The sequence below is a fragment of the Pristis pectinata genome, chromosome 16 (genome assembly GCF_009764475.1).
Source record: "Pristis pectinata isolate sPriPec2 chromosome 16, sPriPec2.1.pri, whole genome shotgun sequence".
Lineage (NCBI taxonomy): Eukaryota > Metazoa > Chordata > Chondrichthyes > Rhinopristiformes > Pristidae > Pristis > Pristis pectinata.
The window spans coordinates 39,643,116-39,715,204 of NC_067420.1; the positions used below are offsets into that span (position 1 = coordinate 39,643,116).

The 72,089-nt window shown below is 45.2% G+C and overlaps 1 protein-coding gene across 1 annotated transcript; it reads left to right on the forward strand.

Moving 5' to 3' along the window:
* The first annotated feature begins 10,569 nt into the window (after positions 1-10,569).
* On the forward strand, positions 10,570-42,914 carry LOC127579051 (transcriptional repressor scratch 2-like). The gene is made up of 2 exons (XM_052031683.1): positions 10,570-10,824; positions 42,199-42,914. Exons 1-2 carry the CDS (start codon positions 10,668-10,670, stop codon positions 42,912-42,914), a joined length of 873 nt encoding a protein of 290 aa, XP_051887643.1. The 5' UTR covers positions 10,570-10,667.
* Positions 42,915-72,089: the final 29,175 nt, after the last annotated feature.

Consider the following 72,089-nt stretch of genomic DNA (forward strand, 5'->3'; position numbering starts at 1 on the left):
TGAGTTAATCTAGGATTAGTGTAAACGAGTGGTTGAAGGTTGGCATGGGAACAGTAGGCCAAAGAGCCTGTTTCTGTGCTGTATGAACCTGTGAGAGAATGCCCTTTTTTGATTTCAGGATACCCAAAAGCACATTAAAAAGTAGATTTGAAGTGTGGTCACTGCTGTAACGGAAAAAATAATCAGCAGCTTATTTGTGCACAGCAAGCTCCCACAAACAATATGATAATGATTAGATAATCTGTTTTGCTTTAAGCGATGTTGGTTGAAGAGTAAATATCTGCCAAGGTAGAGGAGGGACCTCTCCAGCTCTTCAAAATAGTGGCATCCATCTGTGAGAAGTCTTTGCCTTTTCATCCAGAAGGTGGACCTCTGGCAGTACAGCACTCCTTCAGTACCTCTCGACAAATAATGAAGGAAAAGACCATCACATTCTATCTTGTTATATAATTTTGCCAACCATCCTCCTACTTTCTTGCAATACTTTCTATGTATTTATTTTCAGATAGTGGGCATTGATAGTAAGACTAGCGTTCATTACCCATCCCTAATTGCCCTTGAGAAGGTAGTTTTGCACCAACTTCTTGAACTGCTGCAATCCTTCTGGTGAAGGTGCTGCCAATGTATCGTGATCTGAACTGGAGGAGCAATGGACAAAGTCTGGGGTTTTGCAGGTCAGAGGCAAGTAACTCACCCCCTAGTTCCCCAAAGCCTGTCCACCATCTACAGGGCTCAAGTCGGGAGTGTGATGGAACACTCTCCACTTGCCTGGATGAGTGCAGCTTCAACAACACTCAAGAAGCTCAAGAACATACGGGACATAGCAGCTCGCTTGATAGGCACCCCATCCACAACCAATCACTCACTCCCCCACCGACACACAGTAGCAGCAGTTTGTACCATCTACAGGATGCACTGCAGTAGCTCTTCAGACAGCACCTCCCAACCCACGACCTCTAAAAGGACAGCAAAAGTACGGGGAACACCACCCGCTAGAAGTTGTCCTCCAAGCTATGGACCATCTTGACTTGGAAATATATCACTGCTCCTTCACCGTCACTGGGTCAAAATCCTGGAACTCCCTCCCTAACAGCGCTGTGGGTCCACCCACACCTCAAGGACTGCAGCAGTTCAAGAAGGCAGCTCACCACCAACTTCTCAAGGGGAACTAGGGAAGGACAATTAAATGCTGGCTCAGCCAACATCCCTTGAATGAATAGAAAAAAAATGCATTGTCAGAAAGAGATTTCCAGGATTTGGACTCAGCGATGATGAAGGAACAGCGATAGGCTTTCAAGTCAGGATGGTGTCAGGAGGGGAACCTGCAGGCAGTGGTGTGGTTGCTCCCCTTGTCCTTCTTGTAGAACACAGAACATAGAACAGTACAGCACAGGAACAGGCCCTTCGGCCCACCATGTCTGTGCCAAACATGATGCCAAATTAAACTAAATCTCTTCTGCCTGAACATGATCCACATCCCTCCATTCTCTGCATATTCATTTGTTTATCTAAACGCCTCTTAAACACCACTATCATATCTGCTTCCACCACCACCCCTGGCAGCCTGTTCCAGGCACCCACCACTCTCTGTGTAAAAAAACTGTCCCGCACATCTCCCTTAAACTTTCCCCATCTCATTTTAAATGCATGTCCTTTAGTACCTTACACTTCTACCTTAGGGAAAAGGTTCTGACTGTCTACTCTATCTATGCCTCTCATAATCTTATAAACTTCTATCAGGTCTCCCCTCAGCCTCCAACACCCCAGAGGAAGCAACCCAAGTTTTTCCAACCTCTCCTTATAGCTCATACCCTCTAATAGAACACAGAACAGTACAGCACAATACAGGCCCTTCAGCCCACAATGTTGTGCCGACCTTTAAGCCTCACCTAAGACTATCTAACTCCTTCCTCCCACATATCCCCCTATCCTCCATATGCTTATCTAGCAACCTCTTGAATTTGACCAATGTACCTGCCTCCACCACCGCCCCAGGCAGCGCATTCCATGCCCCAACCACTCTCTGGATAGAAAACCTTCCTCTGATATCTCCCTTGAGCTTCCCACCCATTACTTTAAAGCCATGCCTTCTTGTATTGAGCATTGGTGCCCTGGGAAAGAGGCGCTGGCTGTCTACTCTATCTATTCCTCTTAATCCCAGGCAGTATCCTGATAAATCCCTCCTGCACCCTTTCCAAAGCCTCCACATCCTTCCTGTAATGGGGCGACCAGAACTGCACACAATACTCCAAGTGCGGCCTAACCAAAGTTTTATAAGACTGCAACATGACTTCTTTACTCTTAAACTCAATGACCCGAACAGTGAAGGCAAGCATGCCATATGCCTTCTTTACCTTCTTGCTTGGCCACTTCAAGGGAGCTAGGGACTTGGATCCCTCTGTACAACTAGTTGCAAATAGAGGTAGTGGCTTTGCATGCGCCGTTGGAGAAACCTAAGCAAATAACTGCAGTCCATTTTGTAGATGGCACACATTGAAGCCACTGTGCATCAGTGGTGGAGGGACTGAACACTTAGGGTGGTGGATGGGGTGCCAATCTAGTGGGCTGCTTTGTCTTGGATAAAAACAATTCTGGGAAAGGAAAACAACAAAAAAATATGCCAGCAAATTGAAAGCAAGTGCGGGAGATTACTCTTTGACTTCCTAAAGCTATCAAAGGGGCCCTTGATACATCACAATCTAAAACAGCCATCCTCCGTCACTGATCATATTCTCCTCTCTCAGGAGCTTGTCAAGTTCCTTTCTAAAGGACGTTAACATCCCTATGCTCATGTCACTTCTTGGCAGCTTGTTGCAGAGAGTGATGATGCTGTGAAAAAATATACTTCCTGGGATTTAATCCAGAGCTATCGGCAGCAACTTTATCTGACCTCCAACCCCACGATACTTATTCATCTTAAATTACTTATCAAACCACATTGTGTCTAATCCCCTCGCCATGTTAGACTCATCAATTACATCACCTTTCAGACTAAGCTTCTCCAGAATAAATAACGCCAATTTTCAGAACCCATCCTCAAAACTAAGAGCTCTAAGCTTTGTTAGTACTTGGTTGCCTTTAATATTATCTCCTCCACAACCTTGACGTCACAGGTTGCATCATAGCCTGCTATGGAGGCTCCGATGCACAGGATCGCAAGAGGGTTGTAGGCTCAGCCAGCTCCAACAAATCCGTGCCAGCCAGGGTGCCCACCCAACTAATCCCAATGTCCTGCGTTCGTCCCATATGACGGGCACAACCCTCCCCACTATCGAGGACGCCTTTGAGAGGCGGTGCCTCAAGAAGGTGGCATCCGTCACTGAGGACCCTCGCCATCCGGGACATGCCCCCTTCTCGTTACTACCACCGGGGAGGAGGTACAGGAGCCTGAAGACACACACTCAATGTTTCAGAAGCAGCTTCTTCCTCTCCGCCATCAGATTTCTGAACGGTCCATGAACCCATGAACACTACCTTGTTATTCTGATTTTTGTACTATTTATTTATTTAGGTAAGTTACAGTAATTTTATGTCTTTGCACTGTACTGCTGCTGCAAAACAACAAATTTCACGTCATCTAAGTCAGTGATAATAAATCTGACTCTGACTTTGAATCTCCAGCTGCACCAGTCAGGACTGGACCCAATTTTCCAGATACCGATATACCAAAGTCCTTCATTGCACTATGACGGAGCAATCTCTGGAACATCAGGAAACCTTCACGGAACAAAGTCAAGAACTTGGTACCCAACTTCAACACAAAGGAGGGCGATTGGACCAAAAACCAGGTTCCATTGAGGAAACATTAACCTGTGTTGGAAAGGTAGAATGCAAACTGAATCACATATGGCCAAACTGTCTTCAAATGGAAAGTGAAACGATCACACTTGCACGTCTGTGATCCTTCAACACAAACAGTGGGGCAACGTTACACCCAAATCCCCTCTTTATCCCTTTACCAAGGGTCTAAAGGACATCCACCAGCTAACTGCTGACACAAAGTGCTGTAAAGAAGTCTTCCATATCCTATCTGTAGCACCCTGCCATTCAAACTTGACAATCCTAGCCAAAAGTCTAAAATATTATTTGTTTTCCATAAGCCTCTTTTTACTTTTAACAAAGAGCACAGCTACTAATCCTAAGGCTTGTTCCTCTCTAACAGACACCCCTCCATGCCATAGACCCCTCCTGGTCCCATATGCACATTGGCTGGGTTAATTACATCTGCCGCACATGGTCCCATTTACCCAACGCTTCTGAATCAGCCTGCGACCTATTGATTTTGTCTCTATTACAATTTCTTGCAAACATCAGCAAATTATCCACTCCATTGACTAATATAAAGCAACCACTGGGAAAGTGAGCACACCGTTGTCACAACTGGAATGAGCTGAAAATCTATTGCTTTTAAGAAAAAATTGAACAAATGATTGAAGTGAAGGTGTAATGAGCATCTTTTAACGACTGAACCTGCAGACAGTGACGCTCCTGCAGCACTCTGAAGCCAAGGAGACACAAGAGACTGCAGATGCTGGAATCTGGAGTGACAAACAGTCTGCTGGAGGAACTCAACGGGTCGAGCAGCATCTGTGGGAGGAAAGGAACTGTTGATGTTTCACATCGAAACCCTGCATCAGGAATGAGAGTGGAGAGGCAAGTATCAAGAGGAGAAGGGGAGTGGCGAGAAAGGAGTCCATGGTGATGGGTGGGCTGAGGAGGGGTTTAAGATGACAGGCAGGTAGTGGCAGGTAGGGAAGTGGAGCGGGGGTGGAGTTGGGAGACAGTGGCAGGTGGATGATAGATGGAGGCAGACAGAAGGAGAGAGAGAGAGAGAAATACTGAGAGGCAGATGGAGCAATGTGGGGGGAGTGTGAAGAGACAGCTGCTGGAGGGAGATAAGCAGGAACACAAAGTGCTGATAAGAAGGTGAGAATGGGAACCATTAGGGGAGAGGTGTATGGCAGTTCCTCCAGCAGATTGTTTGTTACTCTGAAGCCTTGCTAGTTATAAGAACAGGTCCACTAAACACATTGAGACAGAAATGTCAACATTTTCATTTGGTTCTTTTGTCAATGAGTTAAGTTTGAGCAACATGAGGATTTGGGTGCTGTGGTATGGAATCATGTCCTGTCATGCCAGCTGAACCCTACAACTCTCAGAGCTTTCTACGTTTCCACAGTTCTGGCTTCTTGCTCATCTTGGATTTCCTTCCAGTATCGACTGTGCCTTGAGCTGCCAAGGTTGCCAAGTTCCTACAGCAGGCATCTCCAAGCACTGGAGAGGCAGCACCAACACTGCCTCCACAAAATCCTCCAGATACATTGACAGGATAACGAGGCCAATGTCAGCATCCTCTCCCAGCACAGAGGCTCTAATCACGCTCAGCCATTTCCGCACTCTCTGTGTGCTTGAAGCCAGACCACTGAAACAGGCTTCTCCACTCTGAGTTCCATCATGCCATGAGATTTCCTGAAAGACAAAGAAAATGCTTCAAAGTCATCCTCAGAGTATTCCTGAAAAAAAAGGATCAAAATAGTGGAGTGTCCAGGACGTCACTGAGTACTGTTGCTGGGATCATCCCAAGGCTAAGCAAAAATTGGTAATTGGTTTATTATTGTCACATGTACAAAGTACAGAGAAAAACTTTGTTTTGCATGGACTCGATACAGATCAGTTCATCACATCAGTACATTGAGGTAGTACAAGGGAAAAACAATAACACAACACAGAATATAGTGCTACAGTTACAGAGAAAGTGCAGTGCAGGCAAACAGTAAGGTGAGAGATTAGATGAGATATCTTTATTAGTCACGTGTACATTGAAACACACAATGAAATGCATCTTTTGCATAGAGTGTTCTAGGGGCAGCCCGCAAGTGTTGCCACGCTTCCGGTGCCAACATAGCATGCCCACAACTTCCTAACCTGTATGCCTTTGGAATGTGGGAGGGAACCGGAGCACCCAGAGGAAACCCACGCAGACACGGGGAGAACGTACAAACTCCTTATAGACAGTGGCCGGAATTGAACCCGGGTCACTGGCGCTATAATAGCGTTATGCTAACCGCTACACTACTGTGCCTGCCATGACGAGGTAGATTGTGATGTCAAGAGTCCATGTTATTATAGAAGAGGTCCATTTAATAGTCTTATAACAGCGGGATAGAAACTGTCCTTGAGCCTGGTGGTACTTGTTTCCAAACTTTTGTATCTTCTGCCCAGTGGGAGGGGGGAGAAGAGAGAATTTCTGGCGTGAATAGGGTTTTGATTATGTTGGCTGCTTTAACAAGGCAGTGAGAAGTCCACAGAGGGGAGGCTGGTTTTCGTGATGTGCTGAGTCCACAACTCTGCAGTTTAAGATTTCTTTATTAGTCACATGTACATTGAAACACACAGTGAAATGCATCTTTTGCATGGAATGTTCTGGGGGCAGCCTGCAAGTGTCACCACATTTCCTGTGCCAACATAGCATGCCCACATCTTCCTAAACTGTACGTCTTTGGAATGTGGGAGGAAACCAGAGCACCCGGAGGAAACCCAAGCAGACACGGAGAGAACGTACAAACTCCTTACAGACAGCGGCCAGAATTGAACCCAGGTCGCTGGCGCTGTAATAGTGTTACGCTAACCGCTACACTACCGTGCCTACCCCAGCGTGGCAGTGTTTCTTGTGGTCTCAGGCAGAACAGTTGCCATTACAAAGCAGTGATGCGTCCGGATAGGATGAATGGGGTAACAAATGTAGAATCTCCCAATAAAGCCCCATCAATCATCTCTTACCCCAACCATAGCAACGCCTGCAGGTGCCACGTTGGCTTCATCAGCTACCTCTGAGCCAACGTACTGGAGTGGAACCAAGTGAACTTCAATCCTGTCTGAGAAGAGGTTCTGGAGTGCACACCCTAAATCTCTGCACCCAGCTCACTCTCTCTCATTTAAGAGGCAGTGGGACACACTGCCTGAGAAGGTGGTGGAGGCAGGGACCCCCATCTGGTTAAGCACTTGTATGACCAAGGTATGGAAGGCTACAGACCAAGTGCTGGTAGATGGGAATACTATGGATAGGTACTTGATCTTTGGCATGGACGTAATGGGCCGAAGGGCCTGTTTGAATCCTATACAGCACTATGACTTTATGCACCATGAAGCTTATCTCTTTTGATCCAATATTCCCTTGTGTGGCTGCATCTCAAACATTGTCTGATGATAGTCCTGTGTAGAACACTGGGGCGTTTATCTGAATTTGATTTTATAAGAGGACTTTCCTCCAGACAATGTGTGGCAGCTATTTTTGTGGGAGATCCTGAAAAAAAAACTTGGAAATGATCCATTTGCTGAACATTTTCTCCCAAAGTGCTCAAAAAATTGATCAATTGATTGATAATTAAGGGAGCGGGACCTGAGGCTTAGAAATGAGCATAAGGGATAGAAGGCTTTACAAAGAAGATTTACGATGATCTTGCCAGGACTGGAGGGTCCGAGTTATAGAGAGAGGTTGGCCAGGCTAGGTCTTTATTCCTTGGAATGTAGGAGAATGAGGGGCGACCTTACAGAAGTGTTTCAAATTATGAGAGGCATAGATAAGGTGGATGGTAACAGTCTTTTCCCCAGGGTAGGGGAGTCCAAAACTAGGGGGCATAGATTTAGGGTGAGAGGGGAAAGATTTAAAAGGGACCTGAGGGGAAACTTTTTCATGCAGAAGGTGGTGAGTATATGGAACGAGCTGCCAGAGGAAGTGTTTGAGGCAGGTACAACGGTATCATTTAAGAAGCACTTGGATAGGTACATGGAGGGGCGGGGCTTGAAGGGATATGGACTGAACGCAGGAAATTGGGACTAGTTGGGTGGGCACTGTGGTCGGCATGGACTGGTTGGGCCGAAGGGGCTGTATCCGTGCTGTATTGCTCTATGACTCCATGAGGTGGAAAGAAATTGGGGGATGGTGTCCTGGAAATAATATAATAGTTGAATGTTTTTTACGGTCCATGATTGCTACCTTATTGGTCATACAATGACGGGTATAGGAGCAATCAGTGGAATGTAATGGTGTTCCTGAGGAGACCAATTCTACTTTACTGCCTGTGGTTGGCAGCTGTTAAAGAATTCTCAGCTGCTCGTTGGTCCCTGGTTTCTGAAATGGTTCCTTTAACAGGTGTTTTGTTGTTAATTTACCAATTTATTGGCCATATTAAGTGTCTGGCTCACATGCCTAAACAAAGGGTCTCCTGACTTTAACTGTGTGCTGCTGCTTGGACAGATTGGGAACTGTTTGTCCTTACACTAAATTGGGTTACTGTGGCATGGTGGTTAAGTTACTGGGTGAGTAATCAGCGGCCTGGACTATTGATCCGGAGACACGAGTGCAATCCCCACCACAACAGCTGGAGAATTTAAATTCAAGTAATTACATAAATCTGGAATAAAGAGCCTGGATCAGTAATGATGGCCTTGATACCAGCAGATTTTGCTTTAACCCATCTGGTTCACTAATTTCCTTCAGGATAGGAAATCTGACATCCTTACTTAGTCTGGTTTATAAGTGACTCCAGGACTCCAGACTGACTAAAGTACCATCTAAAATGCCCCTGCAAGTTCTGAGGGCAATGAGGGATGGTACATAAATGCTGGTCTTACCGGTGACATCCACATCTCATATATTAATGCATGAAAAGATTGACTCATATTTCATACCTAAATAATAAATGCAACACGTTTGGTAATTGGTTTATTATTGTCACATGTACGGAGAAACAGTGAAAAACTTTTGTTAGTGTGCTATCCATGCAGATCATGCCATATGCAAGTACATTGATGTAGTAAAAATAAAACAGAATGCAGAATATAGTGTAGTAGTTACAGAGAAAGTGCAGTGCAGGCAGACAAATAAAATGCAAGGGCCACAATGAGGCGGATTGAGAGATCAAGAGTTCATCTTTATCCAAAAAGAAGTCTGTTCAAGAGTCTTATAACACCGGGATAGAAGCTGTCCTTGAGCCCGTTGGCACATGTTCTCAAGCTTTTGTATCTTCTGCCCGATGGGAGAGGGACTGGTGTGGGAGGGGTTCTAGATTATGTGGGCTGCTTTTCCGAGGCAACGGGAAGTGTGGACAAATGAATCTTCCTGCAACCTTTATTACTCTTCTTGTACAGTGTAGTTTTGAGTCTTGGAGAACAGTTTCATGAACACAAAGTCCCTACAACTGAGTTTCAAACCTTGGGTGGGTGAGCATGATCCCCCGAGACTGACCGGGGTGGCCCTTGTAAACAGGTGGTCTATTGATACAGATTTGAGACTAATTGTTTGGTGTGTCATTAAATTGACAGCAAGACAAGTGATCTTTTAAACCAGTGAATCCCGTATGACCTAATAGGATCTGGAAGATAGGGATAGATTTCAGTTTCTTTTCGTTTTATATTCTCTTGTGAAACTTTGGATTCTCTCATTGGAGTGCGAGACCGGCGGAAAAGTGGCACCCTCCGATATCTAACCCAAGAGGCTCATTTTTCATTGATGTTTGAGGTTACACAAAGGACGCTAGCAGGCTGTGTGACTGCAGAGGACGCCATTGCTGACCCCAAACCTCTCCTCATCAAACACCCATTGACCCAGACTTCCAACAGGGGTCAATATATAGAACGGGAAAACTCAAGCTAATTTTCAATTCTTTGAAATGAGGGCGACAAGGCCAGTTGTAGGGAGTCCCAGCTGTCTGAGTTGAAATCTGCTAATTTAGCATAAACTAGGGGCCAAATCTGGAATCCTTTTCCCAAAGATGCCGGCAAATTTGTTCTAACCTCGCAGCCATCTGAGCAGGAAGCTTTACATTTTGTCGGATTTTAGTAAATGCTATGCATCCTCGTATAACGAATTTTATTTCCCGCACTTTCTATGTTTCTGTGCCTAATATAATCCTACAGGATAGTTTAAAATCCTCGGGGAAATGTTGTTACCATATCAGACAACACATTAATAATTAATTGTGATTATTAATTATGTTTACAGCTCTCAAAATTCATGTAAGGTTACTTAATATTCAACTCTTCAAAATGTTTTCTTTTTAGCGCTGGGAAGCTAAAGCGCAAATTTATTCGCTGAAGACTTTTAGCAAAAGTGCAAAAAGCTATGTGGGTTCAAGACGTGTTAGGAATGAGGCACATTCAATGTAGCACATGACGTACAAGCAAGGCATGGAGAGATCTATAATTCACAACACTGCCGGAAATATTTTTAAGTACACATTTTGCAATTTTGGATTCATCCATGTGTTACACAAGGACTATTTTTCTCAGGCGCACTTGTATGGTGTGTGTGAGTGTGTGTGTGAGTGTGTGTGTAAAATGCACAGACTGTTCAGTTGTAATTTGATGTGTGTCTCTGGAGACATTTGACGGATTAAAGTTAAGCAGCTCCATTTCCGTGTACCACCTGATTTCGAAGGCTGCGCTCCATATAAATGCTGTTTGCTTGCTGATCTCAGCTTCTGTCGACAATCCCTCCTCTTCCTCCTCCCTCCCTCCCTCCTCCCCCTCATACAGACTGAGCAACATCACACAGGAGCTGTCCTGGTGCTGAATCCAGAACAAGGAATAACACTCGAGGGGGTTTCGAACAGCATTTTGGATTTTTTTTTTGTTTTTTTTTAATTTTCTATTTTTTTAAAAGAAAAATGCCTCGATCTTTCCTCGTTAAGAAGGTGAAATTGGATGATTTCCACTCTTCCTCTGCAGTCTCAGCTTCAGAACATCACCTTGATAACGCGTATGCAATAACCAAGTCTATTACAGACTCTGTAGGGAGCTTAGGGCTCCGGGTCACGGAGAACGGTGAGTTCATAGATCAATTTGATATATTTATACATTAAAATAACCTACACTAAATGCATGGAAAGACTGTTTTTCCTTAATTCTCTGTTTTAACCTTGTGTGTATGTAAAATTAAAAAAAAATCTCTTTATCCTCTCCCGCTGTATTCTGCATCTTACATAACGCAAATGTGCACGCTTTCAGGGCACCGCTCTCACAGAGAATAAATTCTTCCTTGTCCAAAATAAACTCCTGTCTGGGCACCGAAACTTGTGTAGCCAAGAGTTGCAATGGTGGAGAGAGGGGCGAGGATTTGGGGGCGAGGGGTCAGCGGGCTGTTTTTGTGTGCGTTTTGTTAGGCACGGGACAAGGGTTGGGTGGCGGTCGGGGCACAGTCAATGACCATTTGCACAGATCAATCAAAAAAACTTGTGGATCCGTCAGTGTGAGATTGTCAACAATGACCCGCACGAAACGCCACGAGTGAGTTCTCCCGTTCCGGCGGTAGACAAAGGGGTAGCGGTTCCCTTTAAATTTAGGTGAGGCATCATCCTTTTTGCTGACTCTCAATATTTTTATGCATGCTCTTAGAATTGAACATATCCTTGATGGGGGGCAACACTGTGCGAAATGACATCCCAGAAAAAACAACCGGCTTTTCAACCTTAAAAAAAATGTTTTTAAAAATCCTTAGAATGCAACAATGATGGATCATTTCTCTACAATGTGAATAATGATTTATATAAATATTACATTTGAACCGGTCGCTTCCCCCTCTCCCATCTATATTGGTGTAAACTCCCAATGCATTTGTGGCCTCCAGGAGTCAAAATACTTTCAAAGGAATTTTAGCTGTGTGGTTGTGTTGCGGGTTAGATTGGAGCGTGTGTTGGCTCTCTGCTTTTGAGAACAAGTTCTTGGTTTAAGCAGCTTAAATAATCTTCAGTATTTACTTATTTTTTTCTTCCAGTCCCTTAATTCCTTCTATGGTTACTCTGTCGGTTGTTTAACCAAAGCTACTACTATTCCTGCCATTGTCATTGAACTGGTGTTAAGTTTGGGGTGGGTGACTTATCTTTGTGCTTTGTTCCTCACCTTCCCATCCTCCCAAATCTTCCCTGTTTTGATTCCCACTTCCCCAAGGAAGCAACACCATTATTTCTCTGACTATTATTTCCCCGGATATTTCGGTTATAGTTCCTTATTGCAGAGCAGTCAGTCCATTCAGTCTATGCCAATTCTCAGAGTACACCCAACAACCCCATTCTCCCACTAATCTCACCACAACTTGTACACTTTCCAATGACTTGCAGTTTGGCAGGTTAATTGGCCACTGTTAAATTGCTCCTGGTGTGTAGGTGAGTGATGGAATCCTGGGGGAAATTGATGGGAATGTGGGAAAACAAAGGAAAATGCAATTAGGATAGGATTAGTGAAAATGAATACTTGATTGTCAGTGCAAATTTGATGGGCTGAAGGGCCTCTTTCTGTGCTGTATCATTCTATAACTCTATCCATAGCAATTCCCACCCACCATCCACATGCACTGGGGGGCAATTTACAGTGGCTAAATAACTTACCAGCGTGTCTTTGTAACGTGGGAGGGAATCAGAGCACCCAGTGGAAACCCATATGATCACAGGGAGAATGTGCAAACTCCACACAAGCAGCAGCTAAAGTCGGGATTAAATCTGGGCTGCTGGAGTTGCTTGTCTGCAGCACCGCCTGCTCATGCTGCACCACTGTGCCACCCTCACCATTCCCTGCCAAAACAACGTGCATCCTATTCGTCCAGGAAATGGAGCAGTCCAGGTGCCTTGGAATGGTCGCTTGAGAATGTACTGCCCAGATCTATGCAGGTTCCTCTGCCTCCTCCTTCAAGGCGATTCTTAATATTCACCCTCTTGACAGAGCTTTTGGTCCTTTGTCCTCGTATTCCCTGGTGTGAATCAGTGTTAAAATCCCTGTGGTGAAGCATTTGGGCCATTTTTCTACATTGAAGCTGCGAGATAAATGCAGGATTCCATTGTTGGCATTGTCACTGAGCCAGAAGGTCTCAGGTTTAAATCCCAGTCAGTGTGGAAGCAGCTGCAACAGTTGGCTTCCACTTATCTAATGGAGTTGGATAAAACCAATCCAGGATTCCTGCTGTTGACTCATTGCCTCCGTGTGTGTGTGTGTGTGTGTGTGTGTGTGTGTGTGTGTGTGTGTGTATGTGGTGTGTGTGTGTGTGTGTGTGTGTGCGTGTGTAGAAGTTGGGGGTGAAGGAGAAGATGGTGAGCTCGACGGTGACCTCCCCAGTGGCTGCTGACACAAAGGGAGTGAAACTGGCCCTTTGGGCATCACACAAAATGGGCTCATCACTAACCAGGAGACTCATTTGATCCCCATCCCTTGTTCCTTTCCAACGTTTTGTCCATTACATGGCTGAGCTTAGTGCACACATAACTTACATGAGCAGCTCAGTATTAATCCCTTTCTCCTCAGTGTGCACCTATTATCGCCCCTTCCCTTACCCACATCTGTTAAACAACATGGACATGGTGGATGTTGTAAATTTTTTATGATTTGCAAACTGCAAATATGGGGATTAATGATTCCAAATGATCCTGTTTTAACCCTTGGTGAATTTTACTCTTCACACCACCCCAGCAGTCTCTGTGCTCACACATAAGCAGGACAAATTAGAATCCTAGCTGTACCTATGTAATCTGTATACCTAGGGGGAGGGGCGGAGGGGTGGGGGGTGGTGGAGGGAAGAGAACAAAAGAGAGGAGAACTGGAATAAAATAATAGGGCTTTCAACTTCGATTTGTTCCTATTGATTTGGCAAAAAAAACAGAATGGTTCTATACAGACCGCTTGAGGTAACCTGTAACCCAGTGGAAGCTGAGAATTGTGACAAAGCAGGATGCTATACATAGTTTCTTTAGATGATGATGTATAATTACACTGTAAGAGGGAGTGAGGATGCTGTTTTCCTCTGGAATGTAAAGTTTACAAAGCAGCAGGATGGGCGAGGTGTTTTCCAGTTATAGCTGCTGTTTGTCATACCTTTTGTGCTTTTTATTCAGCTCTCAGCCTTCAGCAATTATTTGTTCCATTATTGTTCATGGTTGTATATCCATTCAGCACGGTCCCCATTTGAACTGTAAGGATGTAAAATAAAACTCTTCCTCCCCCATCCCTTATTCAATTTGAATGTTCAATCCATTACAGAGCCGAGCTCAATGCACACAAAACCTACATAAGGAGGACAGTATTAATCCCCTACTTCCCAGCACACACCCATAATAGCCTCTTCCATTACTCACATCTTTTAAACAGCACAAACATGATGGTTATTGTAAATTTTCCATGATAATTTAGTAGCTCATCATTCAATACATAACATTCAAAGTGGAGCTAGCCAACATACTGTGCAACAGAACTCTGCTATTAATATAATGATGTGCACAACATTTTCAGAATTTGGCCCACATTGGTGAGAAAGTATTATCATACAGGTGGGTTCAGGGCCAGGGAGAAGCAGGGAGAACAGGCTTTCTAATAATCAACAATATGGATGAGGGGTTTGGGGCCAGCAGATTTAAATTCCTACACACACCCCTTACTGGATTCCATTAAAGGAATTTACTCCTCTGGGTTCTGTAAGAATGATACATCCTTGGTTCTCCAATTAAAAAGGATGCTGATATGTCTGCCCTCTCAGGTGGATATAAAAGATGCCATGTCACTATTGTTAAAAGGGAGGGAGCTATGCATTACTGTATGCAGCGTAACGTTATATAGGTTAACACAAAGGAGAAATGCTTTTTATGTGTGTGCCAGCAGCTAGGAAAGCAAGCCAAAGTCAGCACAAATTGGGAGTGTGATGCCAGTGATTTTATGGCACTGTGGCAGTCACCAACACACACAGAAAACGAGTCCATGGTGTAGAGTCAATCCTGCAATATGCTTTAAAACTCTTGTTAGATCCTGAATAATTCTTGTGGTCTACAGTTTAGTCACCAGTGCATACAATCGGGTTCATTAACAATGGATTGATGTGGTGTCCAATGTAGTGTACAGTAGATTAAAGAAGACTAATTTACTAATTATGAGTTGAGGACTTTCTAAAATGGTTTGCAGGCAATGAGGTTTTTTTGAAGTGTAGCCCCGTTGAAACGTAAGAAATGCAGCAGCCAATTTGTGCACAGCAAGTCTCTGTGATAATAACCAGATAAGCTGTTTTTTAGTAATGTTGATTGTGGGCAGCGACGTGCACAGAGGTCTAAACAGATAAAGGTCCCTCTAATCAAAGTCAGAAGTCGAGTTTATTGTCATATGCACAAGTACATGTATGCCCAGGGGCAATGAAAAACTTACTTGCAGCAGCATCACAGGCACATAGCATCAGATAAGCAGCATTTTCACAAGAAAAACTTAAACATAAATTATCCACAATTTTTACAAGAAAGAACACAATTAAAACAAAAAAGTCCATTTTGTCCAAACGAAAGTGCAAAGTGATCAAAGTGGTCACAGTGTTGCTACATTGTAGTGATTAGGGTTGTGCCGGTTGGTTCAAGAACCGAATGGTTGAAGGGAGGTAGCTGCCTTTGAACCTCTAATAATCGTTAAATACGCTAATGACACATGCAGATGTGTGTACGTGTATAATTAGGCGGGGTTTAACTCCAAAGAGATCAGATTTGAATTACTATGCCTTTTCCTCAGCAGTGTAAATATTGCTCACTGCCCTGTGGGAAACTCTTCTGCAATGGTGACAGAGGATATTTTTATATCCACGTGAGATAATAGAGGGACCTCCATTTGATTTCTCAAATAAAAGACACACCTTCAACACTGCAGCACTCCATCAGCATGCACTGGGGTGATGGATTTAAATGTGAGTCTCTGTGGTGGGACTTCTCAAGAAGTTGAGACTCCAGCCCACTGAGTACTCAGCATCCCAAAACTTGCAACTGTAATTTCCGTGAGGGTTCCCTCAATCTCCTGTGGCAAGTTCAGTGGTACCTGCCACAAGAGACTGAGGGAACAGAAGGTCCACCATTCAGCAAGGTCAGTAGCCAGTCTTCTACCTGCAGTCCACTTTCCCATCCCAGTCCCCGTATCTCTTGGTTTCCCTCAATGCTCAATAGTGTATCTCTCTGAATCTTGAATATGCTTGAATATGCTGTTATTGTTTTCCCTTGTACAACCTCAATGCACTGTTGTAATGAAATGATCTGTATGGATGGCATGCAAAACAAAATTTTTCACTGTACCTCAGTACTTGTGACAATAATAAACCAATTTACCAATTTATGCTCAATGGCTGAACAGCTACAGCCCTCTGCAGCAAAGAATTTTAATGCTCTGTGTGGATAAAGTTGAACATATCTCAATCCTAAATCGCATAAGTGGTTGAACAAGGCTACTGGCACTCAATTCTCCTGACATTCTACTGATCTTCCACCACAGGTGGGGATACTTCAGGATGACCCATGTGGATATCTCTCCCAAAAAGAAAACAACATTGCATTGCCCATCACAAGAACGCAAGAAAATAGGAGCCATTCAAGCCTGCCCCATATTTCAATGTAATCATGGCTGATCTACCCCAGGCCTCAACTACTTCTCTGTGCCAGATCCCCAAAGCCCTCAACCCCTTCATCTTTCAAAAAATTATCTACCTCCACGCTAAATACTTCCAATGCTCCAGTTTCTACAACTCTCTGGGGCAGAGAACTCCAGAGATTCACAACCCTTTCTGGGAAGAAGTTCCACGTACCTCAGTTTTAAATGATCACTCCCTGATCTTGCAACCATATCTATTCACTCGAGATTCTCCCAATAGTGAAGACATTTCGACATCTATACCCTCCTATACACCAAAGAATACAGACCAACCTGTTTAGCCTCCCTTGATAGGACAATCTTCTCATTCCAGGAACAAGTGTGGTGAATCTTTTTTTTGTCTGCCTCCAGTACTATTATATCCTTTCTTAGGTAAAGGGATCGGAAATGTGTGCAGTCCTCCAAGTGCAGCCTCCCTCACATCCTGTACAATTTCTAAACCCGAACTCCTTTGCAATAATCACCACTCCATTCTTACCCCTGGGGTGGTAATTTGGACTCTGCAATGATATAAACAGTTTTCAAGGTGCTGACAGGCCACTAAACATCTATCCCTTGAAATGAAGAGAAATAAAAATGGGGGAGTGATGTTTGCGACTTGCCATCATAAATTGTACATCAGTGCCCGAAGACTTAATTGTATCACCTGCCCCAATGTGGAATTCAACCGGAGATTAGCATGTATAATCCCAAAGGTATAGACACAGAAAACTGCTGGAAATACTGAGCGGGTCAGGCAGCATCCTTGGAAAGAGAAACGGAGTTAATGATTCTGACGAATGGTCTTTGACCTGAAATGCTAACTCTGTTTCTCTCTCCACAGATGCTGCTTGACCAGCCGAGTCTTTCCAGTGTTTTCTGCTTTTATTTCAGGTTTCCGGCCTCTGCAGTTTTCTTAATTGTTCAAATCCTAAAGGTCTTCTGCAGAGCACTCAGTTTCCATAACCTTCTCTCCTCTCCCTGCGACCTACTGCCCATGGACACCTGAGGGACTGCAGCTGCTGCAATATGGAGCCAAAAACAAGCTGCTGAAGGAACTCAGTGGGTCGAGCAGCATCTGTGGAAGCAGAGGGATAGTGGGCGTTTTGGGTCAAGACCCTACATCAGGAATCACACACGGGTCTTGATGCAAAGTCTTGACTAGAAATGGCAACCATTGCTTTGTCTCCAGAGATGGTGCCTACTGCTCATAACCACCAGCCCATCACTCCCTGTCACTCTTCATTGGTAACTCTGCTACTGTTATAAAACAACGTATAGCCTGATTTACCACGAGTAATGCCAACTGGTGTTATATAACTTTCTCCTGACTGTGTTGATAAAGTAACAGGCTCTTCGAACATGCATCTTGAAATGTGAATTCAGTCAACTCCTCTACACTTTTTCACGCTATGGCCTGTTGCCTCTCTGAAGGATTCCCAGGGAGTGTGCACTGTCTTAGAAGCACTACACAGGTGCAAGTTGGTATTGTTCTGGCTTTGTACCCACTCTTCATGGTGAAACATTAAACCAAACCCCATTTTGACCTTTAAGTCAGAGCAGGGAAGTTCCTTCCATTGTCCTGGCCAATATTAACCACCCAACCAGCATATGATTATCACTTTTCTCTGTGTTTGTGTGTGTGTGTGTGTGTGTGTGTGTGTGTGTGTGTGTGTCTGTTTGTCTGCATGCACGTGTGTGTGTATGCAAATGTGTGTGTGCCTATGTGTGCGTACGTGTGTGTGTGTGCATGCATGTGTGTGTGTGTATACATATGAATGCATGCGTGTGTGTGTGTGTGTGTGTGTGTGTGTGTGTTTGTCTGCATGCACGTGTGTGTGTATGCAAATGTGTGTGTGCCTATGTGTGCGTACGTGTGTGTGTGTGCATGCATGTGTGTGTGTGTGTATACATATGAATGCATGCGTGTGTGTGTGTGTGTGTGTGTGTGTGTCTGTTTGTCTGCATGCACGTGTGTGTGTATGCAAATGTGTGTGTGCCTATGTGTGCGTACGTGTGTGTGTGTGCATGCATGTGTGTGTGTGTATACATATGAATGCATGAGTGTGTGTGTGTGTGTGTGTGTGTGTGTGTGTGTGTGTGTGTGTGTGTGTGTGCGCGCGCTTAAACTGGATGTTGTGTTGCCAACATTTCACCATTGACTGCACTTCAAAAGTGGATGTGAGACACCTTTGTTTGCCATGAGACCACTCTGTGGAACTGCACAGCGGCACAGCTGGTACAGCCGCTGCCTCACGGCACCAGCAACCCGGCTTCAATCCCGACTTGTGGTGCTGTCCATGTGGTGTTTCTACGTTCCCCCAGTGACCATGTGGGATTCCCCTGGGTGCTCCGGTTTCCCCCCACATCCCAATGATGTACTGAATGGTAGGTTAATTGGTTAATGTAATTTACCCCCAGCGCGTAGTTAAGTGGTAGAATCTGGAGGAAGTTGACGGGAATAGAGGGAGAATAGGCTACAGGGAAAAATTAGTGGAGGAATGGGATTGGTCTGTGAGCAAGATCACAAGATCACAAGACAAAGGAGCAGAAGTAGGCCATTTGGCCCATTGACTCTGCTCCACTACCTCACCATGAGTTAAACTATTCTCCCATTGCGCCCCAATTCCTGGGTTTTTCCCCATATCCCTTGATATCTTGACTAATTAGATACCTATCAATCTCCTCCTTAAACACTCCCAATGATCGGGCCTCCACAGCTGTATGTGGCAACGAATTCCATAAATCCCCAACCCTCTGGCTAAAGAAATTTCTCCTCATTTCTGTTCTAAGCATAGACTCAATAGGCTGAATGGCCTTCTTCTGTTGTAAGGAAATATTGAAACAATGTGATTTATAAATGGAAATTATTTCATTTATTTAGTCTTGCCATCGATGAGCTTCATGATTCTTTAACAGATTTTCTGGAAGCTGCTCTGGTTGGGGACTGTTACCCATGAGGAAAGTTCAAACAAGCTGGGAATATTTTCTTAGGTGTAGATGGGCACTTAGTTGAATTGTGTAATACTTTGAGGGGCCCAGCAAGAAAATAGGAAGGATCCATAATCTTTAGCAGGGAGACACAAGGGACTGCAGATGCTGGAACCTGGAGCAACAAACAATCTGCTGGAGGAACTCAGCGGGTCAAGCAGCATCTGAGGGAGGAAGGGGATGTCAACGTTTGGGTCCTGAGCAGGGTTTTCAACCCGAAACGTCGATGATTCCTTTCCCACGATAAATGCTGCTCAACCCAATGAATTCCTCCTGCAGATTGCTTGTTGCTTTAGCAGAGAGGTCAGTATCCCAGGGGGCATTGATTTAAGGCAATTGGTGGGAGGTAAAAAAGCGAGATGAGGGTTTTTACTAACCTGAGAGATAGTGGGGGCCTGCAACTCACTGCCTGAAAAGGTGATAGAGGCACTTAAAAAATGGTTGGGTCTTGACATGTTGGAACCTGCAAGATTATGGATCACAAGGTAGATGAGGACTAAGCTAGATAACACTTACTAATAGCCAGGGAAACAATAGACTGAATGCCATTTGTCCATGCTAAATATCTATGATTTTATTACATCCAACAGCTACTACCACACCCGCTGCTTCATGATGCGGAGACCATAAGACCATAAGCTATAGGAGCAGAATTAGACCATTTGGCCCATCAAGTCTGCTCCACCATTCAACCATGGCTGATCTTTCTTTTCAACCCCATTCTCCCACCTGTGGAGGTGGAGGGGTGGGTTAGTAAGTTTGCGGATGACACAAAGGTTGGGGGTGTTGTGGATAGTTTGGAGGGCTGTCGGAGGTTACAGAGGGACATAGATAGAATGCAAAGTTGGGCAGAGAAGTGGCAGATGCAGTTCAACCCAGATAAGTGTGAAGTGGTTCATTTTGGTAGGTCAAATATGATGGCAGAATATAGTACTAATGGTAGGACTCTTGGCAGTGTGGAGCATCAGAGGGATCTTGGGGTCCAAGTCCATAGGATGCTCAAAGTGGCTGTGCAGGTTGACTCTGTAGTTAAGAAGGCATATGGTGTATTGTCCTTCATCAATCAGGGAATTGAGTTTAGGAGCTGAGAGGTATTGTTGCGGCTATATAGGTCCCTGGTCAGACCCCACTTGGAGTACTGTGCTCAGTTCTGGTCGCCTCACTACAGGAAGGATGTGGAAGCTGTAGAAAGGGTGCAGAGGAGATTTACAAGGATGTTGCCTGGATTGCAGAGCATGCCTTATGAAAGCAGGTTGAGGGAACTCGGCCTTTTCTCCTTGGAGTGACGGAGGATGAGGGGGGACCTGACAGAGGTATATAAGATGATGAGAGGTATTGATTGGGTAGATAGTCAGAGGCTTTTCCCCAGGGCTGAAATGGTGGCCACAAGAGGACATAGGTTTAAGGTGCTGGGGAGTAGGTATAGAGGAGATGTCAGGTGTAAGTTTTTTACTCAGAGAGTGGTGAGTGCGTGGAATGGGCTGCCGGCAACGGTGGTGGAGGCTGATACGATAGGGGCTTTTAAGAGACTGTTGGATAGGTACATGGAGCTGAGAAAAATAGAGGGCTATGGGTAAGCCTAGTAATTTCTAGGGTAGGGACATGTTCGATACAGCTTTGTGGGCTAAAGGGCCTGAATTGTGCTGTAATTTTTCTATGTTTCCATGTTTCTCCCTGTAACCCTTAACCCCCTTACCAGTCAAGAACCCGTCAATCTCTGCCTTAAATGCACCCAATGACTTGGCCTCCGCAGCCCTCTGTGGCAACGAATTCCACAGATTCACTGCCCTCTGGCTGAAGAAATTCCTCCTCATCTCAGTTCTAAAGGGGCGTCCCTTTATCCTGAGGATGTGCCCTCAGATCCTAGACTCTCCCACTGATGGAAACATCCTCTTCAAGCCCATTCTAGCCAGGCCTTACAGTATCCGGTAGGTTTCAATGAGATCCCCCCCTCATCTTTCTGAACTCCATCAAGTACGGGCCCAGAGACATCAAACACTCCTCATATGTTAAGCCTTTCATTCCTGGGATCATTCTTGTGAATCTCCTCAGGACCCTCTCCAGGGCCAGCACATCCTTCCTTAGATACAGGGCCCAAAATTGCTCACAATATTCCAAATGTGGTCTGACCAATGCCTTATAAAACCTCAGCAGTACATTCTTGCTTTTATTCTCTAGTCCTCTCAAGAGGATGTGAGCAGCATTACTTCATAATAAACTGGAGGATACATAACATGAAGATGACAACCACCTGGCAGGAAGTGGCGTACTTCAGTGTTAAGGGTCCACAGTTATCACTAACTGCCTGAACTTCATTCTTGTAAATTTGCTCAATTTTAATTGCTTCCCCAACCCTCTCCCCCCCCACTTGCTGCTGACTTACAGCTGAACCGTGTCGCCATAAAATCTGAGCCGCATCCTTGTGAGATTGTAATATAGGCAGCAGGTCTTACACAGCAGATATTATGGTACTTCTCATGGTTTATTCCCCCTGAATTCAGCAGCAGTACAAGATGTGGAATTAGCACAGTTACATCCATGTTGACACTGCAATTGTGAACATAAACTGGATTCAGTTACGTTCTCTGTATACCTTTGGCAAAGTTCCCATCTATACTTGGAAAGGCAAGTGGCATTTCAGTGGTTTATTGATCTCCCAACTACGAATTACCATTACCTAATAATCAATGTTTAGTTCTTTTTCTCACTGCAGTTGCCTGACACTGGAAGATTGTTTTCTTTTGGCCCTGTGACATTAAGCTGAAGGAAAGCTCTACTCTTTCTGTATTTAAAGCTGCAGTCTTTCCTTCCCTCTTCCCGGTAAACCTACCTCCCCACAAAACAAAATTGTGATGATGCTTTCCAATCTGTGTGAATGCATAAAATCTTAAAAACTGAAAATGCTGGAGATACTCAGCAGGTCAGACTGCATTTGTGGAGTGGGAAGCAGAGTTAATGTTTCAGATCGATGAACTTTCATCGGAAATGAAGACAGTTCAATGGATCTCACTTACAATTTGTAGGGAGTTGCTTCACTGAAAACCACTGAAAGCCATTCACCCCGTTGTGTTTGTATTGAGTCTTTGAAGGACCATTCATGCTTGGTCCCACTTCCCTGCATTTGTCAGGAACCCGATAAACTCCTCATCTTCAAGAATGTGTTCAATCTCTTTCTAAAATTATCTATGCAATATCTTTCCACTGACTAGTTCCAGATCCTCAACAAATAAGTCAAAACATTTCTCCTCATCTCCTTCTGCATCTTTTGCCAATAATTTTAAATCCCTGATCTCAAAATATCACAGACATGTTCACCAGTGGCAGTACTTTCTCTTTCAATGCTCTGTCGAAACATCTCATCATCTTCAACTCCTCGACTGGATCAACTAGTAACCTCCGCTGTGCCAAGAAAGACAACCCTGTTTTTTGAGCGTAGTGTTCTGTATAGGTCTCTCATCCTTCGTAACATCCTGGCACACATGTTCTCTACCCTTCTGTCAATCCTTTCACCTTCCTGCAATCAACAAGCTTTCAAAACCCAATCTATGGAATAGGCTCCCCAGGGAGACGGTGGAAGCTGATAGCATTGATTCATTCAAATGGAAATTAGGTAGATTTCTGTAATATTTTGAGATGCAGTACCTTAGTAATTTGCAACAGAATATCTGATGAATGTTGTGTGGCTGGAAGTGGTTTCTAAAGCTCTCTATCATATGCACTTTCCTTATGTCTTGTCTTGCGTTAGTTAGAATGTTGAACATAGAACAGTACAGCACAGGAACAGGCCCTTCAGCCCACAATATCTGTGCCGACTGTGATGTCAATATAAACAAATCCTATCTGCCTGCATGTGGTCCATTTCCTTCCATTCCCTGCTGGTTCCTGTAACTCTCCAAATGCTTCTTAAACGTTACCTCCTTCCACCACCTCCCCTGGCAGTGCATTCCATGCACCTACCACTCTCTGGTGTAGCATCATTGACTACGTTTGACAGTTATAGTCCATTATCTTTGTGTTATCTTGTGACCGCATGGGTTCCTTCCAGGTTCTCCTGCCTCCTCCCACATCCCAAAGATGTGCAGATGGGTAGGTTAATTGGCCACTGTGAGTGGTGGAAGCTGAGGGGAATCGATGGGGATGTGGGGAGAGCACAATGGGATGAGTATAGGATCAGCGTAAACGGGTTGGTGTGGACACAGAAGGGCCTGTTCCAGACTGCAGGACTTCATGGCCACTACCTGAAAAGCCTCAACTGGGGCATCAAAAAGCAGAACTAGAACGACAGAGCAGTAATTTAACACAAAACCATTCTAAATAATTAAACTGAGATCCATCCCCCAGCCCCATGTGTTTATTAACCAAGAGGCTAAATCCTGAGTTTGAGCAGGAAAGAATATAACAGATTGAGGGAAGGAATGGGGTCTATCAGTGAAACTCTTCCATTTATTTTTACACATCCGGCCAACTCTCCCTTTGTGGAAACACACAACCTTGCCAATAGCAGGATGGTCATTAGACCACAGGCCTTCCAGACCTCTATAACTGTGCTGACTCTGGTGGCATTACCTTGATCTTTCCCCATAGTTCCACAAATCTTTCTCCTTGTCAAGTGCAAATTAAGTTTCTTTTGGAAAGATAATTATTGATTCCACTTCCAGTATCCTTTCCAGTAATGCATTCCTGACCCCAAGGTGACCCAGTTTGGCAAAGGGTTACCACTTCCATTTTCCATTAGCAGAACAGCATTGTTAGCATTTCCCGTTTTAAGTATGAGGAGACCCATGAACCCTGCACAATCGCAGAAGTCCCAAACTTTCTTGGTGTCAATTTCCCAACAACCTTCCCAACATTGGACTCCTCATGGATACAGACGGTGGAGCACTAGCTTCCTGCAAATTCTCACTGCTTACACTGTTGAATCTCCTTGCAGAGCCTGTTAGGTCCAGACCTGGTGAAGGTTCGATGATTCTGTTCATCCCTTTTTTCCAATCCCAACAACATATCTTCCCATTCCAATCTCCCTCCTCTGTTTATATAGCTTCCCCATAAATCATCCCATTCATTCCTAGGAGTTGTAGAAAAATCTGGCAAATCTGGACCATTTTGGTGTTGACACATTTGTAAAAGGAAACCTCCATCAGGAAAGGGCCAAGGGTCACTGTGGCCAGATTGCACTTACTCATCCCTGGGGCAATTTACTTTCCAACTTTGGCTATTTGGAAAGCACTTATCACTCCATATGTGCTCCTTGATCGATTCAGTCTCAGCCTCCCTGCTATATCGGATCCTTCTTGACCTGTTGCTGCTTTTCATCTCTGTATGTCAGCCAGGCTAGCACTTAGTCAGAGGTCTATTTGAATTTGAGCACTGGTTGACTGCCTGCATTCACTGTCCCAGAGACAGATGCTTTCTGAAGCTACAGTGTCAGTCGCATTCTCTACTGATATGGAATATTTTTCTCACCTGGGGTAGCAGTCAGAAGTCTCAGTGGTCTCAACCAGTGACAGAAGGTAAATTATCCAGGCTGTCTGTCCCTAAACACAATGAAGATTAGTAAGAAAATTAGCCATTAATGGAAGCATTCTGCAGAGTAGAATTTTAAAACTTTGATTCTAATGTGAATTTTTATTCGCTCATGAGCTGAACTCTTGATTTCTCAATCTACCTCATCATGGCCCTTGCACTTTATTTGTCCCCCTGCACTGCACCTTCTCTGTAACTGTAACACCATATTCTGCATTCTGTTTTGTTTCCCTTTTGTACTACCTCGATGTACTTATGTATGGAATGATCTGTCTGAATGGCACGCAAACAAAGCTTTTCACTGTATCTCGGTACATGGAGTTATAGAGCTATACAGCACAGAAACAGGCCCTTCAGCCCAACTTGTCCATGCTGGCCATGGTACCCAGCAAGCTAGTCCCATTTGCCCGCATATGGCCCATATCTCTCTAAACCCCTCCTATGCATGTACTTATCCAAACGTCTTTTAAATGTTGTTAATGTACCTGGCTCAACCACTTTCTCTGGCAGCTTGTTCCATTTACGGAACACCCTCTGCGTGAAGAAGTTGCCCCTCAGGTCCTTTTTGAATCTTACCCCTGTGACATGACAATAATAAACCCAATTACCAATTATCATTGATAATGCTGGTATTTATTGTCGATGTCTCATTACCCCTACAAATATTGTTAGGAGACAGCCTGATTGGTGGGTCTGGAGCCACACACAGACCAGACCAGGTAAAGATGGCAAATTCTCTTCCAGGAAAGAAATCTCCCTCATTTCACCACACTTTGACTAAGATTTGGGAAGCATCAACAGAAATTTGGAAAGCTGTGCAGAGTTCTGGTCTCTGTGTTATCTAGACAATATTAAAAGCAAATGAGAAGATGCAAGAGGATGACACCAAAGCGGATAAGTTATAACTATAAGGAAAAATGGTTCATGGTGAGCTGTTTCTCCAGAAAAGGCTGAACCTGTAAATACAAGGCTATAAAATGGACAGGGTAGACATAGAGGAGATGTTTTCTGCTGTGTATGACACTAAAACTAGGAGCCATCAATGTAAGGTAGTCACCAAAATATCTCATGGAGAATTCAAGAAAAACTTTTTCCAACCCAAAGATTAGCTGGAACACAAAGCGCACAACTTAAGTAATTCTGGTGAGTGAAATAAGTTGGTATTGGTATTGGTTTATTACTGTCACTTGTACCGAGGTACAGTGAAAAACATGTCTTGCATACCGATCGTACAGGTCAATTCATTACACAGTGCAGTTACATTAAGTTAGTACAGAGGGCATTGAGGTAGGACAGGTAAAAACAATAAAAGTACAAAGTGTCACAGCTACAGAGAAAGTGCAGTGCAATAAGGTGCAAGGTCACAACAAGGTAGATCGTGAAGTCAGAGTCCATCTCATTCTATAAGGGAACCGTTCCATAGTCTTATCACAGTGGGGTAGAAGCTGTCCTTAAGTCTGGTGGTACATGCATTCAGGTTCCTGTATCTTCTACCCGATGGAAGTGGAGAAGAGAGGATGTCCCGGGTGGGTGGGGTCATTGATTATGCTGGCTGCTTTGCCAAGACAACGAGAGGTAAAGACAGAGTCCAAGGAGGGGAGGCTGGTGTCCGTGATGCGCTGGGCTGTGTCCACAACTCTCTGCAGTTTCTTGCGGTCCTGGGCAGAGCAGTTGCCGTACCAAGCCATGATGCAACCAGATAGGATGCTTTCTATGGCATATTGATAAAAGTTGGTGAGTGTCAAAGGGGACAAACCAAATTTCTTTAGCATCCTGAGGAATGGACTGTTTCTGTGCTGTAGATCTCACGTAATCATACAAGGTTCAGCAGCTGTTTACTGCTCCTGATTCTGGACTGGTGCAGATTAGGAAACAGGCAGAAACATTCTGAATGACCTTGTTTACAGAGTGCAGAACACCGGAGGCTGCTCAGGTTTGTGTTCTAGCCCTCTTTATTCTATCAAATGCTCAACATAACTTCTACTGGGGCAATAATGTTACAGAAGGAGATAATATCTGCATGTTTCCCAGTGCCTCTCATTTCTTCTTTTGTTCCGGTGTTCAGTACGGGAACATGCATAATATAGTCAGGAGGCTTGGCTTCTTTCTCTCATTTTTCCCTATTTCTCTCTCCGGTAAAACTCTATTCCACAAATATCTGCTCCTGATTTGACACATTGTCAGCTAGGGGAACATCAATGCAGCCAGAGCTCAGGGAAGGTGGGAGACAGACAGATTAAAAAATTGATGGAGGCACAAGAGACTGCAGATGCTGTAATCTGGAGCAACAAGCAATCTGCTGGAGGAACTCAGCGGGTCGAGCAGCAGCTGTGGGGGGAGAGGAATTGCCGACGTTTCGGGTCGAGACCCTGCATCAAGACTCAGAGTGGAGAAGGGAGATGGCCAGTATAAAAAGGAGGGGGAGTGGGGAGATGGAGGCCCAAGATGATTGGTGGACCTAGGAAGGGTGAAGGATGATGGGCAGATCAAGCCAGGTAGGGGAGGGGAGGAGGGTGGTTGGGAGACAGAGGCAGGTGGATGATAGATTGAAGCTTGATTAGAAAAAGATATATATGTTAAAATAATCACATGGACTTGGAATATTTTTAATTCATATAGGTGATGCAGGTATTGCTGGCAAAATCATTTATAGGCTTTGAGAAGGAGGTGGTGAACTATCTTTTTCAACAGTTGTAGTCCTTCTGGTGAAGGTACACCTACAGCGCTGTTGGGTAGGGAGTTCCAAGATTTAGATCCAGCACTTCTGAAGGAAAGGTGATATATTTCCAAGTCAGGATACACTCAGTAGAAAATTTGTACATGCTGGTTTCTCCATATGCCCGAGGTCATGGGTTTGGTAGCTGTTGTCACTGTAGCCTTGGCAAGTGACAGCAGAGCACTTTGTAAACTGCACACACTACAGCTGTGGTGCACTGGTGATGAAAGGGCGTTGGATGGGATGCTAACTCAATGGGCTGCTTTGTCTTGGATGCTGTCGGACTTCTGAAGTGCTGTTGGAATTGTGCTCATCCAGGCAAGTGGAAGGTATATCAACGCGATGCCTGTTACCCGGCCTTGTACCTGCTCTTGTGGCCACGGTATTTATGTAGCCAAGTTTCTGATTAGTGGTGACCCACAGGTTATCATTGATCTGTTACTTAGCATTGGTAATGCCATTGACTGGCAGTAGGAGACATTTGGAATCTCTCTTGATAAAAAGATCTATGTGAGGAATCACATCATTCCTAGACTGTACCCGTAGTGTGTAGATCTTGAGAAACATATAAAACTTCAAGAAGACTATCACTATACAGCTTTTGTCTTGATATTACAAGAATGACTGCACTTAAAATCTGTTTTGTTGGCTGTGAACTTCTTTTACAGCATCCTTCCTTCTTTTGGGATGTGTGCATGCTGGCAAGGCCAGCACTTATTGTTCGTCCTTCACTTCCTCTTAGGTGGTGAGGTACTTTCTTGAACCTCTTTAATTCTAGTGGGGAAGGTATTCCCACACTGTTGCTGGGCAGACATTCTGAATCAGATGCCGAGGTCAATGCTGCAAGATTCACTTCACTCTTTTTGTGTCTTAATGTGGTTTGATATGACTGAGTTGCTTGCTAGGTCATTTCAGAGGGACGTTACTACATTGCAGTGGATTTGCAGTCACCTAAGCAACACCAGATAACGATGGCAGATTTCACTTCCTCAAGGGCCATTAATGAACCAAGTGGGTTTTAATGACAATCTGGTAGTTTCATAATCATCATTACTCTCTCTAGCTCTAGATTCCAGATTTTTTATTTATAGAATTAAATTACCCAACTGCTATGGTGGGATTTGAACTCATGAGACCATGAAAGATACCACACAAATGTATGTTTTCATTTAGATTGTGAAATTCTATATCCAACGAGAGCTTCAGCAACTCTGAATTATCCCAGCATTGTAGCTTTTTTTTTAAGTAAACTTGCATCCTCCTGTACCACACTGCAGTACATTAGTGTCCTAAATATACACTGCACATCCATGACTGCAAAATAAGCTGAGGCATTTTAGTGGTTAGTAGTTGTCACGTAACAAGGATATGTTGCCCTGTAAAGCAAAACAAAGTCAGAAACTAAACTGGGAAATAACCAGTGGGAGCAGTAGTCACAATCCATTCAGGAATATTTCTTCCTACAGTTTAAACAGTGATTTATATAAATATTAGAGCAAACGTAAAGATTTTCCATGTTGAATTACAGTACGCCTCGCGTTACAGAGGGGTTCTGTTCCTAGGAAACCGGCCTTATTGTAATTTTCTCTAATGCGAACCCTTGACAAAAATAGGCAAAATTTGTTGTTTCTTTTATGTTTTGTGTTTACTTAGGTTTTTTTTCCACATTAATTCTGAAAGATTACATTTTTATTCCATACATCACATTTTTTGTGAACTCTGTAAGGGCGAATTTCCATTACTTGAACTGCTGTAATACAGGGTACACTGCATTTGTACCTGCCCACTTGTCCAAGGGTTTTACTAGATAGTTGTCCGTTCTTAATTGTCAATCAGAGGGTGATGGTGCGATGCCCTCTTGAACCTCTGCAGTCTCTGTAGTGAAGACACTCCCATACTGGTGTTGGGCAGTAAGTTCTTAATTAAGAATTTAAGTCAGTGCTCCATGGTTCAGTTTACAGTTCTTTGAGGAGATTTACTGAGGTAGTGTGTTTGCAAGGTTCTGATTCCACATGGAATACTGACTTCCAGTGGGTTCCATTCTCATTTCCATTTGTCTTGTATACTAAGTCCAGAGACCTGAATATATAAGCAACACACACAAAATGCTGGAGGAACACAGCTGGTCAGGCAGCATCTATGGAGGGAAATAAATGGTTGACATTTCGGGCTGAGACCCTTCATCGGGACATCAGGACCTTCCTCTTGAATATGTAATCCAGGCTGGCAACCCATGCAGAACTGAGGGAGTGCTGTACAGTTGGAGGCCCTGTGGTTTGGGGACAGACTCTAATCCAAGATCCCTTCTGTGTGTGAGAGATCCCATTGTTGTCTTCCATGGAAGAGTTGTGGGGAGAGCTTCTCGTTATCCAAGGCTGCCAGTTATCCCTCATCTATTATCACTCAAGGTGAAACTGGTTATTACCTTTTACCTGCCAATGGGATCTTCCTGTGCACAATTCATTGCGTTTCACTAGAATACAACAGTGGCAACAGTTTGAAATGTACTGTGTTGGCTTTACAATATTTTAGGACGTCCCAAGAAGGTGAGAGGTGCTATAGAAATGCAAGCTCAGAGCATTCAAGGATGAAGTTGACAAGCACACTAAGGGAACTGGAGGGGGATCAAGAGGGGGGATCAGAGATCAGTGGGCTTGGAGCAGAAGGTCAGCCATGACCACAATGAGCTCTGGAACTAGCCTGACGAGCATTTGTTCTATGCCTGCTTCTATTTCTTGTGTCCTTAAGCAGTTTGTTTTTTCTCTGGCTACCACTGGCCATTGGTCCCCACCTTGTCACACAACCTCATTCCCTCCTCTGCTCTTTCCTCACACCCCAACAAGGAGCTATATCTGTACAGGAAAAACTCTGTTTCTCTGAGTTTACAAAACACTGACTATAGCACAATCACTCTTGAAGTGACTTCTGTTCCACATGTTGGCCTCTGACTTCCCTTTTCAGAATCAGGATCATTATAACTGACTTAGGTGACATGAAATCTGTCGTTTTGCAGCAGCAGTACAGTGCAAAGGCATAAAATTATTATAAATTACAAAAATAAATAAATAGTGCAGAAAAAAGGAATAATGAGGTAGTGTTCCCAGACCGTTCAAAAATCTGATGGCGGAGGGGAAAAAGCTGTTCCTGAATCGTTGAGTGTGCGTCTTCAGGCTCCTGTACCTCCTCCCCAATGGTAGTAACATGAAGAGGGCATGTCCCGGGCGGTGAGGGTTCTTAGTGATGGATGCCGCCTTCTTGAGGCACCGCCTCCTGAAGATGTTCTCGATGGTGGGGAGGGTTGTGCCCGTGATGGAGCTGGTTGAATCTATAACTCTGTGCAGCCTCTTGTGATCCTGTGCATTGGAGCCTCCATACCAGGCGGTGATGCAACCAGTCAGAATGCTCTCCACCATACATCTATAGAAATTTGCAAGAGTCTTTGGTGACGTACCAAATCTCCTCAAATTCCTAATGAAGTAGAACAGCTGGCGTGCCTTCTACGTGATTGCATCAATGTGTTGGGCCAAGGATAGATCCTCTGAGATGTTGACACCCAGGAACTTGAAGCTGCTCACTCTTTCCACTGCTGACCCCTCATTGAGGACTGGTGTGTGTTCTCTTGACTTCCCTTCCTGAAGTCCACAATCAATTCCTTGCTCTTGCTGACGTTGAGTGTGAGGTTGTTGTTGCGACACCACTCAACCAGCCGATCTATCTCACTCCTGTACGCCTCCTCACCACCATCCAAGATTCTACCAACAATAGTTGTGTCATCAGCAAAGTTATAGATGGCTTCTGAGCTGTGCTTAGCTACTCAGTCATGAGTGTAAAGAAAGTAGAGCAGTGGGCTAAGCACGCATCTTTGAGGTGCGCCTGTGTTGATTGTCAGCGAGGAGGAGGTGTTATTACTGATCCGCACTGACTGTGGTCTCCCTTTAAGAAAGTCGAGGATCCTGTTGCAGAAGGAGGTATAGAGGCCCAGGTATTGGTGATTAGTACTGAGGGGATAATAGTGTTGGAACGCCGAGCTGTAATCGATAAACAGCAGCCTGACATATGTTTTGCAGTTGTCTAGGTGCTCCAGAGTGCACAGCCAGTGAGAATGTGTCTGCTGTAGACCTGTTGTGGCGGTAGGCGAATTGCAGTGTGTCCAGGTCCTTGCTCAGGCAGGAGTTAATTCTAGTCATAACCAACCTCTCGAAGCACTTCATTTGAAATCCATTTGAATCCTCTGCTTCATCAAAGTGCACAGGCCAGGGATGAGAAAACCTTTTCCTGAACATCAGTCCATAAATAAAGCATCTACTAGCATTAATGTACTAAGACACCCCAAGGGATTTAACAGGGACATCATTAATAGAAGGAGACACAGGAACACCCATCAAAGTCTGAGAAATTCTACACAGCATTGTAAAATCCACAAATTCTTCTTGCCACAACTATCACATGCATGCCTTTCACTGAATTACATGGCCCATTAATGTTTTGATTAAAATCCCCCAACTTGGACATTAGTCACTGCTTGTCCTTACCAGCCATCAGTTCCCCAGTTATTTCACCCTGCACTCCCATCTCTCAATCATGCCCCCCACCCCCTGACTCTGTTCCAGTGTTTCTGTCATTTGTGCTTCTCCCATCTCTTTGACCTATCTCTGGTGGCTGTGATATCCATCTTTTGCTGGACCTTTCCACCACTCTTTGCCTCCATTTTCACACTTAAGCCGACTCCTTTCAACCTTTCTCTTTCACCAGGCTTTTCATCACCTGATCTAATGTCTCCAACATGGTTTTTGTTTGAAAATAGCTCCTGTGAAGGACCTGCAACTTACAGCTTAGGAGACCACAACAGGTGGGACTAGTTTGGGTAGTTCTCTTTCAACCAGTATAGGTATGATGGGCTGAACAGCCTCCTCTTCCTCTGTCATAAATGCGCTACAATTCTCTGGTAGAACCAATGAGATCAAAACCCACTGCAAGCTCTTGATCCAGAACCTTGTGTGTTGTGGAACATCAAGTATTCATTAAAGTACTTCCTCAAATGTGATAAGGATTTCAGTCTCCACCATACTTTTAGGCACCCATTGCACTTTGGGTGAAAAATATTTCCTTCAACTCCCCAATTCTCTTAAATCTACATGCAGTTATTGGAAATCTTAAAAGAAAACTAAAAATGTTCAGCACATCAGGCAGCATCTGTAGGGGGGAAAACAGAGTTAACATTTCAGGTCAATTAATTTACTTCAGAACTGTTGAAAGGTTTTAATGAAAGATCGTTGACCTGAAATTCTGATTCTCTTTCCAAGACATTGCATGCACAGTTGATGACTTCCAGTATTATTGATTCTCGATCCTCGAATCCATGGTCTCTCATTGCTGATCTCTCTACTAAGAAAGGCAGGTCCTTCTTGTTCACCTTCTCTATGCCTCTCCTAATGTTATATACTTCTGTACTAAAGGAAATAACTCCACCTTAGCCAATACGTTGCACTGGCAACACCCCCCAAATCTCCACCGTACTTTCTCTGGTACTATCATGTCCTTCTAATGATTTGGAGACCAGAACTGCTCACGCACTCCAGCTGTGGCTTAATTGGTGATTGTTGTCATCCCTGCTTTCATATTCTATACAAATATAAAATAACTATCCTTAATGGTTATCTACCTTACCTACTTGTCTGAAGGCATAGGGATAGTCGATGTCTGGGGCCGTGACTCGAAGTGTGGAGGGAAGACAGTCATACAGAGAGGTGAGAAGGAGGGGTGAGAAAGGGGCTGATAGGTGGAATCCGGTGAGATGGCGGATGGAACCAGGTGGGGGAAGGGAAAGGGGGGAAGATAAGAGAGAGGGGCTAGTGGGCAATAGGTGGGAATGGATAAGAAACAGGGGAAAAACATGGGCAGATGGACCCAGGTGGTGGGACGGGAGGGGGAAGGTGGAGACAGAGCCTGGAAGGTGATAAGTGGAACCAGATAAGGAAGGGATGATGAGCAGGTGGAACCGGATGGGGGAGGGGACAGGGAGAAGAGACCCAGGCAGATAGGTGTGTGGGCGATGAGCAGATAGAAATGGAAAAGGTGAACAAAAGGAGAGAGAACCCAGGTGGATTGGTAGGAGTGGGAAAGGAACACAGGGAGTGAGGGTTACCTGAAATGGGAAAATTCAATGCTCATACTGTTGGGCTATAGGCTACCCATGTGGAACTGAGGTGCTGTTCTTCTAGTTTGTGTTCAGCCTCACCAGGGCAGTGGAGACGGTCAAGGACAGACAGGTCGGTGTGGGAATGGGTAGGGGAGTTGAAGTGAGACGCAACCAGAAGAGCAAGATAGCTGTTGCGGACAGATTGTGTGTGCTCCCTCGATCTGCCCATCGTCTGCCACTCCTTCTGGTTCCACCTATCACCTGCCAGCCCCTGTCTCACCCCTCACCGCTTTATACTGGCTATCTCCCCTCTACACTCTCAGTCCTGATGCAGGGTCCTGACTCAAAACGTCGACCATCCTTTTGCCTCTACAGATGCTGCCCGACCCGCTGAGTTCCTCCAGCAGTTTGTTTTTTGCTTCCGATTCCAGCATCTGCAGACTCTTGTGTCTCCATTTATCTACTTGTCCAGCTACCTACAGGATGCATTTCGAAGCACTTCTATTCATGCACATTTCTGGGGTTCTTACTGATAATTGTTTCTTCCCTTGCCTTATTTTTTTGATATATCTAAGTACTGTATCTTTCTTCTGTTAGTTTTTTAAAATTATTACTGGGGGTAACTGTGATCATGTCCCCTTGTTCACAGCTCTGAGACAAAGAGAAAGGAGAAGAGGGGACAGGAACAAAAAGAGAGTGATAGGGTCAGAGAGAGTTTCAAGTTTAAGTTTATTATCATTGGCAGACACAGGGTATCATGAAAATTAGCTTTCTGCAGCAGCAGCACAGCACATTATACACATGACAAACATAAGTACACATAAATTTAAATTAGCACAAATTGTACATGACTTACACAACAAAACAAACATAACATTACTAGAGAGAGAGAGTGTGAGAGAGAAAGAAAAAGAGAGGGGGAGAGAGGAGAGGAGAGAGAAAGATAGAGAGAAAGATAGAGATAGAAAGAAACGGAGAGAGAGAGGAGAGACAGAGAGAGAGAGAAAGAGAGAGGAGAGATAGAGAGAGAGAAAGAGATAGAGGGAGAGAGAAAGAGAGAGAGACATAGAGAGAGACAAAGAGAGAAATAAACAGAGGGAGAGAGAGGAGAGAGAAAGATAGAGGAGAGACAAAGAGAGAGGGAGACACACACAGGCAGAGGAGAGAGAGAAAGGCAGAGGAGAGAGAGAGAGAGAGAGACAGAGAACAGAGAGAGAGAGCAGAGAGAGACAGGGAGTGTCCAAGGTAGTGTTAGGGTTTTTCAAATCACTTCAAGAACCTGGAGGCAGTGAGAGACGAGGGAAGGAAAAGGTAGAAAGAGAGAGTGAGAGAGATGGAATGGAGAGATACAGCGGAGAGGACAAAAGCAGAGAGAAGGAACTGAGAGAATGAGGAAGAGCAAAACAGTCCCAGCGATAGAGAGAGAACATAACACGTACTTTTACAATACAATAGCTTTATCTAGTTTTACTGATGCCTACATCTTTTAAAATTATTTAAATCCTTTAACCACTGTGGTGGGATTAGAGTTCACATTGCTGGTAGCACGGAGCGTCAGATTGACAGCATTTCCCCATCAGATACCTGAACAGCAGTACTGCAGAACAGGAATGGAAGGAATGCACAGCTTGACACAGCATGCGAGCTAAAAATAAAAATAATTAATCCCGATGCCAGAAGTATTGCAGGTTCTGCATTAATAGTTCGCTAAATAGAGTCTAAGGACTTGAAATCACACTGTGAGATATTAATAACAAGGTTGTGAGGTGTGTTTGTCTGCTACTTTCACAGATTACTCTACCTAACAGCAATCACTGCACCTGAAGGCAATTCACTGCAGACCAATTGCTGTGGTATATTGAGGAATATGATATTGTGGAGCATGAATCAAGCCTTCCTGTGTACAAAACACATTAACGCCTTACCTGAAATATTGGACAGTATGGTACAAATCCATTCTCCATGCACTAAAGCAATAATTAGGGCTTGAATTTATATTTTTAATTTACTTAGGGGCCAGGTGTTTTCTCAGCTTTTATTGGGTTATTGAAAAAGAGGTGCTTCAACGTTTTAAAGTGTAACCAAGTTATTAATAAATAATAATTCATGTACATTCAAAGACTTATTACCTTATTAAAACTTACCACCATCTACCAGATCACCACCATCATGCCTCTGACCAGTATTTGCCACAAATATATGGTGTTTTGAAAGCAAGATAAATAAAAGTATAAATTTTAGATTGTTGGTACTTATTGCCACCATAACATTTTACCAGTAGAAAAAATATTACTCTTCTAATTAGGCCTTTGGGGATTTTTTTTTCAGTTTTTAACAGTCAGAGCCAGAAAAAATTCAAGCCCCATGTTTAATGTTTGTGTAAGGAAGTGTTTTTGAAATTTGGTCTTACTGAAATCAATGGAACTAAAGTTTAGGAAGTGGTGTTCAATGCACCCCTGCTACAGTATTGCCAGTGTAACCAGACGCAGGATCTTCCTGCAGGTTCGGATGCAGTATAAGGCACGTGTGAGTTAGAGCTTGGCAAACCAATTTGAGCCCAAGAGGACCGACTGGCAGTATTGGTTTAGGTTGGGTGTGTTTTCTGATTAAATGTTAAGTTTCTGGTAAGCCTGGTTTAGTACTTTGTCCAGGTCAGGATGGTTTGCTTGGTTATTACTGCCCATGTTCTCTGTGCTTTATGAACATTTGTTGTTTCATTCTCAAACAGTCTCATTGTTATTTTTACAGCAATGTTTGGTTGGAAGAGCATAGAACATAGTGCAGCATAGGAACATGCTTTTGCAGTCTTTTTGCTTTTGCACTGTCTTTTTTTCACTGTATGGTATAATTTTATGTATAATTTATATTCTGTGAGATGTCTGTACCGACGTGCCTGTGATGCTGCTGCAAGTTTTTCATTGTACCTGTACCTCGCTGTACTTGTGCACATGAGAATAGACTTGACTTGACCATGATGCCAATTTAAACTAACCCGGTCTGCCTGCACATAGTTTATATCCCTCCATTCCCTGCCGGTTTAAATGCCTGCCGTAATATCTTTTAAACAACAAAACATCTGCTGGAGGAAGTCAGCAGGTCAAACAATATCACTGGGGGAAAAGCCCTGCATCAGTCCTGAAACATTGACAATTCCTTTCCCCTCCACGGACGCTGCTCGACCCGCTGAGTTGCTCCAGCAGATTGTTTGTTGCTCCAGATTCCAGCATCTGCAGTCTCTTGCGTCTCCTAAAGGCCTCTTAAACATTGACCTTTAGATCTTTGGACATTGGCAGTTGGCATTTAGCAGTGGGAAAAATGATAAGCTCTCTGGCTTAGGTTGGGTTGTGATTGACTGTGGATGAGACTGGGTGTTAAATATATTCCAAAGCACATCCTCGTCCTCTCTTTTTGATGTTCGTTTTCAACATCACATATTGTGACTGCACCTGTAACTATGTCCCAGAAAAGGAGACTAAACTGGTCTAAACAGGCAATACGCCACAGGCTGCTGGTGAATTAACAGTCTGCCCCATTGATTAACAGGGTAAAGTACATTGAGCCTTCATTCGTTATCAGCCCAATGCAGTGCTCTGGTGTAAACTGCTTCTCTTATATTGGATTTGGTCTTGCAAATCCTGACACAGTCACTCATAGTCATTCCCGAGCAAGAATTAAAAAATAGCTGAGAAACTATCCATTTAGTACTCTTCTTCATGTAGAAATCATGTATAAAAGTGACTTTACCTGGACTAACATCCTGCGTTCAAATCCCACCATTGTAACTCGGGGATATAAACTCAAGGAATTAAACCTTGGATTAGGAAAGTGACTGCAAAACTACCAGATTGTCATACTTTTTAAATCTGTACCATGAATGTGATTCAGAGGCAGGAATCTACCACTAAGGTGTGACTCCAGAGAAACTTCCAAACCAGGAAAGAATCAGGAAAATTAGGGCAAATGGGAGACTCACTCAAAGCTAGCAGAGCCACTGTCTCACAGTGCCAGAGACCCAGGTTCAATCCTGACCTTTGCTACAGTCTGTGTGGAGTTTGCACGTTCTCCCTGTGACTGCGTGGGTTTCCTCTGGGTGCTCCAGTTTCCTTCTACGTAAGAACAGTTAATCAGCCACTGTAAGTTGCCCCTAGTGTGTAGATGAGTGGTAGAATCTGGGGTAAGATGACGAAAATGTAGGGAGAATTTAAAAAAAAGGGATTAATATAGGATTAGTATAAATGGGTGGTTGGCACAGAGTTGATGGGCTGAAGGGCCTTTCTCTGTGCTCTATCTCTCTATGTCTCTATCACTCAATGACAGGCACACACACAATGGGCATAATACCCTCTTTCATAGCAGTTAGAATCCAGCAACCTACCTGCCTTTAACATCTACAACAATAACAAGATTATCCATTTCTATAGCACCTTTAAAGAAGCAAAACATCACAAAGCACAAGAGAGTTATCAGACAAAAATCGATGGTGAACCACACAAGAAGTTATTATGGCAGATGTGCAAAGGCTTGGTCAAAGAAGCAAGTTTGAATGAGCATCTTAAAATGTTGAGGGGGGGGAATTCCAGAGCTTGGGTCTTGGTAACTGTGGGCACAGTCCCCAGTAATGGAGCAGTTCACAGAGTCATACAGCACAGACACAGGCACTTCGACCCACCGTGCAAACCAGCAAGTACCTATCAATAATAATCCTGTTTACCGGCACTTGGTCCATAGCTTCCTATGCCTTGGTGATTCAAGTGCTTGCCTTAATACGACTTAAAAATGTTGAGAGAGTCTCTGTCTCCACCACCCCCTCAGACAGTGCGTTCCAAACCCCAACTGCAGTTGCTCCTCGGATCCCCTCCGAACCTCTTACCCATTATCCTAAACCTATGCCCCCTAATTTTAGACCTCTGTAACTGGGAAAAGTTTCCTACTGTCTACAATATCTATGCCCCTCATAATCTTGAGGATGATCGAGAGGTTGGAAAGGAGGGAGTGGGGAAGCCTTGGAGGTGGGAGTCGATTACATAGTCTGGAAGGACGAGAGTGTGGAAGTCAATAGTGAGAACTTTAAAACTGAGCTGCTGCCATTGTAGGTTACTGAGTGAAGGGCTGGCGGTAAGTAGGACCTGGGGCAAGGTAGGAATGGTGCAGAATCAGAGTGCACAGCCAGCCTGCTTTATGTATTCGACCACTTTAATTCTCCATCCTCCTCTCTCACTTTGACCCTGAGGAGCAGCACCTCATCATCCATCTGAGCACCGTGCAGCCTTCCAGACCCAGTGTAGGAATTCTCCAACATTAAGTGACACACTCTTTCTGTCTGTATCAGAACTGGCTATTTCTGCCTGTAATTATTTTGGCGCAGTTTCTTCTTATACTATTAGTATAGTCTGGCCTGATGCACATGCCTATTATTGACACATAACACAAACATAGAAGCAACATCCGATCCAAACCACTACACTAACCGCATCGTTAACTCATTTGGTCTTACCCTGTTGGAGATATTTTCTATCCATCTCTCTCCCCCACCTTCCCTGTGACTGAAAATTAACTTGCTTTTCTGTCTTTCCCTGTTCGGATGAAGGGTCTTGGACCGGATATGTTAACTGCTTCTCTTTCTTCAGATGGAGACACAAGAGATTGTAGATGCTGGAATCTGAAGCAACAAACAAGATGCTGGAGGAGCTCAGCAGGTCGAGCAGCACCTGTGGAGGCAAAAGGATGGTTGATTTTTCAGGTCGAGGCCCTACATCAGGAATCACACATGGGTCCTGATGCAGAGTCTCGACCCAGAATGTCAAGCATCCCTTTGTCTCCAGAGATGGTGTCTACCAGAGATGGCCCATCACCACCAGCCCATCACTCCCCTGTCACTCTTCATTGGTAACTCTGCTACTGTTATAAAACAACGTATAGCCTGATTTACACAGGTGATGCCAACCGGTGTTATATAACTTTCTCCTGACTGTGTTGATAAAGTAACAAACCCCTTCAAACATGCATCTTGAAATGTGAATTCAGTCAGATCCTCTACACTTTTCCACACTATGGCCTGTCGACTCATTGGCCTCTTTGAAAGACTCCCAGGGATGCTGGAAATCTGGAGCAACACACACACACACACACACACACACACACACACACACAGCATCTAACAAGGGTCTTGGCCTGAAATGTCGACTGTTCATTTCCCTCCATAGATGCTGCCTGACCTGCTGAGTTCCTCCGGCATTTTGGGTGTGTTGCTCACAAAAACCCTGGCCCGTTCCAGACACCCACCACTGTGTTAAAAACAAAATTTGCCCCACACATCTTCTTTGAACCTTCCCCCTCTCACCTTAAATGCATGTCCTCTAGTATTTGACATTCCTACCCTGGGAAAAGGATTATGACTGTCTACCCTATCTATGTCTCTCATAATTTTATAAATGTATACAATGAGATGTACTCTTGACCTCACAATCTACCTTGTTATGACCTTGCACCTTATTGTCTACCTGCACTGGACTTCCCTGTAGCCATGACACTACTCTGTATTCTGTTATTGTTTTTACCCTGCACTACCTCAATGCACTGTGTAATGAATTGATCTGTACGAACGTTATGAAAGACACGTTTTTCACTATACTGTCATGAACCAGCAGCAAAAGAAACACTGAGTCATAATTCAGTGTTAAAAACTACTTTATTAATAACTACTTATGATAATAAGAAAAATAAAAGTAAAAATGTTAGAATGTTAGAAGTAAAAATGTTAAACCTTGAACATTAACCCCAAAAACTAAACTTGTCGTGCGTGTGTGGCAAAGTCCCAAACTCCAAGTCCAGGAATGGTTCTTAAAGTTCTGTTCCGCAAGCCATAAGGTGAAACATGAGCAAAGGCTTCTTCAACAACCACCGTTGTCTGAAAATAAGACGTAGATGTAGAGAGAACATAGAGAGTAATTACGAAATCCAAATGTTCCACGATGGAACCCAAACGACACCTCAGTGTTTACTCGGTAGTGACCTCCTCACCCCGAAAAGCATCCGAATCGTGGTCGTCCAGACAAATACCTGTTTCCCTCTACAGGTCAGCAACAAAGTGAACTCCACCGGATTACTTCCAATTTCCATACGTGGATTATAGTGACAGACACAGTTATTGTTTCTCATCCATCGATAGAGAAAACTAGCAGGCTGGTGTCTCTCTCTCTCTCTCTCCTCTGACTGACTTCGATGACTTCTTCAACAACGTCATTATGTCCTTTATCTTCTGTTGACGTAAGCACACCACATACACACACACACACACACACACACACCACTATGCTCTATCTTAAAGGAACATTCACCTAGTCCGTAACAGTACCTCAGTACAAGTGACAATAATAAACCAATACCATACGAGTGCAGAAAGGATCTACAAGGATGTGGCCAGGACTTGGCAGACTGAGTTATAGGGAGAGATTGGACAGGCTAGGACTTTATTACTTGAAGTGTTGGAGACTGAGAAGTGATCTTATAGAGGTGTATAAAATCATGAGGGGCATAGATAAGCTGAATGCACTCAAGTCTTTTGTTGGGGAATCAAGAACTAGAGGGCATAGGTTTAAGGTGAGAGGGGAAAGACTTAATAGGAACTTGAGGGGCAACTTTTTGACACAAAGGGTGGCATGTATGGAATGAGCTGCCAGAGGAAGTGGTGGAGGCAGGTACAATAACAACTTTTCAAAGACAGTTGGACAGATACATGGATTGGAAACGGCAGGCACGGTCGTGTAGTGGTTAGCGTAATGCTTTACAGCGCCAGCGAGCCGGGTTCAATTCCATCCACTGTCTGTAAGGAGTTTGTACGTTCTCCCCGTGTCTGCATTGGGTTTCCTCCGGGTGCTCCGGTTTCCTCCCACATTGTGAGGCCAGATCAGTGGGGGTATTCAAGGAGGAGATAGACAGATATCTAAATAGTCAGGGTATCAAGGGATATGGGGATAAGGCTGGCAAATGGGATTAGAATAGTTTTTTTTTTCTCTCTCTTTTTTTCCCACCCCATTTCTTTTTCCCTTTTCCTTGGAGCAGACTCGATGGGCCGAATGGCCTGCTTCTGCTCCCTTATCTTGTGATCTTGTGATTCCAAAGACCTACAGGATAGGAAGTTGTGGACATGCTACGTTGGCGCCAGAAGCGTGGCGACCCTTGCAGGCTGCCCCCAGAACACTACGTGTTTTGATGTACATGTGACTAATAAAGAGATCTTACAAGGTTATGCGCCAAACGCTGGCAAATAGGACTAGCTTGGATGGGACATCTTGGACCAGTTGGGCTGAAGGGTCTGTTTCCATGCTGTATAAATCTATGAACTTCCATCAGGTCTCCCTCCCCCACGCGCCCCCCCCCCCCAGCCTCCAGAGTATAACTGTCCCTCTTCCCCCTCTATCTCTAGGGTACATCCACAGTTATATCAGCCCATCAGTGTACGAGAGCGGAGCGGAGAGGCAGAGTGGTCTCGGGACCCCCGACCCTGTCTATACCAAAGTCAACGAGGTGTATGGAGACCCCGAGGGGCTGGAGCCCGACAGCCCGCAGTCGGGGCTCACCACCGGCTACTTCAGCGGGGAGGCGGCGGTCAGCGAGGGCTACAGCATGGACGCCTTCTTCATCACGGACGGCCGGTCGAGGAAGCGGCCCGAGAGCGCGCCGCGGGAGCGCGCCCAGCGCCACACCTGCAGCGAGTGCGGCAAGACCTACGCCACCTCGTCCAACCTCAGCCGGCACAAGCAGACCCACCGCAGCCTGGACAGCAAGCTGGCCCGCAAGTGCCCCACCTGCTCCAAGGTCTACGTCTCCATGCCCGCCCTGGCCATGCACGTCCTGACCCACGACCTCAAGCACAAGTGCGAGACCTGCGGCAAAGCCTTCAGCCGCCCCTGGCTGCTGCAGGGACACGTCCGGTCCCACACGGGGGAGAAACCCTTCGGCTGCGCCCACTGCGGCAAGGCGTTCGCCGACCGCTCCAACCTGCGGGCTCACATGCAGACGCATTCAGCCTTCAAGCATTTCCGCTGCAAGCGCTGCAACAAGACATTCGCCCTCAAGTCCTACCTGAACAAGCACTACGAGTCTGCCTGTTTCAAGGGATCGCAGGAGGGAGATTCCTGAGCCCCCAGTGTGGTGTGTGTGTTGAGGGGAGGAGGGGAGGAGAGGGGGGGGGGGTGTAGGGTGCGGGCGGAACAAAATGCAAAAAAAACAGTGAAAAAAATTTTAAAAAAACACCTTTCTCCACCTCAAAGCAATACTTCTTGAGATTACTGTAGGGACAAAATAAAACGATGCTGGATCTTTGTCTATGATTAACAAAAACCTCGGACAGTTCAGCTTGTAAAGCTGAAGGCATGAAGCGGATACAAGCAAGACTTCTGCCCTTTCATTAAACAAGGACTAAAAAGGAATGAAAAGGGCAATTGTGACTGTAAAGCACACACACACATAAAACATGCACATGTACAAATATGCATGTGCGCACACGTATACACACACATACACACACACAACTGCACGCATGCACACACTGGTGAATTTGCCCTCCCTGTACACATGCCAACTACACGCGTCGCATGCACCCACGCACCACACATGCAAAGATGACCTCTGTATTTTCGATGCTGCTTTTTGCTAATGGAATGGAGGGGGAAAATATTTATTGCATCTTCCAAGGTGATTGAATTGTACTCGACTTTTTAGGGAAAAAATGTTAACTTTGGGGGGGGGGGGTTATTTTTCTGTTGATGCGAAGACAACACGTTTCCGAGTGTGTTGCCCGGCCAGCGTCCAGCGTGAGTGGAGACAGATGTTTCTCTGCAACAGCAGTAGAACTGTTTGTGCCATTGTACTGCATGAATCTACAGTAGGATCCAGAGGGTTGGCTGCTGACAGGAGATTTTGTGACCAGACGCTGTTGGAATCCTGTGCTAACTGACAACCTAGGTAACTGATTATTCAGCAACGTGGTACAAAGGTGGGTAAGGAATATAATTTAAGATGCATTTCTGCAAGGTATATTCACCTGACCACGGAGTTACAGAACAGCATCAACAGGTCTATGATCTTTACCATACTGATGTTCCATGTGAGCCGTTACCACCTTATCACCTTTCTGCCATGTCTTCATCCACCCTTTCCGAGTTTCTATTCACCTCCAAATAACAGCAGGATCGACATCTTAAGTTTCCCATGAGTTCCCCCTTGATTTATTGATGATCATCTTAGAACCACATAAAATCCATTCATACTTGGTAGCTTAGTGTTAAGTTGGTACCCAAAGGCCTGGGCCACTGATACAGGGACACGAGTTTGAATCCTTCTACTGCAACCAGGGAATTTAAATTTAAATCGGTCTGGAATTAAAAAATAAAGTATCAGTAATCCCAATCATGAAACTACCAGGTTGTTGTAAAATCCCATCTTCACTAATCGTTACCCAGGCTATCCTCAATGCGACTCGACCAACGTGAAGAGTCTTCAGTCCAAGGGGGAGAAGGGGTGCACAATGAGTTGAAACATTTCCATTGGCATCCACATCCCATGGCACCATCATCTTGATTCCCCCACATCATCTCCACACCTACCTTCTTCATAATTAGGTAATCTTTCCACCTTCCCTTTTACCAGGAAGATAGATCCAAGCTGTTCAGTGGTTGCTTATAGTTACAACTTTCGGCAGCTTCTTTAAAGGCATTTTTGTATCTTCTCCTGTACCTCCCCATCCTATATAAGACTGGACCCACACATGGTGCACCATGTTTGATCTGACCGGTTCCATTGCTGAGAATTCCATGCCACTAGAGGCACTTATGACACCATCTAGTAATCTCAGCAGGTTTTCGCAGCCTCTAATATGTCTTCCATTCATCTCTGTTTTGGAGGAGGGGAACAATCTGCATTTGGTGCTCCCAGGGTGAAGGACAAGAACCTCTACATTTTGCTAATCTCAACAGCCGGCCTTAACCCACTCCTCCCTGCATTCTGAGTTGCAGCCCGCCTGCTACCTATTCTGGTTCTTGTGCCACCCCCACTGACTCCACAATCTCTCGCCTGTGTCACAAGCCAATGACGTGATATCTTAATGTTACATTATGTTTCACTTAGGCAAATGGTTCAGAATGTCTGCTTGCTCAGTCCAATTCTTACTGTTTAAGCAGCAGCCACCCTACATCAGTTTGTCTGAAATACTGATTACTGTCAGGATGAATGTATCTTGTGCAGGTATGCTCGAAGGTTCAAGACCCTACAATATATTTTTGCCTCAGTGCTGAACTTGCAATACCCGCATGGAATCAACAGTTTGCTTGGCCAGTTATAGTGATTATAGGGGCCGCCATTCTCCATGGTAAATTGGAGATAATCCTGATAAACACTGACTAACAACTCGGCAATAACTGATTGACCAGGAAGCCTTTTGAGCCGTCCAGAGGATGTGAAAGGCACCATGCAAATGCGAGTTCTTTCTTCACAGGCCAAATCAATCACTATAACTGGATTCTACTGTACATGAGCATCGTAAAAAATTGTCATGGTTATTTATTATTGCCCGTAAAGGGGAACTATTTCCATGGAACAGTGCAGAAGAAAAATTCTTTATCTAATTTCCCCCCACATTGATATCACTAAAAAGCGATTAACTGATGTATTTTAGTGCCATCTACTCTGCACTCTCAATGTGCCAACTAATTACTCTTTCTGTGGTACAGTGTCCCTTTAATTTTATTGAGCTAATCATTATTGAGCCATGGATCAGTAACCCTTGTGTTGCCAAAGCGCTTGCCACTTTGAAGAAAAAAATGTATTTCTTTTCATTTAAGTTTATGCAACTATTTATGTATTTATGTATTTAACTATTTATTTGTCACTTATTTATGAGGTGCACATGTCACCTAAAGAGCCAGGAGTTTGTGTCAAGCTCCTGATGGCTGTGAACAATTTTACTTTTAAGTGCAGTTTTTTTCTTGTTGAAATGCATGGGGCATTTGAGAAAAGGCAATTTGGGGAATTGAGTGAATGTTGATATTGTAAATAAGGCACTGTGCTGTATTCCAGCAATAATTCGATGATGCATGGCTTCCTTTCCTCTTTCTAGTTTATTGTATTGTTAAAAAGAGAATCCAGGTATTGACTGCAGTATTAATTAGCAATGGAAATCAGGGAACTTGCAGGGGTTGGAACATGCTTCTGCCGATGAAATGTTAACCAGGCTTCCTTTGGTCGCAGGATCTGCGTGGGGCTGCTGCTCTGCTCTTTCCCTTGGGTCAAGTCATGGGTGCTTGAAGGTCAGCAGGGACTCGATGGTCCGAAGGGCCTGCATCCTCTCTGCCGACTCTGTGACTCAAAGTGGTCACCGACTCTGGTTTTCAAGAGTTAGACTTGAGTAGGACATTAAGAAACTAGGGAATTTGTTCTGGTTTTATCCCTTCCTATATCAGACCTCCGATCATTTTCCCCTCCACTTTGGAATAGGCCCCAAAGTTGTTAACATAGAACATAGAACAGTACTGCACAGGAACAGGCCCTTCGGCCCACAATGTCTGTGCTGAGCATGATGCCGAATTAAACTAATCCCTTCTGCCTGTACATGATCCATTTCCCTCCATTCCCGGCATATTCATGTGCCTATCTGAAAGCCCTTGAAGGCCCCTATTGTATCTGCCTCCACCATTGCCCCTGGCAGCCCGTTCCATGCACCCACCACTCTCTGTGTAAACAAAATGTGCCCCGCACATCCCCTTTAAGCGTTCCCCCTCTCACCTTAAATGCATGTCTTCTGGTATTTGATATTTCTGCCCTGGGAAAAAGATTCTAACTGTCTATCTATCCACCTCTCAAAATTTTATAAACTTCTATCAGGTCTCCCCTCAGCCTCCGATGCTCCAGAGAAAACAATCCAAGTTTGTCCAACCTCTCCTAATAGCCAATACCATTGTTCTACCATCTAGTTGGTTTGTAATGGAATTGTTTCTTAATTCAACTTACTTATTACAACACAGGGAGGCCATTTGGCTCCATTCCCAGTGGAGTAATCCCATCAGTCCCATTCCCCTCTTATTCCCCTGTGGTCGTTCAACTTCTTCTGTCCCATGTTCCCATCAGTTCCCACTGCCCTCCCCGCCATCCCCCACCCAATTCTTTTGCCACTTCCCAAACACCAAGAGGTAATTTACAGCAGCTGATTCACCTGCCGGCACGTCTTTCGGACATGGGAGGAAACCCACACCATCGCAGGGCGGACAGTACTGGAGGTCAGGATCGAACCCGAGTCACTGGAGCTGTGAGGCAGCAGGATTAGCTGCTGCGCTACTGTTCCACCCATCCCCTTCTTGGTTCTGCCAAAGGAAGATCTACCAATCTAGCTTCTGCAGCTTCTGGGAGGAGTTTCAGTTACCCACTGCCCTTTGAGTGAAGATGTGCTTCCTGACCATGACTGACTGAATCCCAATTTTAATGCCTCTTATCCTGGTTCCCCTCCTCCAACGGGAAGAGATGATCTCCTGAATCCTACCAAATCCTAAAATACCTCCTTAAGAGGCCTTGTGGAAAATACATTTTACCCACTCCATGTGCCTAAGTGAGTTGAGTTTGGCTACTTAACCTCGAGGGTATGATGTTACTCTTTCCTTGTTAGCAATCAGGATAGGAATCATTTTAGCTTCTCCTCCCATGGTGCAGGTCTGTCTGAGCTCGCCCAGGTGAGAACAGAACACCCAGTAGAGGCCGCAAGCTAAACCCAGAATTTTTGTCCCAAGTCGGCCAAAGCTGAAACTCCTTCAGCTTTGAGAGGGGGTCCTGCCCTCTAGTGGTCAGTTGTTTCAATCTCAACCTTGCATCCCCATTGGTTTTAAGATGTGTTCCTCTTAGTCTGACTTTGAAATCTTTGTTTTCAACTCTGTCACTAATCTGATCAAAGCACTAATTTAATAAATTCTTTAATAAATTTGATTTAATAAATTATTTTGCCTTGAATACCTACCCAGTTCCCCAATTCCCAATATTGTTTACATCAACTGTAAATTGGGAATAGGGGAACTGGGTAGGTATTCAAGGGAAAATAACTTGCAGGGTATGGAGGAGAGTGGGAAATGGACTTCTTTACAAGGGGCCAGCATACACTTAATGGGCTGAGTGGCCTCCACCTCCACTGAAATGGTTCCATGACTTTACATTCATGCAAGCCATCCAACTTTGTTTCCAGGTCCAGCAACAGCAAGTTGGTAGATTAAATGGCAAATGTAAAGTGCCCCTACTGTAGGTGAGTGATACGGGAGTTGTGGGGGGAGAGTCGGGGAAAGGTGGAAGGGGTGCATGGAAATTGATGGGATGTGAGAGGGGAAAATGGGGTTGGTGTAGGATTAGTGTAGATAGGTGCTCAATGGGTGGCACGAACTGTATGGGCTGAAGGGCCTGGTTCTGTGCTGTATGACTATTAGAATTTTAAACCAAGCAGTCAATTTCTCCCTGGTCTTTGCCCCTCCCTACCTGTGCAAGCTCTTCAGCTCCTTGAGATAGCTGCATCCACCTGACCTCTTCCACCTCCCCCAATCTCTTTCCCCCACCATCGCCCTCAACTTCCTTACCCCCTGACTCTGTGGAGTTCCTGCCCTAAACCTCTTTGCCTCTCCTTCTGCCATTACGATGCTCATTAAAAGCTACCTCTTTTGGCACCTGCCCCAATATTTTGTAATCTGGCTCAATCTCAGTTAATTTTTTTCTGCTAACATTCCTGAGACCCTTGGGACACATTACTGTGCTAAAGGTGGCATATAAATCTAATTTACTGTTGGGATGTGGAGGATTTCATTTCCTGCCAAATTTGTTTGGTCAACCAATTGCTATTTGCATTTTCTGGGCCTGGCAATGTCCCTGACAGACTCAGTAACAAAGACCTTCAATGCCTTGTCTACCAGTAGATCCAAACAATAACACCAACCTTGTCCTTCAGAATTCTATTTTTTTAAGGTGAGCGGAGGAAAGTTTAAGGGAGATGTCAGAGGTTTTTTCCACAGAGAGTAGTGGGTGCCTGGAACGCACTGCCAGGGGTGGTGGTGGAGGCTGATACGATAGGGACACTTAAGAGATAGGCACATGGAAGTAAGAAAAATGGAGGGTTCTGGGCTGTGTAGGAGGGAAGGGTTAGATTGATTGTGGAGTAGGTTTATATAGGTCGGCACAACATCGTGGGCCGAAGGGCCTGGTCTGTGCTGTACTGTTCTATGTTCTATGTTCTAATTCATTCCTTCCATATTATCTCAATCATTGTCAGGATGTAATGAAATAGTCCCTGGCATTAAACTAAGTGGACTGGGTAGGGATTCCTAATCAAGGGAGCAATGTTGTGAAGGAGAACATGGCTGAGTAGGGAAGAGCATTTTCCTTCTGGGCTCCTGCTGTTCCTAATTTTTTTAAGCTCAGATAGAGTCATAGAGCCCTACCAGTCCATGCCAACCAAGATGCCCATCTAAGCTAGTCCCATTTGCCTGTGTTTGGCCCATATCCCTCTAAACCATTCCTATCTACATACCTGTGCAAGTGTCTTTCAAATGTTGTTAATGTACCTGCCTCAACCACTCCGTCTAGCAGCTCATTCCTTATACGGACCACCCACTGGGTGAAGAGTTTGACCCTCGGGTTCTCTTTAAATCTCTCACCTTAAACCTATGCCTTCTAGTTCTTGATTCCCCAACCCTAGGAAAAAGACTGTATGCATTCACCCTGTCTATGCCCCTCATGATTTTATACACCTCTATGAGATCACCCCTCATTCTCCTATGCCTCAGTGAATAAAGCCCTAGCCTGCTTAACCTCTTTCCGTAACCTAGTCCCTCGAGTCCTGGCGACGTTCTCATAAAGATGCTGGGACTCTTCTTCTCCTGGCCCTGGCACCTTGTACCAACAGATGTGATGTGGTGGAGAGCCCTGCTGCTTCTCCACCCAGTCCAAAGGTTAAAATAGCATCAATAGGTCAAGTCTGGTTGGCATCGTGTTTAATGAGGACCTTGCCAGCTCAGGCTTGGCTATCCTTGCCAGCTGCAAACTAAAACTGGAGTCCACCAAAGTATGGTAGATTCCTCCTCACTGCCTGCACTCCTGCTGTTTCCTCCTGTTGGGAGTTGGGTAACCAGGTGGTTGGTTGGGTTTCTGGAGCTTTCATCAGGCCTGCCTAGCCCCTCGACTCATTCTGCTATTGGTCACTGAGCATGTCCATCATTATGTTGACCCATCGTTGCTCACCAATTGAAATCCCTCCCCTGAGGATCTCAGTTACTGATTCGATGTGTCTACACCTTCAGTCAAAAGGCCAAATTCCCATATTTCCTTACAACATGGAAGGAGGACATTTGGCCCATAGAGTCTATGCTGGCCCACAGATCAATCCTGTTCCCCCACTAATTTTCCCTGTAACCTATTGTGCCCAGATTTTCATCGACCTCCCCCAACGCAGTGACCCAATCACACTAATTCCGCGCTAATCCCATTTTATTCTCCCCTCATTCCCAACAACTCCCCCCAGATTCTACCACTCAACTACACACCGGAGGCAATTTGCAGTGACCGATTAACCTACCAACCCGTACATTTTTGGGATGTGGGAGGAAACCGGAGCACCCCGGAGGAAGCCTACACGGTCACAGGGAGAACGTGCAGACTCCACACAGACGGCACCCGAGGTCAGGATTGAACCTGGGTCGCTGGAGCCATGAGGCAGCAGCTCCACTGGCTGCACCACCATGCCATTTGATAATGTCCCTATCACTAAAAGATGGATAAAAAGACATACAATTTTTAATTTCCCGCCCCCCCTCCACCCCACCCTTCCACAACAATTTCTGCCCTGGGAGTTGGACCCAGCAGCATTCTTTAGAGCAGTCTTTAACTCCAGGAGACTCCAGGGCAATCCTGAAAATTGGTGTTTCCAGGTGGACAGACGGAACTGAAAGTTTGAGTTTATATAGCGCCTTCCACGTCCTTGAAGTGTCCCAAGGCACTCCGATGCCAATGAAGCACCTTTTAAATCATAGCAGGAAACAGGTCAGTGGAATTATGTTCACTCAGCTCCCAAGATGAAAATGAGCAAATATTGAATCAATAAATGCTGGACAGAAGCCTGAAGATAACTTCCCTGCCCTTCTTGACGTAGTGCCATTGGGTCTTCTATATCCACTCGAGAGGGCAGATGCGGCCACAGTGTAAGCCATAGCACTCCCTTGGTACTTGAATGTTGGCCTAGATTTTTATGCTTTACAATCTGAAGTGGTGCTTAAAGCCACAACCTAACTCAGAGGTGGGAGTGTTGCCAATTGAACTACAAGAGCAACCTTAGCCTTTTTGTTAAAAGTTAATTTTTGTTTAATATTTTATTTAATTTTGCCAGTGGAGGGACAAACATGATCCAAACGTTATGTGAGGGAGATCTGCTCTTCTTAACTTCAGAACAGTGGGATATTTTACATTCACCTGAGAGTGACAGGACCTGGGTTTGACATACCACCTGAGGGTCAACAGGGAAAAAGTTAACATTGGTGGCTTGTGGCCTTCTTCAGACCCTGGTTTGGAAACCTCACTGATGGTAGGGACTGGAGTTCACCATAACCTCAGAAGGTTGAGATCCCAGTATCCAAGGAGACAAACAATGGAGCCTCACAGTGAAATGTGGAATGCCCCAGAAAAGATAGATCTTTTCCCACACAGGCCTGCAACACAAGACCTTAGAAACCGGCCAATATCAAACCTGTTTTCGAAGGAAGTGAACGAAAAGATAGTGGGGTTGAGGGAGTTCAAACAACCTTACTTCCCCTTTTACGCTCATGAAATTAAGATGCATAAATTGTGACAGTGACAAATTATCCAGAAGTTAGTAACTGAAGTAAATCGCCAAGTGAACGCTCTCAACCCAGGATCAATACTGGTTAACTAATTAACCGCAGCCTATCGCAGACCTGCATTAAAGGATATTTTCCTATCTCCTATTGTATGTGACAACCGCCAATCATTTTATAGATTATAAACTCAAAAACTATTTAAAATATATGATCGAAAATAATAGCATTCAGTCTAGAATTCTGAGTATGAATTGGGTGTTGTCATTAACTTCCCCTCTCCTTTATTCTTGCTTGTTGCTATTGTCTCTTCTTCTCCCTCCCCCCTCTCTCCCTCTCTCTTTCTCTCTCCCTCTCTCTTTCTCTCTCTCTCCCCCCTCTCTCTCTCTTTCTCTCTCCCTCTCTCTTTCTCTCTCTCTCCCCCTCTCTCCCTCTCTCTCTCTCCCCCTCTCTCCCTCTCTTTCTCTCTCCCTCTCTCTTTCTCTCTCTCTCCCCCTCTCTCCCTCTCTCTCTCTCCCTCTCTCTCTCTCCCTTTCTCTCTCCCTCTCTCTCCCCTCCCATTCTCTTGCACTGCTTTCCCTCTATCTCATTCTCTCTCTCTTTTATCCTGCTCACTTTCCCTTCCTCATTCTCTCTTTGTTCCTCTTTCACTCACTTTCTATGATCCCCCTCTTCCCATTTTCTCCATCAGCAACACACACAAAACTCTAGAGGAACTCAGCAGGTCAGGCAGTATCTCTGGAGGGAAATAAACAGTCGACGTCTCAGGTCGAGACCTGATTCTTCCTGACATTCATCCTGATGAAGGGTCTCGACCCGAAACATCAACTGTTTATTTTCCTCCATGGATGCTGCCTGACCTACTGAGTTCCTCCAGCATTTTGTGTGCGTTGCTCCAGATTCCAGCATCTGCAGTCTCTTGTGACCCCATTTTCTCCATTCTGTGCTTCTCTCTCTCCCCCTCTCTCTCCTCTCTATCTCTCTTTCATTCTTTCTCCCCTTTTCCGTCTCTCTATCTTTAAATAACATACATAGCTAGCATTATACTTAGATTTAGAGAAAGTAATTTTGTATATAAAGCAAAAATGTATATTCTGCTGCATCAATTTATACTTGCACTGGGTTTTTATTGTACACTCCACAGTGTACAAGATGTACACAGTTTCGGGAATTTTCCATACTATTTTATTCTTTATAAAGAAAACAGGATTTGAACACACAACTGTAGAAAGCACAATTGTACCAAACCTCTTTGCCAAACTTCAAGGAGAATAAATGATATAAATATCTTTGCTACTTGTCTTTATTTGGTATTTTTAATTGTAATTCAAGTGAATGAATCAGTGTTTACTTGTGACCTGAATACTTTAAGGTTCATGCCAGTGGGTTGTTCGTTCATTCTGTGCTGTTCCCATTGAATGGTGACTCGCTGAACTAATGAACCTTAACTGCCAGGGTAAGGACTATTGAAAGAATGCATTGACTTAGCTCCAGTGCTTAGTGTGCAAGATGTGAAGGAGGGAAACTATTTTCCTTATTCTGGCTCTGATCAAGTTCCCAACCTTTCTTTATGTGTTGTATCAAGAACTGTTGTGATATGGATCTTGCTTGGTTTCCACTGGATTCCCTATGTCCTACCACCACATTTAGTTTGTTCCAGATCTCCCTTATTTGCATGTTACACAACAGCAGGCTGTCCAGGAGACACAAGAGACTGCAGATGCTGGAATCGGGAGCAACAGACAAAGTCAGCGGGTCAGGCAGCATCTGTGGAGGGAAATGGGCAGTCGACATTTCAGGTCAAGACCCTTCATCTGGGCTGAGAGATAGAGGGGAGAGAGCCGGTACAGAGAGGTGGAGGAAAGGGGTGGAGCAAGAGCTGGCAGGTGATAGGTGGATCCAGGTGATGGAGGGGTGGGAAGATAGGTAGATGAGGGAGGGGTGAAGTGGGAATGATGTCAGAAGCTGGGAGGTGATAGATGGACGTGTCGAAGGGCTGAAGATGATGGAATCTGATGGGAGAGGAAGGTGGAGCCTGGAATAAAGGGAGGGGGGGTGGGGAGGGGAACCGGTGGGAGGAGTGTGTGGGTGATGGGCAGGTGGTGGGAGTGGGGAAAGAGATACGCTGAAGGGGGTTGGTCGATCAGGAGGGGAGAGAAAAGAAAAATAAGGAGGAGAAGTGACGGAGGGGGAGCGGTTACCAGAAGTTTGAGTCCACGATCAGATCAGCCATGATCTTATTGAACGGCGGAGCAGGCTCGACGGGCCAGATGGCCTCCTCCTGCTCCTACTTCTTACGAGAATTCGATGTTCATGTTACCAGGTTGGAGACTACAGGCCATTCACTCTGTTTCTCTCTCCGTAGATGCTGCCTGACCCTCTGAGGATTTCCACCATTCCAGGTTTTACTTCAGCTCCCAGCCTCTGCAGTATTTTAGAGGAACTCAGCAGGCCAGGCAGCATCCGTGGAGAAAAGCAGACAGTCAACGTTTCAGGTCAGGACACTTCTTCGGGACTGAAGATAGGAAAAGGGGAAGCCCAATATATAGGAGGGAAAAGCAGAGCAGTGATAGGTGGGCAAAAGAGGGGAGGCGGGGTGGGCACAGGGTGGTGATAGGTAGATGCAGGTAAGAGATAGTGATAGGCATATTGGTATTGGCATTAGTTTATTATTGTCACTTGTACTGAGGTGCAGTGAAAACCTTGTCTTGCATGCCGTTCATACAGATCAATTCATTACACTGTGCATTGAGGTAGTACAGGTAAAAACAATAACAGAATACAGAGTAAAGTGTCACAGCTACAGAGAAGTGCATTGCAGGTAAACATTAAGGTGCAAGGTCAAACAAGGTAGATTGTGAGGTCAAGAGTCCATCTCATCGTATAAGGGAACCGTTCAATAGTCTTATCACAGTGGGACAGAAGCCATCCTTGAGCCTGGTGGTACGTGCCCTCAGGCTCCTGTATCTTCTGCCTGATGGGAGAGGAGAGAAGAGAGACTGCGAGAGCAGATCCACCCGGGGATGGGTCAAAGGTATGGCGGCGGGCACCCCATTGGGGGAAGGGAGGAGGAAAAAGAGAGATAGGCTAGGAAAGGGAAGAAAAGAAGATGCATGGTTGGGGGGAGGCAGGGTTTGGTTTACTTAAAGTGGGAGAGGTCGATGTTCATGCAGTCCTGAAGAAGGGTCCTGACCTGAAACATTGACCGTCTGCTTTTCTCCACGGATGCTGCCTGGCCTGCTGAGTTCCTCCAGCATTTTGCTGTTTTTTCATCTAGATTCCAGCATCTGTAGTCCTTTGTTTCTCTGCAGTATTTTGCTTTTCAATTCAGCCCTTTGCCCCTTGTTGCTATAGTTACCCATTTGTCCCATTCCCCTTTCTCTACCTTTCACACTTCATTCTCAAGTACACAATGTAAGTAATCATGTTTGAAAGCTGCTATTAAATCTGCTGTCTGTCCCCATCACCCTTTGGACAGCAAGTTCCATATTGTAAGTAGTGCAGCTGGTAGAGCCTCTGCCTCACAGCTCCAGTGACCCGGATTCAATCCTGACCTCGGATGCTCCCTGTGTGCAGTGTGTACGTTCTCCCTGTGACTGCATGGGTTTCCCCAGGTGCTCCCACATCCCAAAGACATATGGGTTGTGTGTAAGCGAGCGGTGGAATTTGGGGGGGAGTTGATGGGAGTATGGGGAGAATAAAATGGGATAGGTGTAAATGGGTGCTTGATTGTTGGTGCAGACATGATGGGCTGAAGGGCCTGTTTTCATGATGTAAGACTCTGAAACCTCTTAAAAAATATTCTCACCTCCCTGGTTCTGCCAACAAGGATTTTAAATCTGGTTCCCCTGCAGAACCTGTTTCATTCTAACCCTCTATCTCCATGCTTCCAATAAACCCACCCTTCTACGAAAACTGAGAAGCGCAGATCTCTCAGGGTTTCTTTATCACCCAATTCTCTGGCACTAGTCTTTTGGCTCTTAATGAATCCCTGACAGAGGATGAAACCCCCAGCTTTGCACTTCAACTAACCCTGATGAAAGAGAAACAAAGGACTGCAGATGCTGGAATCTAGATGAGAAACACAATGACGCTGGAGGAACTCAGCAGGCCAGGCAGCATCCGTGGAGAAAAAGAGGTGGTCAACGTTTCGGGTCAGGACCCTTCCCTAGACCTGATCAAAGGACATCAGCCTGAAACATTAATTCTGTTTCTTCCTCCACAGATACTGCCTGATCTGCTGAGCATTTTTTTGTTTTATTTTAGATTTCCAACATCTGCGGTATTTTGCCTTTGTATCTCAATTACACTGGGACAAATCTCTCAATACAGCACAACCTTGCTTTAAAACAGTTGTTGTATACAATCAATTGCATCAGATTTAATATGTCATTTGTCTTTTTATTTTAATGATGGTGAAATTAGAATCTTAGTGGACTCTGAGAAACCATTACCCCAGTAATGGGTTTTGATCTGTTGCATTTTTTCTGTGCCACACGTCGTTGCAAATTTATTACGGCTTAATTGGCTCAAATTTCATAAAACAGCAATTCATCTCAGCTCTAACGATACAAATTGAACGTAGTGGGAATGAAGATTTCCGTAAAAAAATTAAACAAATCGTCTAAGTAGCAAGAGTTTTGTCGAAAAGTATTGCCTGTTTGTAATGGAAAATAGCAGATTAAAGGATATATTATTTGCCTTTTGCTGACTATCGTTCATCTGGTGGAGTCCAATTCATTGTAAAACAAAGTCAATTTTCATGCCATCTCAGTCCTGCCACCACAGGCTATGGAGAGGACGGATTCCATCTCCACTACCAGAAGGTGAGTGCCCAGGGGAGGGATGGTATAATTTAGGTTAAGGGTGTTGGGTGAGGTGTACAGTGGGGCTTCCCCCATCCCCAAAACCACTGGGGCAAAGTGACTGAATACAAAGAACCACCTGGCACCTCCGTGCCATATTTTAGATTTGGCCGGTCTTGGCTCTTGAATGGACCTCTCCTATGCTAAGACGAACTCTTTATCTCCCGATCTACCTTGTTGTGGCCCTTGCACTTTACAAGACAAGACATCTTTATTAGTCACATGTACGTCGAAACACACAGCGAAATGCATCTTTTGCGTAGAGTGTTCTGGGGGCAGCCCGCAAGTGTCACCACGCTTCCGGCGCCAACGTAGCATGCCCACAACTTCCTAACCCCGTATGTCTTTGGAATGTGGGAGGAAACCGGAGCACCCAGAGGAAACCCACGCAGGCATGGGGAGAACGTACAAACTCCTTACAGACAGTGGCCGGAATTGAACCCGGGTTGCTGGCGCTGTAATAGCGTTTTGCGAACCGTTACACTGCCATGCCTGCCCTTATGAATAGTAAAGGGAAAAAATAACTGGTGGAAGTTGTCTATAGGCCACCAAATAATAACATTACAGTGGCACAGGCAATAAACCAAGAAATAGATGTAGCAGAGGATGTGGAGAGTCTACAGAGAGATATAGATAGGTTAAGTGAGTGGGTAAGGGTCTGGCAGGTGGAGTACAATGTTGGTAAATGCGAGGTCATCCACTTTGGAAGGAAAAATAGAAGATCAGATTGTTATTTAAATGGTGAAAGATTGCAACATGCTGTTGTGCAGAGGGACTCGGGAGTGATTGTGCATGAATTGCAAAAGGTTGTCTACCTGCACTGCACTTTCTCTGTAAGTGCAGCACCATATTCTGCATTCTGTTTTTCTCGATGTACTTATATGTGGCATGATCTGACTGGATGGCACACAAACAAATGCTTTTCACTGTATCTTGGTGCATGTGACAATAATAAACTAATAAACAGCTCATTTCACTAAACTGGATGAATTCTCAATAGGAAAAGGAAAGTGAATGTTGGTCACAGCTCATTTCGATCCGTGGGGCTCTCTGTTGCTCCCCCTCTGATCCTTCAAACTCTCAATGTCATGTTCACATAGCCACCCCTTGGCTTTTCTCCTTCCCTGTTTCAACCTGTTCTATCGGTATTGGTATTGGTTTAATATTGTCACTTGTACCGGGGTACAGTGAAAAACTTGTCTTGCATACCGATCTTACAGATCAGTTCATTACACAGTGCAATTACATTGGGTTAGTACAGAGTACATTGAGGTAGTACAGGTAAAATCAATAACAATACAGAGTAAAGTGTCACAGCTACAGAGAAAGTGCAGTGCACGTAGAAAATAAGGTGCAAGGTCACAAGGTAGATCATGAGGTCAGAGTCCATCTCATCGTATTAGGGAACCGTTCAATAGTCTTATCACAGTGGGATAGAAGCTGTCCTTAAGCCTGGTGGTACGTGCCATCAGGCTCCTGTATCTTCTACCTGATGGAAGAGGAGAGAAGAGAGAATGACCCGGGTGGGTGGGCTCTTTGATTATGCCGGCTGCTTCGCCTAGGCAGTGAGAGGTAAAGACGGAGTCCAAGGAGGGGAGGCTGGTTTCCATGACGCGCTGGGCCGTGTCCACAACTCTCTGCAGTTTCTTGTGGTCTTGGGCAGAGCAGTTGCTGTACCAAGCCGTGATGCATCCAGATAGGATGCTTTCTATGGTGCATCTATAAAAGTTGGTGAGTGTCAAAGGGGACAAACTGAATTTCTTTAGAAGATGTTTAGCAGATTTCTTTAGCAGAGTTGCAGATGTTGGATGGGATGCCACCCATGCATAGAATTCAAAAGATTCACAACTCTTATCAGACTCTTGAATGGACCTCTGATACGCTAAAAGACAGACTCTTGATCTTCCAATCTACCTCGTCGTGACCCTTGCACTTTATTTGTCGACCTGCGATGCACTTTCTCTGTTATCCTTTTACTACCTCGACGTACTTTTCTATAGAATGATCTACCTGGATGGCACACGAACAAAAGTTTTTCACTATATCTTGGTACACATGACAAAAATAAACCAGGGAAGAATTCCTCCTCTTTCTTCAAGTTGCCTCTACCCTGAGATTATGCCCCTAGTTGTACAAGACATTGGTGCGACTGCACCTAGGGTATTGTGTACGGTTTTGGTCACGCTGTTACAGTAAAGACATCATTAAACTGGAAAGAGTGCAGAGAAGATTTATGAGCAAAGAACTAAAGGACTGCAGATGCTGGAATCTAGATGAAAAACACGATGATGCTGGAGGAACTCAGCAGGCCAGGCAGCATCCGTGGAGAAAAGCAGGCGGTCAACGTTTCGGGTCAGGACTCTTCTTCAGGACTGAAGATGGGAAAAGGGGAAGCCCAATATATAGGAGGGAAAAGCAGAGCAGTGATAGGTGGACAAAAGAGGGGAGGTGGGGGGGGGCACAAGGTGGTGATAGGTAGATGCAGGTAAGTGACAGTGATAGGCAGGTGCGGGGGAGGTGGGGAGAGCAGATCCACCGGGGGGTGGGTCAAAGGTAAGGAGAGAAAAAAAAGGGGGTAGAAAAAAGAGAGAGAGGCTCGGAAACGGAAGAAAAGAAGTGGCATGGTTTGGGGGGGGTGTGGTGGGTGGGGATTACTTAAAGTGGGAGAATTCAATGTTCATGCCATTAAGCTGCAAGGTTCCAAGACGGAAAATGAGGTGCAGTTCCTCCAGTTTGCACTTGGAATTCTCCTGGCAGTGGAGGAGGCCGAGGACTGACGTATCAGTGACAGTGTGGGGGGAGGGGGAGTTGAAGTGACTGGCAACAGGGAGATTCAGATTGCGGTTACGGACAGAACGTAGGTGCTCTGCGAAATGGTCACCTTGGCTGCGTTTGGTCTCACCGATGTAGAGGAGGCCACACTTGGAGCACGGAATGCAGTAGATGACATTAAGGAAGATTTATGAGAGTGTTGCCAGGACTCGAGGGCCTGAGTTATAGGGAGAGGTTGGGCAGGCTAAGACTTTATTTCTTGGAGTGTGATGTTATAGAGGTGTATAAAATCACGAGGGGCATAGATATGGTGAATGCACACTGTTTTTCCCAGGAAAAGGGAATCAAAAACTAGAGGGTATAGGTTCGTGAAAGGGGAAAGATTTAAAACGGACCTGAGGGGCAACTTCTTCTCTCTGTATCTCTCTTTTGTATCTTCTCTCTGATGGGAGAGGGGAGAAGAGAGAATGACCGGTGTGGGAGGGGGTCCGAGATTATGTTGGCCGCTTTCCCGAGGTGTTCCCCACTGATGTGTTGCAGTGTAACACAGTGAGTGAGAAGCTTGTAGGCAGCACTTGAAGGGCCATACCACTTTACTAGCCACACTTTGAGTGATTAAGTCAAAGTGCAATTTCTCATCACATGTATACGTCCATGTAAGCACAGGTGCAATGAAAAGCTTACTTGTAGCAGCACCACAGGAGATAGGAAATGTTTGCACAATGTTTGCAAAGTCAGCAACAAGACCGGTGGAAAAAAGTTGATTATTTCAGTTTACATCTACCTGGTGATCCCCACATGCAAGAACCAAAAAATTATCCATTTTAATTTCTTAATTGCATAAATACTGATTTAAACGCTTTCCCCTCTTCACCCACTAGATGGAGCTGATGCCCCACATCAGGTACCTCAGCCTCAGACTGCTGGAAACACTCAGCCGGTCAGGCAGCATCTGTGGAAAGCGAAATGGAGCTAATATTTCTGACGAAGGTCTTTCAGGTGAGAGGTTAACTCTGTTTCTCTCTCCACAGATGCTGCCTGACCTGCCGAGTGTTCCTGGCATTTGCTGGTTTTATTTCAGATTTCTACATCTTTGATTTCCACAGCCCAGATATTGTTCCACAGCATTTTCTTCTGCAGTTACAGCAGTGTCGCTTGTCACCCTGTTCGTGAAAGTTGCAATTGGGTTGTGAAATCCACAGAGCAGTATTGCGTAACATTGTTGCTTGCAGCATTCCCCACTGATGTGTTGCAAGGTCTCCTCATTGTTGCAATGTAACACAGCAAGTGAAAAGTTTGCAGGCAGCTCTTAAAGGGCTGTATCACTTTTCTAGCCCCTTTTGAGTGATGCCAAAGTCAAAGTGGGGTTTATTGTCCTATGCAGAAGTCCATGTTTGCACAGGTGCAATGAAAAACTTGCTTGCAGCAGCATCACAGGCAGATAGCATCAGAGACACAACATTCACAAGAAAAACATCAATTAAACATAAATTGTACAACAAAGAACACAATTAGAACAAAACAAATTCCATTGTAGTGCAAAGTGGTCACAGTGTTGCTATGCTGAGGTAGTGATTAGGGTTGTGCAGGTTGGTTCAAGAACCGAATGGTTGAAGGGTTGAATGGTTGAACCTGGTGGTGTGGGGACTTCAGGCTTCTGTACCTCCTGCCCAATGGGAGCTGTGAGAAGATGGCACGGCCTGGATGGTGGGGATCTTTGATGATAGAAGTTGCCTTCTTGAAGCAGCACCTCATATAGATACTACCGATGGTGGGGAGGGATGTGCCTGTGATGTATTGGGTTGAGTCCACTACTCTCTGCAGCTTCTTACAAAGTAATGATGTGAAGTCACATCATCTGCGCATGCACCAAGAAATGCGAGTTGAAAATAAAATAAAAATCAACGACAATTACCATGAGAGTGAATTTTATTCCCTATCTCAGGTTCTTGGGTAGTTATGTGTGAATTCTGTAAGGGTGAATTTCTATAACCCAAATGACCGTAACACAGGGATTGACTGTATATTTAATTCTTAATTGTTTTTGAATATCTTAAGGCTATTTGACAGCTTGTCATCCTGACCAGTTGGGTCATGGTCTGGTGCTGCAACCCTTGATGTTTCTGATATACATTAATGCTTGGGCGCAAATGTGGGAAATTTGATCTGTAAGTTTGCAGATGTCACGAAAGTTGGTGGTGTTGTAGATAGCAATGAAGATCGTTTAAGGCTACAGCATAATATTGAGCAGCTGGAAAGTTGGGCAGAGTGTTGGCAGATGGAAACTAATCCCGGCAACTGCAAGGTGACACATTTTGGAATGTAAAATTAGGGGAGGACATACACAGTAAATGGTAGGACCCTTGGGAATGTTGATGAACATAGGGACCTTGGGGTTCAAGAAGACCCCACCCACCTGGGTCATTCTCTCTTCTCTCCTCTTCCATCAGGGAGAAGATACAGGAGCCTGAGGGCACTTACCACCAGGCTCAAGGACAGCTTCTACCCCACGGTGATAAGACTATTGAACGGTTCCCTTATACGATGAGATGGACTCTGACCTCACGATCTACCTTGTTGTGACCTTGCACCTTATTGCACTGCACTTTCTCTGTAGCTGTGACACTTTACTCTGTACTGTTATTGTTTTTACCTGTACTACATCAACGCACTCTGTACTAACTCAATGAAACTGCATTGTGGAATGAATTGACCTGTACGATCAGTATACAAGACAAGTTTTTCACTGTACCTTGATACAAGTGACAACAATAAACCAATACCAATAGAAAATGGCAGCGGGGGTACATAAGGTGGTGGAGAGGGCATATGGGGTGCTTGCCTTCATTGGTTATGGTACAGAATGTAAGAGCAGGGACATTGTTGCAATTTTATAAAACGTTGGTTAGGCCATGCCTGGTGTATTGTGTGCGGTCCCGGTCACCACACTGCAGAAAGGATGCAGTTGCGCTGGGGATGGAGCAGAGGAGATTTACCAGGATGTTGCCTGGGATGGAGCATTTCAGTTATAAAGAGAGGCTTGACAGGCTGTGTTTGTTTTCCCTGGAATGGAAGAGATTGAGGGGTGACCTGACAGAGGGAGACAAAATTATGAGGGGTGTCATAGGGGAGAGTTTCCTTGAGAGGGGTGTCTATAACAAAAGGTCACAGGTATAAAGTGAGGAGTAGGAGGTTTAGAGGGGATCTGAGGGGGAATTCTTTTCACCAAGAGGATGGTTGGAGTTTGGAACATACCACCTGAGGGGGTGGTGGAGGCTGATACTCTCACAACAATTAAGCAGCATTGAGACAAGTACATAAATTACCAAAGCATAGAAGGTTGGGGACCTAGTGCAGCTAAGTGGACTAGTATAGATAAGTACAATGGACAGGGTGGGCTGAAGGGCCTGTTTCTGTGTTATACGACTCTTATCATTCTTTGTCACAGTCTCTGTGAGATGATGGTGCAACCTCTGTGGGATCCTAGTGCAGTCTCTCAACACCTGCAGAGAGGGAGATGCCTTTGCTCGCTCCTCCTGTTGCTGTAGCTGAAGGAGAAGTAACTGGAGTCTCCTCTCCCCGAGCGGGGACTGTGAGTGTCTTCCCTAATGCAGCGGTGAGCAGCAAACTGTGGGATGTGGCAGCAGTCAACAGTTGGGTTGGTCCTGAGGCCAAGGACTGAGAGTGACCCTGACCTCCACGAGCAGCCCAGTTAAGCTGTAGGTACGATCATAAGAAAGTAAAGACACTAGGGTGCTTTCCTTGTGATTGCACCTATGTGCGAGGCCTGGGACAGGTCATCCGATATGTCAACACGCCAGGAATACCATACCATCTCTGCAAAAATTAATTTTCTTTTTGTAAAATACTGAGAATTGTCAGGCTGTTAAACACTGTCCTCCCACTGCTTTACAATCTGCCCACGTGAGTGTACAAAGATACAAGGACCGCAGACCATTTTATGTTTGAGCCATTGCTTTCAGAAACAGTAACACCCAGGATAATAGGATCAGAGTCAGGTTTATTATCACTGACTTATATGATGTGAAATGTGTTGTTTTGCGGCAGCAGTACAGTGCAAAGACATAAAAAACTACAAATTACAAAATAAGTAAATGGTGCAAAATGAAAGGAATAACAAGGTAGTGTTCTTGGGTTTATGGACCGTTCAGAAATCTGATGGTGGAGGGGAAGAAACTGAATAGTTGAGTGTGGGTCTTCAGGCTCCTGTACCTCCTCCCTGATGGTAGGAGCGAGAAGAGGGCATGTCCCGGATGGTGAGGGTCCTTAGTGACGGATGCCACCGTCTTGAGGCACCAGCTCTTGAAGATGTCCTCGATGGCGGGGAGGGTTGTGCCCGTGATGGAGCTGGCTGAGTCTACAACCCTCTGCATTCTCTTGCGATCCTGCACATTGGAGCCTCCATACCAGGCTGTGATGCAACCAGTCAGGATACTCTCAATTCAAATGAATCAAAAGCCAAAAAGATGAAGCTCAGTGGTAATCAATCAACATTGTCTGTCTCTACAAATGCACTCAGGTCATTTGGTGTAATGTTAGTGGCATTCCCGGGAATGAGTCCACCCTACCTTTCACCTACGTAGAAGCAGCAGTAGTAGCAAATCTTCAGCAGCTGAAGAAACAACCTCGCAACATCTCCCTCTCAGAATCCTGGATGCCTCGATGGGCCCACCTCCCATGCATCTCAACTGTGCCAGTCATGGACAATCACTCTCCTCAGGGAACCGTTGCATCCTTGCCGCGTTTCAACAGAGACAACACCACCAAAGGTGTTTCATTGGCTGCAAGATCCTGAAACACTGGGGAAGTGAAGTTGCTTTATTTTTTAAAGCACCAACAGTGTGCTCTCTTTGAATATTGGCGAAGATGTTGCCATGTGGGATCCTTTTCTACGGCAGACCAGGTTCCATAGTCACCCAGGAAGATCATGGCTTGGAATTCCCATTCAACGGCATATAAGAACTTTGGCTGCTGCGGAACATATTTATACATTTAGTACAACACACTGAGTTCTGTATTTTCTTCGTCCAACTGGGTTTGGCACTAACCCTGCACTAATTTTGTATTCTGTATATACCGTTTTTTGCACTGTTTGTACTTGCACCATTTTTTTGTCTGCGTTTATTGTATGTCCTCTGTTCTATGTATGTCCTCTGTTGTGTGAGTCTGGGGGAAACGACATTTCATTCCTCTGTGTGTTTTACAGCATGTGGGTGAATGATGATAAAGTATAACTTGAACTTGAACTTGAACAAGATGGACCATTAGCGAACCTGCCTGGAACTACCACTTGGGCTTCTCACTGCCAAGTCTGGCTCCCAGTGGGTCCGTAATTAGTTCAGCTGCCCAGCCCCAAGCTCTAGTTTTCACTCCATAAACCTCTCTTCCTCTAAGCCCAAATCTTTTTTAGATTTTATTTACAGCGTGGTAACAGGCCCTTCCGGCCCAACGAGTCCGTGCCGCCCATTTTAAACCCAAATTAACCTACCCGTACGTCTTTGCGATGTGGGAGGAAACCGGAGCACCCGGAGGAAACCCACGCAGACACAGGAGAACGTACAAACTCCTTACAGACAGCGACGGGAATCGAACCCCGATCGCTGGCGCTGTAATAGCGTCGCGCTAACCGCTACGCTACCATGCCGCCCCATTTTATCAGATTTTTGACCTAACATCCCCAAGTGGCTCAGTGTAAAATTATGCTTTGGATCACAATTTGAAAACCATTCTAGTCATAGAACAACACAGCAGGGGAACAGGCCCTTCGGCCCATCTCATGCCTGCCAACAAAGAGGCCCATCTAAACTAGTCCCATTTGCCCGAGTTTGGCCCATATCCCCCTAAGCCTTTCCTATCTTTCTTACCTTTCTTGAGGTACCACATCATCTGTCATTAGGGACCCTCACCGTCTGGGACATGCCCTCTTCTCATTACTACCATTGGGGAGGAGGTACAGGAGCCTGAAGACCCACACTCAACAATCCAGAAATAGCTTCTTTCCCCTCCGCCATCAGATTTCTGAACGATTATTGAACACATGAACACTACCTCATTATTCCTCTATTCTTGCACTATCTATTTATTTCGTAATTTATAGTTGTTTTAATGTCTTTGCACTGTACTGCTGCTTCAAAACAACAAATTTCACGTCATATAAGACACTGATTCTGATCCTGATATCGATGGACCTGTTCAAATGACCTTTAAATGTTATTATTGTACCTGCCTCAACCACTGCTCTGGCAGCTCTTTCCATGTACACACCACCCTCTGCGTGAAGAAGTTGTCCCTCCGGTCCCTTTTAAATGTTTCACCTCTCACCTTAAACGTATGCCCTCTAGTTTGTGATTCCTTTTCCTTGGGAAAAAGATTTTGCATATTCACCCTATTTCTGCCTTTCATGACTGTGAAGTGCATTTGGGCAACTTCTTGCATCCAAAGCACAGTATAAATAAAAAATGTTGTGTTGAGGATGGAGGAAGCCATCTTCTTATCTGGGGAGCGGCTATCTCAAATATTGGCACTACCAAGGTAACCTGACAGTGTTCATTTATACACTGGAGCTGCCACACTGATGGCAATGAGAGGGGGCAGCACGGTAGCGTAGCGGTTAGCGCAACGCTATTACAGCGCCAGCGATCGGGGTTCAATTCCCGCCGCTGTCTGTAAGGAGTTTGTACGCTCTCCCGTGTCTGCGTGGGTTTCCTCCGGGTGCTCTGGTTTCCCCCCACATCGCAAAGACGTACGGGTAGGTTAATTTGGGTTTAAAATGGGCGGTGCGGACTCATTGGGCCAGGAGGGCCTGTTACCACCCTGTAAATAAAATTTTTTTAAAAAATGGATGATTGGAAATTGACTTATAGCCTATGAGAGACTTGAGTGTTGGAATGGACTTGACTAATGGCTGGGTAATCCCTTTAGAGTGATGTTGGTTGAAGAATATTGGTCCAGCATGCAGAGTGCCACTCTGAGGGTGCCTCTGATCAAGTAGAGTGCATCGAAAAAAGCAAGGAAAGAATGTAACGGTGCAAGGCAGGAACATGCTGAGGTCATTCAGTCCCATTCAACTGAGCTGGAACTGAACTCGAACTTGGTTCTGTTAACCTTGGTATCCAAAATACCAACAAAAATGTAACAATCACACTCACCCATCTCCACCAGCTCTAGGGATAGGGGTAGGGATGGCGGTGTGGGTAAGTGTAGATGTAGGAAAGGGGTAGGGCTAGGGTTAAGGATATGGATAGAGGTGGGATATGATTAGGGGCAGTGATAGTATTAATGGTAGGAGCAGGGATAGATGTCGGAAAGGGATAGTGGTGGAGATATGATTTGGAATAGGGACAGTATTAGTGGTAGGGGAAGGGATAGACGTCGGAAAGAGGTAGGGGTAAGGATGGGGGTAGGGATATGGGTAGAGGAGGGGATTAGGGTAGGGATAGTTCTAATGGAGGGGGAAGAGATTGGTGTAGGGATAATGGTAGGGAGAAGGGTAGGAATAGGTGTAGGGACAGATATGGGTAGGGATGGGCAGGGATAGGGAGGGGTAGGGATAGGGAGGGGTAGGGATAGGGATGGGTAGGGATAGGGAGGGGTAGGGATAGGGATGGGTAGGGATAGGGATGGGTAGGGATAGGGAGGGGTAGGGATAGGGATGGGTAGGGATAGGGATGGGTAGGGATAGGGATGGGTAGGGATAGGGAGGGGTAGGGATAGGGAGGGGTAGGGTAGGTGTAGGGATAAGAGTAGGGTTAGGTATGGAAGTAGGAGGAGGGAAAGGAATACAGTAGGGATAGGGACAGGGATAAGATGAGGGATAGGGCTGGGTTAGGGACGGGGTAGGGATAGGGTTAGGGATTGGGTAGGGACATGCATAGGTGTTGGGATAGGAGATAGGGATAAGGATAGGGGTAGCGGTAGGAGCTGAGGTAGGTGTGGAGGTGAGACGGGAAGGTGTGGAGGTGGGAGTGGGGAAGGTGGGAGGGGAGAAGGTGGGAGTGGGGGAGGTGTGGAGGTGGGAAGGTGTGGAGCTGGGAGTGGGGAAGGTGGGAGGGGAGAAGGTGTGGAGGTGGGAAGGTGTGGAGGTGGGAGTGGGGGAGGTGTGGAGGTGGGAAGGTGTGGAGGTGGGAGTGGGGGAGGTGTGGAGGTGGGAAGGTGTGGAGCTGGGAGTGGGGAAGGTGGGAGGTGGGAAGGTGTGGAGGTGGGAGTGGGTGAGGTGTGGAGGTGGGACGGGAAGGTGTGGAGGTGGGAGTGGGGGAGGTGTGGAGGTGGGAAGGTGTGGAGATGGGAGTGGGGGAGGTGTGGAGGTGGGAGTGGGGGAGGTGTGGAGGTGGGAAGGTGTGGAGGTGGGAGTGGGGGAGGTGTGGAGGTGGGACGGGAAGGTGTGGAGGTGGGAAGGTGTGGAGGTGGGAGTGGGGGAGGTGGGAGTGGGGGAGGTGTGGAGGTGGGAGTGGGGGAGGTGGGAGTGGGGGAGGTGTGGAGGTGGGAAGGTGTGGAGGTGGGAGTGGGGTAGGTGTGGAGGTGGGACGGGAAGGTGTGGAGGTGGGAGTGGGGGAGGTGTGGAGGTGGGAGTGGGGGAGGTGTGGAGGTGGGAGTGGGGGAGGTGGGAGTGGGGGAGGTGTGGAGGTGGGAGTGGGGGAGGTGTGGAGGTGGGAAGGTGTGGAGGTGGGAGTGGGGGAGGTGAGGGAGGTGGGAGTGGGGGAGGTGTGGAGGTGGGAGTGGGGGAGGTGTGGAGGTGGGAGTGGGGGAGGTGTGGAGGTGGGAAGGTGTGGAGGTGGGAGTGGGGAAGTTGTAGAGGTGGGACTAGCAGAAGGTGTCGAGGTGGGAGCAGGATTAGCGATACAGGCAGTGATGGGGGTAAGGATAGGGATGGATTCCTATTTTGGGATCCAGATTTACATAGCCCTTCCTGTGAAGAAGTATTTCCTGACAGCAACCGTGAGCAGCCCTGCTCCAACTTTACGTCCCCCTCATTCTGCTTTCTCTCATGAAACTATCCAATCCTTTAGTGGCGTTGAACACCTGAATGACATCAGCCCGAATGCTTTGACACACAAGGGAACATGAACCACACAACCTGGGTACTTCCATTATCTTTAAACAATCTCCAGTTCTACTTTATGATGGATATGTGGGAAAAATAGAATTGCATGGTTCCAGGACATCTGTGCAACATGAATGTTTCATTTTCCCAGAAGATTAATCCAGCTTTCAGTTGAGTTCATGAAACTGCAGTCTCATTAAAAGCAACTTGTGCTGCTCTGGACTTTGGCCAACAGCAGCACTCTCAGAGCCTGGAAGAGCACTGAACACAGGAACGCGTCCAAAATAAATCCTCCCTTGCAGTAAAAGGAGCAAGCGACGCACTAGGCGAGACAAGGACTACCTTAACTGAGGCAGAAAACCTTTCCCACTGTTAAGGTTGCCATTTCTCTACTTGTTTTAAACTGGAGGTGGTCATCACTGATAGGACCAGTATTTATTTCCCATCCCTAATTGCCCTTGTGAAGGTGATGAATGGTCAACTTCTTGACCTGCTGTTGTCTATATAGTGGATGTACTCTCTCAATTCCCTTCCAGGACTTTGGCCCAGAGATGATGAAGTTTCCAAGGCAGACTTTGATGAAGTCTTCTGAGTGAAGTTGCTCCATTGTGTCATCTGATCTTTTCCTTCAGTAGACTAGAGGTCATCTATTTTTGGGGTGGGGACACTGACAAATTCCTTGGCAAAAATTTCCTATTGCAGCCCATAAATACCTTGTGTCCCACTTATTCCTTTTAACGATCAATTTGTAGTGGTTGTTAAGGGAATAATATTTGGATGAGTTTGGGATTTACATTTGGATTTATGACTGTTCACAAGCTCAGAGTCTCTGTAGCTGAAATCGTATAGAAGTGGTGAGATTTCTCCAGATCTCTCCGGTCATAGGAGCCTCAGATCTACGCTGGGAATAGGACCAGAATCAGATACTTTAGACAGCAAAAGCATCAGAAATTAAAACTACCATGGGCCCACTGACAAAATTGCAGCTGTCGACCACCACCCACCTCTCACTGACCATGCTAGGAATAGGAGACCATATAGATCCAATTCTCCCTTATTTCCCATGGGGTTGGAGGAAAATTAGGCCACATCTGTTTTAGCAGCTCAGTGTTGAGGATTTAATGGCAGAATATTTGGGGTGAAGCAGAGGAGTGTTAGGGTTGGGGGTGGAGTGTAGCTGGGTAACCTCCAGTATAATGTATTCAACCCTTTGATGATAGAGCTTGCTGTGTACAATTTGCCTGTTGTGCTCCCAACATTACCACTGTGACTACTATTTAATAGTGCCAATTTTTAAAACAATTCCAAAATAAACTTTATTCATCGTAAAAAACTATATACAACAATAAGACAGTGAAAACCTTTACATTCGTGTATGGATCAATCATTAGTGTTACCTTTTTATAAAGAACCACAGCACTGATGCCACTCGTGTGGCTCCCTGGGGAGCTACCCCAATCCCATATTTACAATATTTAAGGGGCTTCCCCACCTGACCCCGTCCCTCCCTCTCCTGTGGCAGAAGAACCCTAAACTCTAGTCCTTCCCTACAGAGCCCTTGCGTTGGCTGCACTCAGCTTCAGTGTGTCCCTCAGCACGAACTCCTGCAGCCTGGAATGTGCCAGTGGGCAGCATTCCCCTACAGACATCTCGCAGTGCTGGAAAACCAACAATTTTCGGGCAGACCAAAGGGCGTCTTTCACCGAGTTGATGACCTTCTAGCAGCAGTTGATGTCCGTCTCCGTGTGTGTCCCCGGGAACAGCCCGTAGATCAGAGAATCCTCTGTTACACAGCTGCTGGGGATGAAACTTGACAAGGACCCTTGCATCTATCGCCACACCCTCCTCGCAAACCTACAGCCCGCAAGGAGGTGGGTGACCGTCTCGTCCCCAGCGCAGTCCTTCCGGGGGCAGCGGGTGCTGGGACTGATGTTCTGACCATGCAGGAAGGATCTGACTGGGAGTGCCCCTCTCACCGCCAGCCAAGCGTGACAATTAGTGTATTACTGAACATAGGCGCAGGTCTCTTCTCGATGCTGCCATTAGGCAGGAGGTACAGGAGCCTGAAGACCCACACCTCAAGGTTCAACAACAGCTTCTTCCCCACTGCCGTCAGGTTCTTGAACCAACCTGAAAAACCCTAACACTACCTCGGACTATATTTCTTTTTTCTCTCAACTTGCATTAATGTCGTTATATCTAGTTTATTTTGCCTTGCAAGTTTTGTATAATTTATGTTAATTTAAGTCTGTGTTAACCCATGTCTGTCACGTATATAATGTACTGTGCTGCTGCTGCAAAAATCTAAGTTGCATGGCATTTGTACCCTGTGTATGTTTGCCTACGACAATAAACAAAGCAAGATCGAAAGGGAATAGAGACACAAGAGACTGCAGGTGCTGAAATCTGGATCAAAAAAATGAGCCGCTGGAGGAACTCAGTGGGTCAGGCAGCATCTGTGGAGGGAAATGGACAGTTGATGCTTCGGGTCCAGACCATTCAGAAGGGAATAGTTCTTCCACTGTACAAAAATTCATTGATTGGCTTGGAAAAATAATCCAGACAGTAAAGATTAGTGTTGAAAGCTACCAGATACAGTGTGAATTTAAGCTTCCAAACATCCAGTGTCTTTGAAAAAAAAATAGGCATAAGACAAATGTTTTGATTCCCAGATTGTTCACTGACCTCAGTTCAGTTCCAAATCACTGCCAGTAGAAGGTTTAAGAAAACAAATTGAAACCTCGAGGCTGTCCAATTTTAATCAGTATTGGAACTATAATATAAACAACAGGGAAACGAGAGAGCTGGTTTATTTAATGGAGTGGTTCAAAGGTTAATGGCACTTCCTAGAATAGACCTCACTTACATATTGAACAGAAGGTTAATGGAAATCAGTAACAGACTGGAATCTCAATATTGGGATAGTTTAGATGGAGAATCTTCGGACTTTTACAGTGGTGTTTTATTGCCAGCAGTGGTTGTGCACCACACTGACTTACCATTAGCCAGAACTTGGAGTTCAAATCCCACTCCAGCCACTTGGGCTTGCAATCCAGGTTGACACTCCTGCTGCTATATCTTTGGAGATGCCATCTTCCAGGTGAGGTATTGGACCAAGATCTTGCCTGCCCTCTCATGGCAGTGAAAGCTACCATGGTTCTATATCGGGGAGTTTTGGCTCTTTGACATTCAAGCCTTAACAACAAAACTGGCAATAATCTACTCAATTAAGTAAATTGTCACATGTACCGATGTACAGTGAAAAACTGTGTTTTGCATGCCATCCATACAGATCATTTCATTACAACGGTGCATTGAGGTAGTACAAGGGAAAACAATAACAGAATGTTACAATTACAGAGAAAGTGCAGTGCAGGCAGACAATAAGGTGCAAGGTCATAACGAGGTAGATAGTGAGGTCAAGAGTCCATTTTACTGTACTAGGGGACCTTTCAATAGTCTTATAACAGCAGGGTAGATGCTGCCCTTGAGCCTGGTGGTACATGCTTTCATGCTTTTGTATCTTCTGCCCGATAGGAGAGGGGAGAAGGGAGAATGTCCAGGGCGGGTAGGGACTTTGATTATGTTGGCTGCTTTACTGGGGCAGCGAAAAGTCATTTTCCCATCGATTTTTGAGGGAGTTTGCTGTGCAGAAATTAGTTTTCTCATTTCTCACATCGTCACAGTGTACACACTCTAAAAACACACAACAAAATACAAACTGCTGGAGGAACTCAGCGGGTCAGGCAGCATCTGTGGAGGGAAATGGACAGTC

What these genes read in the sequence shown, in the direction of transcription:
- LOC127579051 (XM_052031683.1), top strand. Translation starts at nt 10,668, where the DNA reads ATGCCTCGATCTTTCCTCGTTAAGAAGGTGAAATTGGATGATTTCCAC. An exon ending in GCTCCGGGTCACGGAGAACG is followed by an intron (nt 10,825 to 42,198) that starts GTGAGTTCATAG and finishes CTCTATCTCTAG; the next exon opens with GGTACATCCACAGTTATATC.